Source organism: Apium graveolens, chromosome 7 (assembly GCF_009905375.1).
Source record: "Apium graveolens cultivar Ventura chromosome 7, ASM990537v1, whole genome shotgun sequence".
Classification (NCBI taxonomy): domain Eukaryota; kingdom Viridiplantae; phylum Streptophyta; class Magnoliopsida; order Apiales; family Apiaceae; genus Apium; species Apium graveolens.
Window position 1 is genome coordinate 215,712,443 of NC_133653.1, and position 72,089 is coordinate 215,784,531.

At 36.7% G+C, this 72,089-nt stretch overlaps 2 protein-coding genes and 1 long non-coding RNA gene across 4 annotated transcripts; 2 read left to right on the forward strand and 1 right to left on the reverse strand.

Annotated features, from left to right (window-relative positions):
• The first annotated feature begins 15,700 nt into the window (after positions 1 to 15,700).
• Positions 15,701 to 25,044, forward strand: LOC141670786 (E3 ubiquitin-protein ligase UPL3-like). Of its 2 annotated transcripts, XM_074476786.1 has the most exons (19): positions 15,701 to 16,778; positions 16,893 to 17,003; positions 17,108 to 17,224; positions 17,347 to 17,517; positions 17,589 to 17,750; positions 18,194 to 18,442; positions 18,522 to 18,643; positions 18,734 to 19,492; positions 19,709 to 20,156; positions 20,562 to 20,657; positions 21,111 to 22,670; positions 22,769 to 22,990; positions 23,084 to 23,188; positions 23,618 to 23,698; positions 23,803 to 23,871; positions 23,955 to 24,083; positions 24,154 to 24,273; positions 24,422 to 24,618; positions 24,791 to 25,044. In XM_074476786.1, exons 1-18 carry the CDS (start codon positions 15,993 to 15,995, stop codon positions 24,485 to 24,487), a joined length of 5,373 nt encoding a protein of 1,790 aa, XP_074332887.1. In that variant the 5' UTR covers positions 15,701 to 15,992; the 3' UTR covers positions 24,488 to 24,618; positions 24,791 to 25,044. The 2 variants fall into 2 exon arrangements, with proteins under 2 accessions (XP_074332887.1, XP_074332886.1); XM_074476785.1 differs by having other exon boundaries at positions 18,734 to 20,156.
• Positions 25,045 to 25,426: 382 nt separating this feature from the next.
• On the reverse strand, positions 25,427 to 30,303 carry LOC141670787 (beta-galactosidase 14-like). Its single transcript, XM_074476788.1, has 18 exons — positions 30,010 to 30,303; positions 29,807 to 29,902; positions 29,614 to 29,726; positions 29,425 to 29,491; positions 29,057 to 29,293; positions 28,863 to 28,957; positions 28,673 to 28,778; positions 28,506 to 28,590; positions 28,274 to 28,392; positions 27,875 to 28,045; positions 27,592 to 27,770; positions 27,403 to 27,512; positions 27,207 to 27,316; positions 26,971 to 27,078; positions 26,698 to 26,802; positions 26,345 to 26,490; positions 25,893 to 26,238; positions 25,427 to 25,812 (listed from the first exon to the last, which is right to left on the reverse strand). The coding sequence occupies exons 1-18, from the start codon at positions 30,190 to 30,192 to the stop codon at positions 25,675 to 25,677; spliced, it is 2,514 nt and encodes an 837-aa protein (XP_074332889.1). The 5' UTR covers positions 30,193 to 30,303; the 3' UTR covers positions 25,427 to 25,674.
• On the forward strand, positions 26,076 to 27,211 carry LOC141670788 (uncharacterized). Its single transcript, XR_012554745.1, has 4 exons — positions 26,076 to 26,198; positions 26,293 to 26,588; positions 26,715 to 26,840; positions 26,933 to 27,211. It is a non-coding gene; the product is annotated as an uncharacterized LOC141670788 (long non-coding RNA).
• Positions 30,304 to 72,089: the final 41,786 nt, after the last annotated feature.

Below are 72,089 nucleotides of genomic sequence, written 5' to 3' on the forward strand. Positions count from 1 at the left end.
AATGTGTTAGTTTATTTTAGTGCAACTTATGTAAATTGTGCATGTTGTCCTATAAATCATGTCACGGATTTTTTGTTTTACTTGTAACAAAACTAGATTTTTTTTGTATTCTCTCAAGAAGTAGTTGAGTTCTTCAATATTCAAGAACTCGGATTTGTAGCACAACCTATTTGATTTTTAATAAAAGATCAAGTGAGTTTTGATAATTTCTTCTCTGTGTTTTTACGGTTAATTAATTATCACTGTAGATACTCTAAGATGTTAAGCTCAAGAAAGACAAAACACTTAACTTGACTTATTGAAAATAAATCACAAAGTTTTTAAGTAAAAATCAAGAAACACACATTCACCCTTGCTCTGTGTGCATTTCATACCTAACAATACCGTTGAAGTTGCAAATCAGAAGCATCATTCAGAAGCGAATGAAACTCTTTATTTAGCCACGTACACTTAACACTTTACCCTCCCATCAACTAATCTTTTACAGGGTCTCACCCCTAGTACATGAGCAATATAGTCATACCAACCTTCATCGACTGTGGTAAAACCAATGTCTATAGGATTATCAATTCGTAAACCTAGAAAAATACTTACATCTTCCCAGGATATCATATACTTCCTAAATGGTAAGTGGAAGGTATATGTTTATGATCTCCACCTCTCTACCAGTAATTAGGCTTTATTTTAATGCGTGACAATCTAGAAATCCCATCAAATCTCAAAGCTTGGAGAATGGGAATAATCCTCGGACGTAATGGATATAATTTATCATTATTTGGATCACGATCCGTTGATCTTTTACTAGCGCAACCACCAACTTCCCATACTATATCTCACCCATGCGCTGCCTGTAAATGCAAGAGAGATGAATATTTGGATTGAGGGGGGCATGCTCAGCTCTTGTTCATCCACGACCTATAAGCAAAGAAAGGGATAAATGTAAGAAATATAAGATTTATAAAATAAAATATGTCAATAGATGAAATCCATTAGGAAAGAATGATACATAACAAATACATAAGCTTTCTAATTACAAGCCTACTATAACATCCTTGCAAACACGAAGTGAGCAAACTAATAATCAAACGGAAACCATGCATTTGCATTTAGAAATAGTTTCAAAATTTAACCAGAACCACAATAAAGTATTATCTATGCACAACCTGGATATCTTAAAAATATTAATTGTCATATCGAAATCACCCATTTAGCACATACCATCAATCAAAAGACAAACATATATTAAATTCAAGGAGCTACCAATGTATGCCATTTTGAATAATACAAGATGCAGGCGTCCTTATAAAGTAAATATTACGAAAGGCATGAACTGATATAATATATACAACTATATCTATATCCGGTGGATTGATTACTGGATTTGAATATTTACAAAGTAATCACATACTAGCTCTTTTGTCCTAAAAAATATATTCAAATATAATAACTAATCACTATACTTATCATCTCCAAAATCAATGAATAAATAACAATTTGTACTAAACCCTAGCTCATATATGCATAATATAATGAATTGAGTAATATAAGTTGTTTGAAACTTACAAATCAACAATGTTTTTCAATGAAGAAAATCTACTAAAGAAGAAAACGATAATGATGTCATTGATCTAATAAAGAGCTCTTGGGTTTTGTAAGCGAATTTGGGATGATATTTGTATATATTTAATTGTGTTTGGTGTTTGCATTGTGTTTATTGTATGCAGGTTAACATGCTTTGTAACACCCCCAGATCCGGGGTCGAGGATCCGGGTCGTCACGGTTTTTCTTTCCACAATATCACTTCACTTAATTAATAATAATAACCTTATGCTGTGACCCCACACTAACACACACCACAACCCGTTATAGTCTCAGAGATGAAATTTAAATAAGTACAAGTCTTTGAATCCACAATTTAAAAGTTATTACAACCCAAAATGATTACTTGATAAATTTATAGTTAATTGCCATTATCTGCCACAAGTTATAATTATACATAATTTGATTCTCAAAAATAGAATGCCTGATCTACCAATAGATCTACCTCTGCAGCTATAGCAGCCACAACATCATCGGGAAGACGCGGGACGTTTCCCACGCGCTTGCGCTGGGTCTGCTGGAGTCTGGCCATCTTTCCTAACTGTTGTTGTGTGATGAAGAAATAAAGCAAGAGTGAGCCTTACAGCTCGCAAGATAATATATAGTGATAACAATAATATAAGTATCTAAATGGATACTTACTAGAATCTTTTATCATGAGTAAGATAATTACTTACTAGATATAAGTAAAAACAAGGGATGAAATTACCAAATACTTCACTATACTTATATCATTTATAAAGCTACTTGAACTACCACTGTTCAAAGTATAATGAGCTTTCAACAGTTCATCACATAGATGAGACTACCAGACAAGATTTGAATAGATTAAATCTTTGAAATATTATTAAAGGAAATGAAGTTATGATATACTTCATTTAGTTCTGATATATATATATATATATCCACATATACATCTTCTTTATACATTTCCTGAAAACCTCTGTCATGTAAAGTATGAACAGAATTGCAATATCCAATAAATTTGGAAAGGAAAAGAATTTGGCATAAACCAGATATCTTGCTGATCAGGCAAAGATACCCATAAGTAACCTTTTCTACTAGTAGATGGACGAATTCCCCACTGGTCATCACCCTGGTCGCAATAGGACCTTATGCTGGACTGCCACTCAGCCACTTATGCATTTGATGGACTCCCATTGAGCCACTTACACTATCATGGACGCCCACTGAGCCCATGTTGCTTATGCCGACTCAATAGATGGACTTACTTCCCGAACATTGGGTAAGTAATCAATTCATTTACCAAAACTGCAACCTTGTTGCGAATATAAAATACACCATAGAGCCGGATCCCTCAGGTTTTGAGCGAGTATTTAAATCCCCTTAAAAAGGAAGATCTTAAATATAAAAATGAGTTTTGGGATCCGCTCTAACTTTTAAAAATCATTTTGAAGACTCGAAAATACATTATAGAGTGTTTCGAGTAAAGCTGATTTAATGAAGTAAATCAGTCCCCAGAATATTTAGAAAATGACTGAATATTAATATTTAAATAATATTCCCATAAAGAATAATCTTTATAAAAATAATTGAAGTAGAAGTATTAAAACTATACTTGAAACGAGTATTAAATAACCAAAGATATACTTATATGAAAGTACTATCTTTATTTTAATAATCGAAAATAAGTTTGATTATTGACACCTTATTCTTTAATAAAATAAAGAATATACCTCAGCAAATAATCGGAGTCATAGATCCTCAAATGAATATTCAAATAATATTCATTAAATAATATAAACTGAGTCATAAGCCCTCGAATGAATATTCAAATAATATTCAATAAATAATATAAAAGAGTCATAAGCCCTCGAATGAATATTCAAATAATATTCAGATAAATAAATAAAAGGAGTCATAAGTCCCCGAATAAATATTCAAAATAATATTCATTAATAAAATAAAAGGAGTCATAAGTCCTCGAATGAATATTCAAATAATATTCAATAAATAATATAAAAGAGTCATAAGCCCTCGAATGAATATTCAAATAATATTCAGATAAATAAATAAAAGGAGTCATAAGTCCCCGAATGAATATTCAAAATAATATTCATTAATAAAATAAAAGGAGTCATAAGTCCTCGAATGAATATTCAAAATAATATTCATTTAATATAAAGGAGTCATACGCCTTCGAATAATATTCGAAATAATATTCAATAATAAAATAAAGTTAAAGTTATCGAATAAACCTTATTCGATTAATAGTTTTGAAAACTATGACCATATATATATATATAAGTATATATATATTTATATCCATATATACAAAATCTACTCGGGATCCTCGACTCCCGGTTTTAGAAAATATTTTCACCTTTGGGTCCCTGTACTAAGGGTATATGCAAATTACCGCTATCCTCTAGTATAGGTATTATCAACTGAATCAACAGATATATATATGGAAAGAATGCGAAATAGGCATGCATATATATATATACCATAGCAGCATGCTTCAATATATTGCATCATTTACTAATTAACCAACATGCATCTATCGCAAGATAATGCAAATACATATATTCATCACAACAACAGTTATAACGGGTAGAAAACTTGCCTGAGCGACTTGGGGTGATAAAAGGCTCGGGACGAGTCTGGTAACCTATAAACAATAAGTAAGTTGGAATTAAACCAAAGTCACTTGTAAATCTATACTTTAACTAACTTAGACTCTAACGCTTGTTTTGCGCTTATTGATTCTCTTAAGTCACTCGAGTACCCTCGGCTCCACCATTTTTAATAAATTAACCATTACGAGTTTTAAAGCGATTCCTTCGCGAGTGTCTTACCAACTGCCTAAAACTCTTACCATAATTGTTTCATACATTAATTAACCCTTTTTGGTCTTTAACCTATGTTTCAAAGTAAGGCGAGGGGAAATGATTCGTTCGCGAAACACCGTTACTTGAAACGGTCGTTTCTCCTAAACCGTACATCGGAATCAAACGAACTACATATCAAAACGAAGCTCGTAACATGAACTATCTAAACATGGCAATGGTCATAATCTAGCAGGGAGTTCTCGGGTCCAAATATTATGAACAAAAGCAGTCTAAAGTAAATCGGACATTACGACGGCTATGTTTACGCTATTACCAATGTTTAAACTACTCCAATTAACCACCAACCAACTCATAACCATCAATACAACAAAACTTCACCGAAACCATACCACATCAGTCCATAATCTCCAAGGTTTTCAACTCAAACAACCACAATCAAGACCTATGAACTATAATCAAGCTTCAATTACCAAAACACTTCCAAATCAAACCAAACTACTAATAATCACAATCCATGCTTCTCATTTCATAAAACCAACCATTAAACTTACTAACAAATAAATTAAAGGCTAGGGTTTGAAGTTTATACCTTCCTTGGGAGGTGTTAAGTTTCTAGGAAGCCTTAGGGAGCCTCCTACAAGCTTGATCTTTCCAAAGAAATCAAGAACACAAAGTTAGGCTTTGAAGTTTCTAAAAGTCCGATTTAAAGAACTGTAAAAATGAGGGTCTTACCATGATTATTTGGACGAGACTTGTGAACAAGAGTTGTAGGTCATCTCAATACCTTTCCAATGAGCTATAGAACACAATATTTGAGTGAGAAATGAAGGAGATACAACAGTTTTAGTGTGCTGGTTCTGTTTTGGCCGAGAGCATGAAGAACAATGCCTTGGTTTCTTTTTGATTTTGATGAAAAATGATTTGCTTGGCTTGGTTGGTTTGATTTTTGTGTTTGTTTTAGTAAATTACCTAGTTGTCCTTGATTTTGTGTGGTTAAAAAGCCACCACATCTCCTTCCTTCCCATGTCATGCTTGTGTCATCCTCATGATGTCATCCTCCCCTCCTTGTCCTCTTCTCATTGGTTGGGTGACATCATCCTCTCTAATCCCTTTGATTAACTTCCTAATTGTTTGCCTAATGACCGCTGATCTGTTATACTGTTCGCTTAACTTTCGTTTTCATTTATCGTTTGAGGGATCATACCCGGGATCTTATTACTTAGGTTCCCTTAACCTTTCTCAATACATTATATTCCTTTTTATGATCCTCTATTATAATCCTTTAATTTAAATCCTTTTATCCTGTTACCTTATACTTAATTCTTTCCGTATCTATTGGATTTCTGGGAAAAATCAAAGTGTTCGGATTTGGATTCTGACGATCTTTACATACACTTATATCCCATATAAAGTACTAATAAAATCTCAGAATATCCATATCAGAACCCCTATATAGTGTGGCATGAAAAGTTTTCTCATTCAGCAAAAACACTATTCATAAGGGTTTCAAAATTTCCCAAAAATTGGGGTTATTACAGTCTCCCCTCCTTAAAAGGATTCCGTCCCGGAATCAGATAGAAAATGAATTGGGATACTTTCTTAGCATTACACTTTCTAACTCTCAAATAAATTTTCCCACATTGTGGTTCTTCCATCAAACTCTGAATAGTTTGATAACCCTTCTCCTAAGAACTTGTTCCCTTTTCACTCTACAACCCTTCCTGGTTGCTCCATATATGTTACGTCGGGTTGCATATCTATGCGCTCATATGCCCCTATTTATCTGGCATCTGAATTACACTTCCTTAACACTGATACGTGAGACACGTTACGACCTGCTACATGTTCGGGGTTAGGGCTAGCTCCTATGCTATCCTCCCAATACGTCTTAATATATCCAAGGGTCCAACAATTCGTGGACTTAGCTTTCATTTCTTTCCGAACCTCATCCTTCCTTTCCAAGGAAATACCTATAACAACACTAGGTCCCCTATTTCATACTCTTTTTCCTTTCGTGTCAAATCAACATACTTATCATATCCATCTTGGGCTACTACCAGCCGTCCTCTGATTAGATCTATCATATCCTTGGTCCTTTGGACTACTGCGGGTCCGAGCATCTTGCGCTCTACAACTTCATCCTAACATAAGGGAGATCGACATTGTCTTCCCTCAAGGATCTCATAAGGCGATACCTCAATACTGACATATGATGTATTGTCGTAAGAAAACTCAACCCGTGTTAAGTGATCATTCCAATTTCTTTCAAGTCTATTGCACAGACTCTCATTATAGCTTTTAGCATTAGAGCTTTTGCTTCTCACTACCCATCCTTTTTCCCAGTTCGTAGTCGCTACTATCTTCCGTTCCTAATATTATACTAGTTATACTTTTGCTCGTTAGCGTTCTATAACCTTTTAATAACCACGTCAACCTTAGTATCACGAATGTGTTTCCATTCCGAATACTACCACAACTTTATTACTCCTTTTTCAGCTGTTTCTATTTCCCAAAGTTTGATCAATCATATAGAAGTAAAGGAATTTGTTGAGAGATCACTATGATCATGAACACTTGTTATCTCGCATAGTTAGTACAGAAGGTGGCCAGCCTTTAGTACTTGACAAGCAATTAAATAATAGTTGGTATCCTACTAGGCTTCTATCACACAGATAGACAGTCATTCGGCAATACCTCCCCTTCTGGAAGGGTTGTTCTTCTCAACTTACATGAAATGAAAAGAAGAGAAAAGAACGAACTGAAGAGAATTGTATATATAAAAAAAAATATGCTGCCACAAAATATCCGGCTTGGAACCTACCTCTGAACTATAGAGGTTTGTCATAGGAGAACAAAACATATATATATTTATATCAACATCAAGTATTATAGCATCCTATTTCACATGCCTAAATATTTTTGCTATTCCGTCCATCATTCTATGGACCCATGCTCTTCCTCGAGCTTATACACAATCACCTTTGAAACTCCCTCGACATCGAAAATCGAATCTGGGATCTCATTCTATACATCATCGTTACTAGAATTCTATGCTTGCACCGCAACCTTCCTCGTATAATAATACGACTCTCTATTGATAAGAAAGAATAATAATTCACTAGGTAGATACTCTACTTAATTAGTCTATCAATGATAACTTATACACTACCACGACCCGATTAGTGGTACTCAATCTCAACACCCATTCCAATACAACTCTCACGGTTGTAATCAGCTCATTACTCGCAGAATCATTGCTGCCTTACTATGGTCCACCACTGACCTACTGTAGTCATTCATTTTCCATGAAGTCTTAATAGCTAACCATACGGAGTCCATACATCTCGTATCTAATTCTCCTAAGGAGTTAACATAACCACCAATCACAATTCATGAAGAACACTCCAAACTCTGACGTACTTTCATGACATGAAGTAGATAAAATTGCAGAAGAGTTTCAATCAAAGCAACGATAGCAGGTTAATACCATTCTTAATCATATGCCTTAAATAGAAGACTTAACTCAAAGGTTCATCTAGTCCTTTTTGAAACATGGTCCTGGCTTATCTCAAGATAGGACTTCCTAAGATAGATAGCCCGCTCATGGCGATTACACGAATTAAACCTTTACCAACTACTATTACGGTTGGGTATTGCACAGTCATCAGAAGGAATGTCAATCTTCCAAACCATAATACAACCTTCACAGTTTTAACCATCCTCACTGTATTATTTTGGCACAAGCGCCTATAATTATCCTCTTACCTTTAAAGTGTCGGCCACCTCTTTGGCCTTTCCTGATAGTAAAATTTCCTTACAGTCAATTTCATTTTAACCACTTTCACAAATTTTCTACCCTATTTCCGATCACTGCTTGAGTGAAGATGTTTTCCTTAAAATCTGATAAGTAAAAAAAAATCACCATTTTTCCATAAGTTATTGCCTCAGTCTTTAGAGGTTAATCACTGTCATGACTGACTCTCAATCATAATTAGAACATCTTTTATCTTAAGTCCTAATTGCCCTGAATAATTTCGACCATTACTGGTTCGATCCATACTTTCTCGTCGTTTAACACGTGCCCCACTTGGCAACACTATAATTACGTCATATTTCCTTTATCCACATTTCTATTCTTGAGAATTTTGAATATTACCTTTCTCCTTGTAAAACCTCTAAGGTTATCCTTGAATCGTTCCTCCTGTATTCCCTAGATACAGGGCATATCAAAATACCATATACTAATACTAGAATCATTATCTATATACTTTTAAAAAAAAAATTCTCCACTGATTCTTTAAAGGTTGTTATTACCTTAATCCTTTCCAATTCATACTGTCAAATTTCATACTATCCCTATTAAGGGTGAAATGCCAACCTTTATGCATTCCCCTAGGATTCATTTTAAGTTACCGATGTTCTATCCTTAATTCCACCTTTGAAAAGGTACATGCATCCATCCATGGATAAACCAAGTCATATATCCTTGATAGATTATCTTCTTCATCATTCCCACCTCGATAGTCTATACCTAACTTCATAATAGCATCCTTATTCAAATTGAGGTCAATCCATATGGCCTCCAAAAGATAACAATGGTCATCCGCTTTTCTTTCCTGATTTGGTAATGATAACATGGATGTTCTGGAAGATATTGGTCATGTTCAACGTGAACTTCTTCTTAATAATTCCTTATTTACTTTTGTTGTTTATCTCAACAGTCACCTCAATGTTGGGATACCTCTCATACCTGGCGTCTCCCTTTCTGAGTATCGAGCCACCGGTCTTACATTTCACATTATTGAAGGTCACTTCCTTCATCCAATTTTCCTACTTTCTTACTTTCTTGTCTCCTTAGTCTATCCGCGTCTTATTATTTATCCTTCGAACTATCTAAAGGTTTCCTTGAATCCTCCCAACTTAAAGGGGATAAAATGTACATAACTCGTATGCCTTCAACCATCAACTTTAACTCATGGTGAATCACCCTCATTCTGACGATTACATACTTTTCTATGTCTATTGCTACGAGTCTTTAGGGTTTCCTCATACCCAACTCCCTTATCATACCTCAAACTCTATTGCCTTTATATTCCTTTCCACTTCAGTTTCTTTTTATTTTCCTTTCTCTTATCATTATTTCATGAACTAACACAACATAAGTATTGATTCCAAACATCCCGTCATTCTGGATTCGTGTCCTCAGAACGAATCTTGATAACTTTTACAACTTAGATTCATAATTCATCATACTCATCCACTTTTGTTCTAGCTCCAAAGCTTTTACACTATCTCCTTATCTTTGGGAATTACTTTCCCGAAAACAATTGACTGAACTTAAATCAGTTTATTCTAACCTCTGGCTCCGTGCCTTTCTTGGTCTTTCACCAGCGGGTGGTCTCTCTCTTAGGAGGGTAAGTGACAAAAACAGTCTTTTGTGGTTCGTCAATCATTCAGAATCTCAAATGATTCCTCTATTTCCTTTAGCCAGGCTCTTGCCTCGACTAGGTCAACCTGTTCCTTGGAACTCTGAGAGCTTAGAGACTTAAAGGTCCTGAAAGAATTTCCTATCGCATTGTTTCCTCAAGGTGGTGGTTGGGGATAATAGTCTAAGTTCTGTCTAGACAGGTCCATGAATTGCCGTATAGGAGTACCGTCTCGGGTCTCCTTTCCTTACTCGACTTTCTGTTTCCTTAGTATGAAATGTTTCATCCTACTCCCCATAATTGGGGTCATCTTTTAATTTAAAATCCTCATTTTCCACTCCATTATGTCATGGGTTCCTTCTATCTTGATGGCGACCTCCCTGACTATCACGTTCAGGGTTTGCTCTAAATCTTATTCCTCAAACTATGGCTCTCATCTAAGTTCTCATCCTTACGCTCTTGAACTTTCGGAACCCAAATTCTATAGGAATACCTCATTATTCCCTTATCATCTTTCTCTGGCACCGTATGCTCTTTTCCAATAATTCGGTCTCTATTGCAATCTCAAACAGCTTTTCGGTACCGGCTCCGGTTACCTTCACTACTATTTCCAAAATCTCTTATAAACTCTCCCAAAGACATTATCATCTTGAGTCTCTCCTTTTTACTAAGGGCATCAGCCACCACATTGGCTTTCCCCGAATGATAAAGAATCTCCCAATCATTATTCTTGATTAGCTCTAACTGCCTCCTCTGGCATATGTTGAGCTCTTTCTACGTGAAAATGTACTAGAGCACTTATGGCTTAGGTAATTCTCGCACTTCTCTCCATATAAGTAGTGCCTCCAATCTTTAGGGTAAAACTATTGCCACGAGCCTAAGCTCATGGGCGGGGATATCGAATTTCATATTACCTTAATTGTCTTGACATGTACGCGATTACCTTACCGTGCTGCATAAGCACGCACCCTAAGCCCTTGTGCGAAGCGTCACTACACTTCACAAAATCTCCTTTTCCATCCGGCAATGCCAACATAGGGGCCATCACCAACCTCTGCTTCAGTTCTTGAAAGCTGTTCTCGCATTTCTCTGTCCATTCGAACTTCTCAGTCTTACGAGTAAGCCGCGTTAAAGGGGTTACTATCTTTACAAACTTGAACGAACCTCCGGTAGTGACCGGCCAATCCTACCTCTGGTAGTCGACCTAACCATGGTCATCAATTCATCAGTGGTCCTTTATCCAATCTTGTTAGGATCCTCCATGGGATCCTCCTCAACAACTATCCCTTCTAGGACAACATCCTCAACCGCTACATCCTCAATATCAACATCATCCGGTCCTGCATTAGGACACTCTATCGGATCCACAATCCGATCTCCAATTAGTAATAAAACATCATCGCACTGTTGCTCCTCAACCTCAGGGTTCGGAGTCCCGCTACCATATACGATAACGAACTACGCTCCTATCACGATATTTATAAGGGTTCCCATAAGGGTTTTAACTGTCAGTACTACGTTAGGTAGCCCGACTATGAACTTGGCAAGAGTTCTTATTATCTTTGTGAACTTATTATCTTAACGTCACATCATCTCTGAGGTTTATAACGCTTAGCTCTGATACCACTTCTGTAACACCCCCAGATCCGGGGTCGAGGATCCGGGTCGTCACGGTCTTTCTTTCCACAATATCACTTCACTTAAAAAATAATAATAACCTTATGATGTGACCCCACACTAACACACACCACAACCCGTTATAGTCTCAGAGATGAAATTTAAATAAGTACAAGTCTTTGAATCCACAATTTAAAAGTTATTACAACCCAAAATGATTACTTGATAAATTTACAGTTAATTGCCATTATCTGCCACAAGTTATAATTATACATAATTTGATTCTCAAAAATAGAATGCCTGATCTACCAATAGATCTACCTCTGCAGCTATAGCAGCCACAACATCATCGGGAAGACGCGGGACGTTTCCCACGCGCTTGCGCTGGGTCTGCTGGAGTCTGGCCATCTTTCCTAACTGTTGTTGTGTGATGAAGAAATAAAGCAAGAGTGAGCCTTACAGCTCGCAAGATAATATATAGTGATAACAATAATATAAGTATCTAAATGGATACTTACTAGAATCTTTTATCATGAGTAAGATAATTACTTACTAGATATAAGTAAAAACAAGGGATGAAGTTACCAAATACTTCACTATACTTATATCATTTATAAAGCTACTTGAACTACCACTGTTCAAAGTATAATGAGCTTTCAACAGTTCATCACATAGATGAGACTACCAGACAAGATTTGAATAGATTAAATCTTTGAAATATTATTAAAGGAAATGAAGTTATGATATACTTCATTTAGTTCTGATATATATATATATATATCCACATATACATCTTCTTTATACATTTCCTGAAAACCTCTGTCATGTAAAGTATGAACAGAATTGCAATATCCAATAAATTTGGAAAGGAAAAGAATTTGGCATAAACCAGATATCTTGCTGATCAGGCAAAGATACCCATAAGTAACCTTTTCTACTAGTAGATGGACGAATTCCCCACTGGTCATCACCCTGGTCGCAATAGGACCTTATGCTGGACTGCCACTCAGCCACTTATGCATTTGATGGACTCCCACTGAGCCACTTACACTATCATGGACGCCCACTGAGCCCATGTTGCTTATGCCGACTCAATAGATGGACTTACTTCCCGAACATTGGGTAAGTAATCAATTCATTTACCAAAACTGCAACCTTGTTGCGAATAAATATTCAAATAATATTCAATAAATAATATAAAAGAGTCATAAGCCCTCGAATGAATATTCAAATAATATTCAGATAAATAAATAAAAGGAGTCATAAGTCCCCGAATAAATATTCAAAATAATATTCATTAATAAAATAAAATGAGTCATAAGTCCTCGAATGAATATTCAAATAATATTCAATAAATAATATAAAAGAGTCATAAGCCCTCGAATGAATATTCAAATAATATTCAGATAAATAAATAAAAGGAGTCATAAGTCCCCGAATGAATATTCAAAATAATATTCATTAATAAAATAAAAGGAGTCATAAGTCCTCGAATGAATATTCAAAATAATATTCATTTAATATAAAGGAGTCATACGCCTTCGAATAATATTCGAAATAATATTCAATAATAAAATAAAGTTAAAGTTATCGAATAAACCTTATTCGATTAATAGTTTTGAAAACTATGACCATATATATATATAAGTATATATATATTTATATCCATATATACAAAATCTACTCGGGATCCTCGACTCCCGGTTTTAGAAAATATTTTCACCTTTGGGTCCCTGTACTAAGGGTATATGCAAATTACCGCTATCCTCTAGTATAGGTATTATCAACTGAATCAACAGATATATATATGGAAAGAATGCGAAATAGGCATGCATATATATATACCATAGCAGCATGCTTCAATATATTGCATCATTTACTAATTAACCAACATGCATCTATCGCAAGATAATGCAAATACATATATTCATCACAACAACAGTTATAACGGGTAGAAAACTTGCCTGAGCGACTTGGGGTGATAAAAGGCTCGGGACGAGTCTGGTAACCTATAAACAATAAGTAAGTTGGAATTAAACCAAAGTCACTTGTAAATCTATACTTTAACTAACTTAGACTCTAACGCTTGTTTTGCGCTTATTGATTCTCTTAAGTCACTCGAGTACCCTCGGCTCCACCATTTTTAATAAATTAACCATTACGAGTTTTAAAGCGATTCCTTCGCGAGTGTCTTACCAACTGCCTAAAACTCTTACCATAATTGTTTCATACATTAATTAACCCTTTTTGGTCTTTAACCTATGTTTCAAAGTAAGGCGAGGGGAAATGATTCGTTCGCGAAACACCGTTACTTGAAACGGTCGTTTCTCCTAAACCGTACATCGGAATCAAACGAACTACATATCAAAACGAAGCTCGTAACATGAACTATCTAAACATGGCAATGGTCATAATCTAGCAGGGAGTTCTCGGGTCCAAATATTATGAACAAAAGCAGTCTAAAGTAAATCGGACATTACGACGGCTATGTTTACGCGATTACCAATGTTTAAACTACTCCAATTAACCACCAACCAACTCATAACCATTAATACAACAAAACTTCACCGAAACCATACCACATCAGTCCATAATCTCCAAGGTTTTCAACTCAAACAACCACAATCAAGACCTATGAACTATAATCAAGCTTCAATTACCAAAACACTTCCAAATCAAACCAAACTACTAATAATCACAATCCATGCTTCTCATTTCACAAAACCAACCATTAAACTTACTAACAAATAAAGTAAAGGCTAGGGTTTGAAGTTTATATCTTCCTTGGGAGGTGTTAAGTTTCTAGGAAGCCTTAGGGAGCCTCCTACAAGCTTGATCTTTCCAAAGAAATCAAGAACACAAAGTTAGGCTTTGAAGTTTCTAAAAGTCCGATTTAAAGAACTGTAAAAATGAGGGTCTTACCATGATTATTTGGACGAGACTTGTGAACAAGAGTTGTAGTTCATCTCAATACCTTTCCAATGAGCTATAGAACACAATATTTGAGTGAGAAATGAAGGAGATACAACAGTTTTAGTGTGCTGGTTCTGTTTTGGCCGAGAGCATGAAGAACAATGCCTTGGTTTCTTTTTGATTTTGATGAAAAATGATTTGCTTGGCTTGGTTGGTTTGATTTTTGTGTTTGTTTTAGTAAATTACCTAGCTGCCCTTGATTTTGTGTGGTTAAAAAGCCACCACATCTCCTTCCTTCCCATGTCATGCTTGTGTCATCCTCATGATGTCATCCTCCCCTCCTTGTCCTCTTCTCATTGGTTGGGTGACATCATCCTCTCTAATCTCTTTGATTAACTTCCTAATTGTTTGCCTAATGACCGCTGATCTGTTATACTGTTCGCTTAACTTTCGTTTTCGTTTATCGTTTGAGGGATCATACCCGGGATCTTATTACTTAGGTTCCCTTAACCTTTCTCAATACATTATATTCCTTTTTATGATCCTCTATTATAATCCTTTAATTTAAATTCTTTTATCCTGTTACCTTATACTCAATTCTTTCCGTATCTATTGGATTTCTGGGAAAAATCAAAGTGTTCGGATTTGGATTCTGACGATCTTTATATACACTTATATCCCATATAAAGTACTAATAAAATCTCAGAATATCCATATCAGAACCCCTATATAGTGTGGCATGAAAAGTTTTCTCATTAAGCAAAAACACTATTCATAAGGGTTTCAAAATTTTCCAAAAATTGGGGTTATTACATGCTTTGTTGATTATTTTTTAGATACGTTATTCCATGTGTCGTTTGCGGTGGGTATATTGAGCCTTTAATCTGAGGGTGAGGGTCGGTATATCAGGCCAATGGTCCTTCAAAAATAGTTAATTTGATCATTTTCTCTTTTTCAAGATAATTTGATCATTTTCTCTTTTTCAAGATTGAACCGATTTTGTTCTGATTTTAACCAAATAAAGTAAAATCATTTTATTAAACGATTTAATAAAATATGTGTGATAGCCCTCCGATCACCAATTTATCGGTCAATAAATTGGTTAAATTGGAGATATATGCAACACCGTCAAAACTTATAATTTTCTCTTTTTTTTTTTAAATAATTGGAAAATACAGAGTAAATTTATAAAATGACCTCTTAAATTATCCATCCTTTATTTACGAGCCACGTATATTTTAATAATAATAATAATAATAATAATAATAATAATAAATACATTAGTATTTTCTTAAAATGTTTTTTTTGGGGTTATGTAAGCTAAACATCAGCTTCGTCTTGGGCTGTATATCTTGGGTGTGTACACACATTTTCTCTTTAGCGGCTGGGTAAGTAAGCTTTCACCACACGCAGATTAACATCCTCAACCAAGATTCAATCTTTTTTCAATTGTGTTTCTTCATCCACCTCCTTACATACAGTTTCTTGTTTGTATAATCGCTAAAGATTCAATCTTTATACTTATTTCAAGAACCCCAGGTCAAAAAATGAGCTAATTCACACATCTAATCATGTTTGATCGCTGGTTTAGTCCAGTAAATTAAAGGGGTTTGTGGGTTTTTGTATGGAAACTCGTAGCCGTAAAAGGGCAGAGGCCCCTTCTTCATCTGGTGTGTTAACTCGTGCTTCTAAACGCCGTCGTTTTAATTCTCCAATCTTGAAAAGTTCTGTTGCTGTGAATATGGACGAGTCTTCGGGTTCGGGTCGGGGTCGACGTGGCAAGAATCATGTTTTGGACAAGGTTAAGGAGAGTGAGAAAGGGAAAGAGAAGGAATTTGATGTTAGGGTTAGAGGGAATGAAATTGAGAGGATGTTGGGGTTAAAGATCGATTCGAGTCGAAACGATGAGGAAGAGGAGGACAGTGATGATGAGGATGAGGATAGCGAGGATGGTGTGGGAATGTTGCATTCTAATTTGACTTCTGCTAGTAGTGCATTACAAGGTTTGTTGAGGAAATTGGGAGCTGGATTGGATGATTTGCTTCCCTCTTCTGCTATGGTTGCTGCGTCGAGTTCTCATCAGAGTGGGAGGTTGAAGAAGATTTTGGTTGGGTTGAGAGCTGAGGGAGAGGAAGGGAAGCAAGTTGAGGCTTTGACCCAGCTTTGTGAGATGCTTTCGATTGGGACGGAGGATTCACTTAGTACATTTCCCGTGGATTCGTTTGTTCCCGTGCTTGTTGGGTTGTTGGGGTATGAGAGTAATCCTGATATTATGTTGCTTGCAGCTAGGGCGATCACACATTTGTGTGATGTGCTTCCGTCTTCGTGTTCTGCTGTTGTGCATTATGGTGCGGTTAGTTCTTTTGTTAATAGATTGGTCGCGATTCAGTATATGGATTTGGCTGAACAGGTGAGTGTTTGTTGTTTATTGCTTTTGGGAAATGATTTGTGGTTTAACATTGAATTGCTTGTTTTAATACATTTGTTGTCATATTGAATCAAATTTTGATATTTATTTGGACAGTCTCTACAAGCTTTGAAAAAGATATCTCAGGAACACCCAACCGCTTGCTTACGCGCAGGTGCGTTGATAGCAGTGTTGTCGTATCTCGACTTCTTCTCTACCGGAGTCCAGGTATCTTCAATACTTGAAGTTTTTTGTTTTTTGAATGTTGCCATAAAAGCCTATAACCTTGTCTGGTGCATTTGAGCATTGATTGATATTTTTTTCCTCTTCAGCGCGTGGCATTATCTAGTGCTGCAAATATTTGTAAGAAGCTGCCTTCAGATGCTTCGGACTTTGTAATGGATGCAGTTCCTATACTTACTAACCTACTCCAGTATCATGATGCCAAGGTTTTGAAGTCGTTATTTTGAAGTCTAGCAACTATTTGATTATAATAGGTTGTCATAAATTTACTTTAACAATTTGTTTAATGTTTATTCATTTTTGTCATTTTCCTGTCTCTGTTGTGTAGGTTATAGAGCATGCTTCCATCTGCTTGACTAGGATTACCGAGGCTTTTGCTTCATCTTCTGATAATCTTGACCAACTGTGCAATCACGGGCTGGTTACGCAGGCAGCGACACTGATATCTAACACTAGTTCCGGAGGTGGCCAATCTTCTCTCAGCACATCCACATACACGGTATATACAATCACTTCATGTTATGAGCTTCTGAATATGAAAATGTAGATTATGACTTAGGAGGCATGCAGGGATTGGTACACTTGCTTTCAACGTGTGCAAGCGGCTCACCGCTCGGAGCCAAAACCTTGCTACTCTTGGGGATCAGTGGCATTCTTAAAAATATATTATCGGGTTCAGGTCTTGTCGCAGGCATGTCTGCAGCCCCTGCTTTAAGCAGACCAGCGGAGCAGGTAGACGCTACTTTTTACTTTTATTTTTGTTTCGGGCTACTATTTAAGTGTCCATCTGCAATTAAATCGCTTTCTGTTGGGTAAGAAACTCAATAATATTTAATGTGATTATTGCAATTTCATTTCTGAGTAGCGTCACTTTTGTGGGGGTTAATATTTACATACTATATAGTGATACGCACACATACAATATGGAAAATTGGTAAAAGTCGCACTTAATATACAGGAACTAAAAAATTTATTAGCCTGTTTATGAAAAAAATCAGCAAATATATCGCCTCAAATAATTCAGTCATTAATTTGTAATTGGTTTAGGCTACCACTAGAACACGGTGAACAAATATCAGTGACAATTAATATCTGTAAGTTGACAGTAGTTATATGTTGGAATATATACGTACATGTATGTGGATACTTAAATGCTTATCTATCTCATGGCTCAGATTTTTGAGATTGTGAATCTAGCAAATGAACTTCTTCCGCCATTACCTGAAGGATCTATTTCTCTTCCTGCAAGCTGTAACATATTTGAAAGGGGTTCTCATCTAAAGAATGCTGCTGCTAGCAGTTCTGAAGTGCAAGTAGGTTCTACCAGAAACAATTTTGAATTTTCTTCTCGTGAGAAATTGTTAAATGAACAGCCGGAGCTTCTTCATCAATTTGGAATGGACCTTCTTCCTGTTCTAATTCAGGTAATTTGTTCGGACAATTAGATCTGATTAGGTTCTTTGCTATAGGTTGTAACTAATGTTCCCATCTTTTTTTTTGCAGATCTATGGATCTAGTGTGAACGGTTCTGTTCGTCACAAGTGCCTTTCTGTTATTGGGAAACTTATGTACTTTAGCAGTGCAGATATGATCCAGTCCTTGTTAAGTGGAACAAATATATCGAGGTATACAGGTTTTTCTTAAATTATCTGTTTAATATGGTCGTCTGATTCAATGTGGTGGATAATTAAGCATGCATCTTTCGTTTGGTTTAGCTTTTTAGCTGGGGTATTAGCGTGGAAGGATCCACAAGTTTTGGTGCCTGCCCTTCAAATAGCGGATATTCTAATGGAAAAACTTCCCGGAACTTTCTTCAATATGTTCTTACGCGAAGGTGTATTACATGCTGTAGATGCATTGATATTAACTGGATCTACTAGTACCGTGGTATCTCAGTCGTCACTATGTGAGATGGCAAATGATTCCATAACTGGGTCTTCATCACGTTCAAAACGTTACCAAAGACGAGGTGACAACTCAACTTCAAATGTGAACAGCACAGAAGATTCCAAATACTCAGTTCCAACTATTGGGTCACCTCCAAATGCAACTGAAATTCCTTCTGTTAACTCCAATATTCGGATGGCTGTGAGTGCATGTGCCAAAACTTTCAAAGAAAAATACTTCCGCATGAATTCTGGAGATGCTGGGGTTACAGATGATCTTTTAAATTTAAAGAACCTTTGCTCAAGGTTGAATGCTGGTATTCAAGACAGGACTACTAAATTAAAAGGTGCATCTAGAGCTTCTGGTCCGCGTATTGCTAATATTTCGGATAGCGAAGAAGATAAATTTGTTGGGTTAATTTCCGAGATGTTACTCGAGCTAAGCAATGGGAATGGTGTTTCCACTTTTGAGTTCATTGGTAGCGGTGTGGTGGATGCTTTGCTGAACTACTTCTCCTGTGGATACACTACTAAGGAGAAATTGTCAGAAGCTAATCTGTCTAAGCTCCGACAACAAGCAATGAGAAGGTATAAATCATTTGTTGCACTTGCTCTTCCTTCAGGCATTAATGAAAAAAATGATGTGCCAATGAGTATCTTAGTTCAGAAGCTTCAAGATGCTTTGTCTTCTTCAGAGCGTTTTCCTGTCGTACTTAGCCACAGTGCAAGGTCATCTAGTGGTAGTGTCCGTCTCTCTTCTGGCTTAAGTGCTCTGGCTCAACCATTCAAGTTGCGTCTGTGCAGATCACAAGGAGAAAAATCTCTCCGTGATTATTCTTCAAATGTTGTTCTGATTGATCCTTTGGCGACTCTAGCTGCAATTGAAGACTTCCTTTGGCCTCGAGTACAACGAGCTGATTCTGTACAGAAGTCTACGGCGTCCATTGGAAGTTTTGAGTCTGGAAAAGTTCCTACTGGAGCTGGTGCTTCGTCACTATCTACTGCAACCCCCGCTTATAATACCCGCCGTCAGTCAACAAGATCTAGAGCATCTATTGTTATCAATGAAAATGCCAAGAAGGAATCATCACAAGAGAGGAGCACAAGCTTATCTAAAGGGAAGGGCAAAGCTGTTTTGAAGACGGCTCAAGACGATGCAGGAGGACCTCAGACAAGACATGCTGCTCATAGAAAAGCGGTTCTGGATAAAGATGCAGAAATGAAACCTGTAGAAGCAGATTCTTCTTCTGAGGTATACAATCAGCTAGGGGTATTTTTTTACAGCATCTATAGGTCCTCGCAGTAAGTGCCAAGCACTGTGGCATGTGATCGGTGTTCTACATGAATTTTCCCAGTGATTCATTATGAAGTTCAAAGCTGATCAGCTTTGTAGTTTTAGCTTTTGTCCAAGTTTGATATATTAAATAGCTTACATAACTCTGTCAAAACATTGATTACTGTCCTGTAGGCCAATGTATAGATCTCTTAAGAAGTAGAAGTTAATTCTAGTTAAATATTTGTGAGGAAGGAGATAATACTTTTTTCTCCCCTTGTCATGTATGATATTATCTACCCCGGTATTTATTGAAAATTCCCCTCATGTTGAAGTTATCTTGCTTAGATTTCCTTATAGCACTTTCATGTCTGTACCTTGTAGGATGAAGATATGGACATATCTCCTGTTGAAATTGATGAGGCTCTAGTGATTGAAGATGATGATATCTCCGAAGAGGACGAAGATGACCTTGATGATGTATGTACAATAATCTTTTGTTGATGCCTATGTGGCATTTCTTTCCTTTTTATTACTTAATACGTCTGCGAGAAATTTTAGTAATTACAAACATTTGTAGCTTAACTAATGAAAACTTTCTGCTATGCTGTTATTAAAGCAAGTATTACTTAATACGTCTGCGAGAAATTTTAGTAATTACAAAAATTTGTAGCTTAACTAATGAAAACTTTCTGCTATGCTGTTATTAAAGCAATTATTTTGGAGAAGTTTTACCTGCTCTTTTTTTTTTGTTGCTCAGTTGGTAAATGCATTTTTTGATTGGACTAGGTAAAGAATATTGTCATCTGTATAATAGATTAATAATGTTAAATGTGTGCTCCTGGTGTCTTGTCAACTCGGTATGTAGAGTACAATATATTGTCTATTCATTATAAATTTTCCATAATTAATACATGTCTTTTGTGTTTGTAGCGATTGAGAGGCTATTCTCTTCCTCTTTGCACGCCTGACAGAGTACATGATGTAAAATTAGGCGATTCTACTGACAGTAGTCCCATTGCCCCAACACTTACTAGTAACCAGACAAACGCAGCTCGCGGTTCCAGCAGCAGAGCTACAGCAGATAAGGGCCCTGATTCTGTTAATTTCAAGAGTGGGAATTCTTTTGGTTCAAGGGGTGCAATGTCTTTTGCTGCTGCTGCTATGGCTGGGCTTGCATCTTCAAATGGTAGAGGTATCAGGGGAGCAAGAGACCGACAGGGAAGACTCATCTTTGGTCATAATGAGCAACCCAAATTAATTTTTTCAGCTGCTGGTAAGCAGCTAAATAGACATTTGACCATCTATCAGGCTGTACAGAGACAGCTTGTCAATGATGAGGATGACGATGAGAGATATAATGGTAATGATTTTGTTTCTGGTGATGGAAGCAGACTGTGGGGTGATATATATACCATCACATATCAAAGGGCAGACAGCCAAACTGATCGGGCTTCAGTTGAGGCAGTAAGTTCTGCATCGTCTGGTAAATCAGCAAGGACGGGTGCGGCACTTCATTCCACTGTGAATTCGTCATTGCAGCAGACATCACTTCTAGATAGTATTTTGCATGTGGAGCTTCCTTGTGATCTAGAAAAAAGTAATCCATCATATGGTATATTGGCACTATTACGTGTATTAGAAGGGTTGAATCAACTAGCACAACGGTTACGCATTGAGGCAGCGACAACCAGTTTTGCTGAAGGAAAGATCCCTAGCTTAGATGAGATTATAGTGACAGGTGTCAGGGTTCCCTTTGAGGAATTTATCAATAGTAAGCTCACTCCGAAATTAGCTCGACAGATTCAAGATGCACTCGCCCTTTGTAGTGGGAGCCTTCCCTCTTGGTGTTACCAGTTGACAAGAGCATGCCCATTCTTGTTTCCTTTTGAGACCCGACGTCAGTACTTCTATTCTACTGCTTTTGGATTGTCTCGTGCATTGCATCGACTTCAACAGCAGCAGGGTGCAGATGGTCATGGTTCAATGAATGAAAGAGAGGTGCGGGTTGGAAGATTACAGAGGCAAAAAGTTCGCGTATCTCGAAATCGCATTCTCGAGTCTGCTGCAAAAGTTATGGAGATGTATTCTAGTCAAAAGGCTGTTCTCGAAGTAGAATATTTTGGCGAAGTTGGCACTGGATTAGGACCAACTTTGGAGTTCTACACCCTTTTGAGTCATGACCTACAGAAGGTTGGACTTGGAATGTGGAGATCTGATTCCTACAATAAATCAGCAGCGGAAGGTGATGCAATTCAACAAAAAGATGGGAAGAGGACAAGCAATGTTCAGGCATCTAGAGATCTTATTCAAGCACCTCTTGGTTTGTTCCCGCGGCCTTGGCCACCATCTGATGGTTCTGATGTTGGACAACTGAACAAAGTAATTGAATACTTTAGGCTTCTTGGTCGTGTGATAGCCAAGGCTCTTCAAGATGGACGGCTTCTGGACTTGCCATTATCAACTGCATTTTATAAGCTTGTTCTTGGTCAAGTAAGCCAATTTCATGTTCTTCACCAACAACTTTTATCTTTTATGGCAAGTTGTTGGTTCATTTTAGTTGAGTGTTGATAACTTTTTAAATGATTCAGGAACTAAATTTGCATGACATTCTTTCGTTCGATGCTGAACTGGGGAAGTCGCTGCTGGAACTACAAGCCCTTGTTTGCAGGAAACAGTACTTAGAATCAACAAGAGGCCAAGATTACAAAGTAGTTGATATACGCTTCCATGGGGCTTCAGTAGAAGATCTATGTCTGGATTTTACACTTCCTGGATATTCTAATTATGTTATGAAACCGGGCGGTGAGATGGTACGTTATGTGACAATGTCCGCAAGCATATGTGTTACACACACCATTGCATTGTCATATACTAATGGTTTTTTTTTTATTTGAATTCCTTAGGTTGATATAAATAATTTGGAAGAGTATATTTCCCTTGCTGTTGATGCTACTGTAAGAGGAGGGATCTTTAAACAGCTGGAGGCATTTAGAGCTGGCTTTAATCAGGTCAGCAGGGGCCTCTGGTTGTTCGGTTGTTTACCTTTCTAAAAAGCACAAGTCAGATTTTATTCTATGAGCGTATTACAGTCTGTATGTATTTGGTGTATGGCATACATTTGTCAAGAATGTGCTCTAGGTTCACTCTCCTTTTATGTGCTCTTGTTTACCTAGTTTTCTACTATGAGTTTTATGAGCATGTTACTGTCTGTGTATGTCTTTGGTGGATGTCATACCTTTTTCAACAATATACTCTAGGTTCACTCTCTTTTCCCATACTTCTTTTTCCTAATTTAATACTATTTTATACCTATTTCTTCTGTGTGTGATTACTATATTTAGGTATTGCCAATGCCATATAGGGCGGACTTAATTTCTGATCAGATAAGTTTCAGTTTCGCAACCTGACTTTTATTTTGTATAATAATATGCCTTCAGGTCTTTGACATCTCAGCTCTACAAATATTTTCTCCAGACGAATTGGACTATTTGCTTTGCGGCCGTAGAGAGTTGTGGAAGGTTAAATTCAGTATCATGTTATTTACTTCGGACCTATCAGTAATTATGACATCATATGTATTTATATTAATCTTATGTAACATGTCAAATTTCTTTTTACGCAGATGGAGACACTTGTAGATCACATTAAGTTTGATCATGGCTATAATGCAAAGAGCCCTGCAATTGTCAATGTAAGTCACATTAGGAATCTTGCTCCTCACATGCCAAACAATATTTTAACTTTGATTTTGAAATGGCATTTTGTTGTCTGCAGTTGCTTGAGGTTATGGGGGAATTTACCCCAGAGCAGCAGCGGGCTTTCTGTCAATTTGTGACAGGTGCACCTCGGCTTCCCCCTGGTGGTTTGGCAGCCCTTAATCCAAAGCTAACGATCGTGAGAAAGGTATGGTGCTTACTAATAAAATTTTGATCTTTGTGTTGTATGCAATTGACATTGTGATTTTTGCTTGCAGCATTCATCAACTGTTGGGAACATATCTAATGTGGCCGGCGTGTCAGAATCGGCAGATGATGATTTGCCAAGTGTGATGACATGTGCTAATTACTTGAAGCTTCCTCCTTATTCTACCAAGGTTATTGACTTAGCGGGGACTGTGTTTCTTGTTTGACGTGCTAATAAAAGCTGGAATATTTAAGACCAAAAGAAAGTTTGAGCTCAAGCTTTCATATTGGTTAGGAATTTCGCCTTTTTAATTTGTTTTACCGTTTCTGATGTAACAGGAAGTCATGTGCAAGAAACTGCTATATGCTATAAGTGAAGGACAGGGATCTTTTGATTTGTCATGAGTCTAGACTAACTGAAGATGTATATTATTGGAAACACTTTTGTCTTCATTTTCAAACTGGATTTTGTTAGTGCTGGAAATAGCATCCCTCACGTCTTCCCTGTGGCCTTGGGGCAGCTGCAAACTATAAAGGTCAGCATCCTCATCTCTGACTAACTTTAAGGTTTAATGGATTTAAAGGGCAGTTGGGTTTTGTTGTCATGTTGGTCGTTCTAGTAAAAAATTGCAATTATAAATCTTTAGTCTTTGATTGCTATGGTATGTCACCGTGTTTCTAGTTTTAATTGTTTGCTGACTATGGCAGCTCCCTAAAATACATATGATTTTTCCATGTTCGGAGTGATTAGAGGGAAGATACGTGGAGCTCAATCCCGCCGAGAGAATGGTTGTAGATAAACAGGAAGTTTAAAATCTTCCGTTTTTTGTTGTAATCAATCTAAAAAGAGTACATACATGTATGATCATGTATTCTTCCTTAATTTAATTCACAAAGAGTTGTATAATGTTATTTATTAGACATTGGTGTGCTCAAGTTAATAAAAATTGTTGGAACTTGCAGCCCTATTGTTCTCCATAGTAATGCATGTATTTGTAGTCAAGCTGCTCACCCTTCTTTCAAGAAAAATGCAAACAGCATGCCTCCGTTACATGGTCAATCATTTTCTTTGGACTATCTGTTTAAATGCATATATTATACTAATGGGTTTTTTTCTGAACTGAGGGATTGCTGGTATCGGCATATCTATAACAACTTATTTACACTTGCTACTCTGTATAGACTATAGCTATTGCGAGGTAAGCCTGATAATTGGCGGTGTTGTAGCATATTGTTAATGTTATTTGGTAAATATAGTTGTTTGTTATTGGGGTTCTGGATGAAACTGATACTTCTTTAATGAGCTAATTGTGAAATGAAAAAACGGTCTACTGTGCCAGGGGCTTTCTTTTGTGATTGATATTGGTGTCAAAACTTGCAACTTGAGCACATTAATTGTCTATCTGATCATGTAACATAATTAGAAGGTTCTACTTAGTTTGATGAATAAATTATAACAACACATTACAAAAAACCTGATCATATTATCTTGCACCTGAAGCTTCAAACTCTCAGACCTTTCCTTTGAAGAAAAGGGGGAAAATGGTGTTAAAGGAATTCTGTCTTGAAACATACTCGAGCGAATATTGTATTTAGGGTATGACAGCGCCATAGCTACACTTCACTTGGGCTGCCAACGCCTTGAATGTTTCTGGGCAAGTATCACTGCCCTTGTCACCATAAGCTTCCCTCGTTAGTGGAATCGTGCAGTTATTTTTTCCCAGACAATGCTGCTCATCGGAAACAAAGAAAATGAGAGACTTTAAGATATTCACACACACACACACACACAATTAATGTATGATGTTACCTGTTCGACAACTTGCTGGCTAATGGGAGAGTGGCAGTTTCCAAGACTATACAATCCGCAGGCACCGATAGGGTCGCCAAAGCTTGCAAACTCCACTTTTTCAACGACTTTACCGGCGGGGCAATGTAGTTGAGCTCCTTCTTTTAATCCATCATCCAATAGCCGCAACTGGTTACTTTTCCTCTCATATGAATGAACTGAAGGGGAAGTTGCCTCACTTAAGAAAGTGCAGATTGTATCTCTATTAACCGTTAAGATTGTAATTTCATGAGGGATTCCTCCTGCTTCCTCAAAAACCACCACAAGGTTCTTCTCCGGTTTCAAAAATGCCCTCGGTATATGATACCTACATAATATTTACATCCAAAATTTTAAGTTGGTCAATTTAATAACTTTTCAGATGCTATTCTGCTATGCAAGTCTCAGGACCAGGCTATTCTTCAGATACGTACTCTGATTGAGAGGGCTTCCCAAGAGGTGTAATAAATGATGCCCAGTAACGTCCAATGCTATTGCCGTTGATCCAACAATGCCCTTTCTGCATTGAGTCCATGGTGATAGCAAGAGGATCATCTCCTGGCGGAGTATCAAAGTATGCCTGCATCCATGTACGTTACATGTTAAGTTTGTCGTAGCAAGCCACTAAACGTACATGATTTAATCATTTCGTTTAGACTGATGGTTTCCCCCTTGCTGGTATGTAATATGGTGATTGTACATAGAAACAACTTTCAGATAAAAAATAAGAAATCATTTAACTGCTTTTTTTAAACAAATGAAAGTGCAAGGTGAATACATAATTTACCTTATACCATGTTGCAGGAGTTCCTAGTCCCGTATCTGGTTCCCATTTCACTTTTTGTGCTCCCTCCTCTGTATACAACTGAAGCTTCTCACCACCAACACCAACCTACACGGCATACATACTTTTATGTAACAAGCGTTAAGGTAACATACACATTGTTAAAACATTATTCTAACCTACACGGCATACTTTGTCATTATTCTATAAACTACATTGTTAAAACATGATACTACAGGTACACACATCGAATTGCCCACAGTTAAACGTACGTACCTCGTGCCCCCAGTTATTCTGTGTGAGATCAAGCGTTCCGGTGTTCAAACCTTTGATTACAAGTGTATCAGGTCCTGTCCATCTCTTCTCCATGTGAGCTCCGCTGTTCTATATACAACAGTGAAGTAAATAACAATCTCCTTTCTTTTGTGAAACGTTTTAGGTTGCTTGCAACTTATGAACGCACATACAAACACATCTCTGTGGTTGAAGCTGTGAATTGATAATATACTTACCTGGATGCCTAGTGTCATGCACAATAATGATATGTGATTGATTCCTGGCCTAAGATTTACTGGTTTCTCTTGCGCAAATTGCTTCACATCTAACTTTCCATGAGCAAATCCTAATAACAATTTCATCCGCTGTTAGTCCAATTTGCTAAAAAATTGCACAAAAGCACATTTATAAATTTCTATCTTTATTTCTCACCTACAAGTTCTCCATTGACAAATGAAACCATGGCATGACCGTTATTCTGGATTTGCATAACTGGCAACACATCAGGCCTCATTGGTAGATCACGTCGATCCAAATTGAAACTGCGTTCATCTATTGTTCATCAATGCCTTAAAAATTTGTTAATGTGTACGTATATACCAGATGGAGGCTTTGACGTACCTGGTACTATACCATGCATAGTCGGAAGCATCTTTAGTCAAAGCATAGAGCTCAAGTGGAAACTGGTTCTTAATAGGTAATGCATCCATAGTTGGGATTGGTTCACGGTAGAATTCCCAGTCTAGATTGAAGTCTGTATTTACAGTAACAAAATTTCGCGAATTGTGCTGAGCTACCACCTGTAAATTTTGTTTCATTTCAAGAATCCATACAGTATATCATACTAGCATTTACGAATTACGAAGAACACTCATAAATAAAGGTTAAGGGTGTTAAGATTTACTGTGTCAGTGTTGAATACAACAGTCTTGCAATCAGGTAAGATGCTAATAGATCTAGCGGGCACGTAAATATCCACACCCCTGAAATTTACTGTAGTTGGAATCTTGGTATTGTTGTTTATTAGAAATGCTGCACAAACGTTTGCATCTCCCGGCCTCTCATAAACAACTGCCTGTATTTTGAAGAAAAAACAAATCTTTATTACCATTTTATGCACAACACAAATGAGTGAATCAGAAAAAGATCACTATGATTCACGCTAGTTAAGCGTCTACTTGTTAATCTAGTATGTCACAATACGAATTTGCTGAATGGGGAATCTGTTATGTCATAGTTCATTAGTTCATGCAATTACTTATAAAGAATGAAACAAAGAAAAAGATATTCGAAATTAAGATACCTTAACATGTGCGCTGATTTTTTCCTCATTCTTCTTCGCCTTAAACAGAGCTTTTTTACATAACTTTAGAGCTCTATGTAAATCTCGAAGGTGACCAAATTTTGGATCTCTTGGCAAACCTAATATTAAGAAATATAAACACAAGCAAGCGATTAGTTAACAGTAGCCATCATAATTACTTCTTCACTGTGGAGTTCTATACAAGTTCCAAGTAAAAATTAGCTAGACTAACCAAATTCGTCAAGTGGAGCTTCATCGTAGTATCTGGTTGTCACAAAAGATGAGCTAATTCTACCATAATTCGTCCCACCATAGTACTGCAAATTTGCGATAAGAATATGAACTAATTACAAAATGCGACTTCTAGATGAATGATTAACAAGATATATATTAGTATACCATGTAGTAGTTAATAAAACTTCCACCCCTAGCAACAAAGTTAGCAACTGAGAAAGCAATATCTTCTGCTGATCTCTGAGATGGTGGATCACCGAATGCTCGATACCTTTGGTAATAGCTCGTGTGTTATAAACGTGTGTGAATTATTACAATTGTTAAAATAAAAACACACATGTACTCGTATACTCACTGAGCAGTCCAATTCTCAGTCCACAGCATAGGCTTGTTGGGACCATTAGTCCCTTTAAATGTATCTGCGCAGTGCCTTCCATTGCATGTTTCTATCTGAAAGTCCAAAGTTCCAAGAATTAGCACTAATTTATATAATTAAATGTGGGAAGACGAAAGATGTTAGACAAGTTAGAAATGATATATAAATTATACCACTTCAGCCGGCGCATCTGGTTGCTTGCACATAACCCACGGAACTTCGTTGTACAGACCTATAGCCAATTCAGCTGCCCATTGAATGTATTTAGCACCATCTTGTCTGTATGATGCCTGGACTGCACCGTACTCATTCTCTATCTGCAGCAAGATGATGGGGCCTCCTTGAGGTGCGAACAACTTCTCTTTCTTCATCATGCTTACCATCATATTCGCAAATTTTTTCATGTGGAACTACATGTACAGCAATTACAGATAGAAAATGTATAAATTCTAATGGATACAAGTTTAATTCACGGATATGACAGTAGTTTGATAGTAAAGAGCAATAGAACTGTACGACCACACATTCACAAATTACTCACCATGAAGGGTTCATTATAATTACGGAAGCTGATGTCTGGAACTTCTCTCAGCCAATATGGAAATCCTCTGAGCAGCACATAAAAAGTAAATTGTGAAGATGCATTAGCATAGTAAATCGAACTTCTGTTTTAGCGTTTGACAACTAAATTTCCGCCCCTGCTACAGAGACAGAATATGTAGAATTTTACCCTTGATTCCATTCAGCTGCAACATAAGGACCAATCCGAAGGCTTACCCACAAGCCATGCTGGTGGGCGACTTTTATGAATTGTACTACATCACCATTGCCTTCAAATTGGAACTGCACAAGAAAATAATTAGGTTGGTTTTACTACATATATACAAGGACAATTCATAGTACATAGATCTTGCATTGCATACCTGGTCTTTTACAGGCTCATGGTAGTTCCAGAAAATATAAGTCTGGATACAATTTATGCCTCCAATTTTCGCCTTCTCAAAAAGGTCCGGCCACATCTAATTAAATCAAATAAAAAAATCACATATCATAGCATGCTATCAGTGCACTTATTTTAAGAAACGCCAGAAAAATGAATACACATAGTAGTAATCCAAGAAGAAACCTGAGGTTGAGTACGAGGATAATGAATTGAACCCGAAAAAAGAAGCTCTCTTTTGCCATTGATGATCATAGACGTCTCATCGTAAGTGATCTTGCGTGGTTCTCTTGCATGGACAGGTACTAAAGATGTAGCAAACAATGCAGCTATCAAAGTTAACAGTATGTTTGGACTATGCAACCCCATCACAATATGAAAATCTATTTAAACAGTCAGATTATTAGCAAAATAGGCTTAATAAAATTAATCAGCTGATCGAGTTTGTAAATTTTTTATCAAAAGGTGCAAGAATCAATGAAAAAGAAAGAAGGTGACAAGGGTTATGTTGTTCCATATGCGTGGGGAAAATTTTTCACAAGGAGGAATATTGAATAAACTTAAATGTAACTGAGAAAAGTGCGGTAAATGTGTGGCTTTGGAGAAGTTGTAGCCTACTTTTTATTACATTTTACAGCTATAGTTACTGGCTTCAGTTCCTTGTACTTGTGCTTGGAGTGGCAGTAAATACATGTATTGTCCCTATTCTTGCGAGGGAGAATGAGTAAAAGTTTGCACCTATACACATGCATCAATGCAATTATGTGTAGTTCGGCTGCAAAGCCCATTGGCACTTTTATTGGATCTTATGGTAAAATATTGAACGATTTCATTCGTATCAAATACAAGCAGGAACTTTATGCTCTCTGTTTCTTTCTTCCCAAGCCCATAAGCGACCTAGCTCCATCAAATGGGGGTATTTTGTTTTTTCTGAATAAATGCTGAAAACTAGATAAATACTTATAAGTAATGTGTCCTTTTGTGAAAATTTAAGATAAATAACTTATAATTTAAAATGAAAAAATGATTTGTAAGTGACTAGTTGAGTACTTTTAATTTTTATAAGTATTTGAATACTTTTATTTATTAGTCATTTTTTAATTAAATAAGCTAAAATAAATAAATTAATAATTATCTTAATTCATAAATTTTAAATTAGATTAATATTTAAAAATATAAATTTTATAACTAAAGTTAATTAAAAATCTAAAAAACCGGAGATAAAATATGTATTTACTAACATTTAACTTATCAGCAAGTCCAACAGTATTTTACTTGTTTTTTTTATAAACACTTAAATATTATAAAATAATAAAAATTGATAATTTTGACATCATTTTATATTTCGATTCCAACATTAATCCTTATACTTACTTGTTATACATGGGTATAAAATTCATGAGACATTTTATTCTCTTAAAATTACAAATTTATCCATGTGTTTACTATATTTATTTATTTTTATTGGGAATCGAACCCAAGTTTAGCCACTAGCTTATAAGTTCAATACCACTATGCCAATATATAATATGTGTTTTTTAATTATACAACTAATATGTATTTGTCATATAATAGAATAACATTTTTTAAATCATACTTTTTTATATATGTTGATATAGTTGCCTATATATTTCTAAAAAAAAATAAGTTTCTATTAAAATTATAACACTATTCAATATTTAACATATAAAAATAACTATTTTATAAAAAGATAAATAAAGTAACACATAATATGTAGTATTTAATGATGATGCAATATTTTTAAAGTAATCGTTATAATACATAAATAATGTGATAATGTAGACACTTATACGAATAAATAATAAAATTTATTATACGAGTTAACTTAATATTGATATGATATTTATTACATATAACAGATGATTATTCATATCTAATGATTAGGTATACACTTATTCAGAAGAAAAGATCTATTATATGTGTTTGTTCAATATTGATACTATATTTTTGTTAAGTAATTTTTAGATTAAAATCACCAATATAAAATATATGGACATTATATCGCCTAAATAAATAAATCAATACAAGATTATAAAATTAATTATTTATACTATTCTAACAATTATTTGTTTGAATATGTTAGGTCACACACACACTGTAGAGGGGTGAATACAGTGTATAGTACAATCAAATCGAACTTTAATAACAAGTAACAGAAAACAAACTTTATTGAAATAATAAACTCTGTTACAGTATGAAACTGTTATCTCTCAGTGATGAACAAATATCACGAGAGCTGCTAGGGTTACAATGAATAATCTTCTCGAATATGATAACACTTATAATGTAAACCCTATGTCTGTGTTTATATACTACACAGTTACAAGATAATCGCTAATTGATATGGAATATAATTCTGCTTCCTAAAATATATCAATCAGATATCTTTTCTTCCAAGTATTCTATTCTTCATAGAATTCCTTCTTCATGCATATCTCTACTTATGTTTGTCTAGATCTTCTTTCCTTTAATCAACTGCTGTCCTTATCTGAACGTCCTTCAGTACTTAAGTTCTAATATCCATCTTCTGATGATTATCTCCTGATAATATAAGTACTGATATCCTTAAGTCCTGACTTCCAGTAAGTACTGATTTATCCTGTTTAAGTAAGATCTGAAAATTAAACATAAATCATATTAGCCATGACATTATCAAATATATCTAACAATCTCCCCCAACTTGTAAATTAGCATAATATACAAGTTTAACAGATATTTGATGATGTCAAAAATATTAAGTACAAATACATGAGAATTAGACTAGATAACTACAACTTACAGTCCTTAAAGCTTTACCAATATTTAACTTCTGATAACAACTTCAGTCTGTACAAATATCAGAATTTAAGCAGTTGTAGATCTTTGACTTGGCTTCATCTTCTGATCTCTCTGATGTCACGAGTTGTTCTGAGATAGTTCTTCAACAAACATCTCTCAGCACATCTAAGTTCATCAATCATTCTCCTTTTGGCATCTTTAAGCTCTGCAGTATCTTCACCAATTTGAAAGATTGCAGCCCTAAGATCATTAATCTTTGCTTTTCTTATATCCTGATCCAGTCTGATCAAATAAGCCTTATCAGACTCAAGATTGAATTCCACAGCCCTGTAACCCAGAAAGGTAGTTATAATTTGAGCAGAATTGGGCTTCATTTCAACTATATCACCCTTGTGATCTCTGTACTTTGGAAGATATGTGCTGTCAGACTTAACAGAATAAAGCCTTTTCTGTCTCTGAATCTGATTCTTCAAATAGTTTGCAGCACTTTCTGTTATTTTGTCATTCACTTGAAGTAAGAATAATACATGCTCCAGTTCTTCAAAATACTTCAATGGAATGGCATTTTCCCTTATATGATAAACCCTACCATCTGTCATGAAGTACAACAAGATGTGTTCTTTCAAGTAGGTATGGTAAACCATTTGTACAGATTCCAGTTGATTCAATCTCTCAGGAGTTGCTCCAATACCTGGTTCACTTAAGAAAGTTGGATCATTGGTAGTGTTCTGTATTCTTCTTTCATCAGCACTTCCCAATCCAGTTTTATCTCTTGCTTCCTTTCCAGTAACCACTCTTGCTTCAAAACCACTTGCAGCAGTCTTTAAAGGTTGAGTCTGTTTTGCTTTAGTGAATCCTGGCAGGAGTGTCTTTGATTTATCTTCTGATATCAAGTTAACTTGAGCTATGTCAGAGGTTACTTGCTTCTTTGAAATATCAGAACTTACTATCTCTTGACTCTAAACAACTTGAGCCATGTCAGAGGTTGTCTTAAAAACTTTTCTTGAAGTCAGAGCAAGATCATCATTTTCATCAGTAATTTCTTCATTCACAGGAGGCACATAAACCTTGATAGGTTCACCAACTTTTTCTTTGCCCTTGGACCTTGGATCTATCTGCAGTTGTGATTTAACCATGGTTGCTTCAGGATTTATCCTTTATTTTATCACAATGCCTTTGAGTTTTGGAAGTGTCTTTTTACCAGAAGCTTCAGATTTAGATTTGACTTTTCCCGATTTAAGTCTGGCTTCTTCTTCCATTAAATTCTCCAAGTCCATTCCTGGATTTTCCTGAAGAAATAACTGTCTTGACATTTCTTCATCAAGATCTAAAAGTTCATCAGAACTTATCCTTTTACCAGTAGCAGAAGTAATTCTTTTTCCAGTATCAGAACTTGTCCTGTGACTTGTGATTTCAGCTTTTCTTGATGAGAAACCTCTACCTTGACTATGACCTCTACCCATTCCAGAGTTTCCATGGTCATCTTTTTCATCATCCTTCCCTTTCAGTGTCTTATCAGTTTTGTATTTGGACTTAATTACTTTCTCCCCATTTTTGGCATCAGCAGGTAAGAGAAGAGAGACAAGCAATTCCACTGAGGCTTGGATTTCATTAAGTTGAGATTGCTGAGAAGCTTGATTTTTCAGAATATCATCAATCTGAGCTTGTTGTTTCTCTTGAGTCTTCTCAATATAAGCAACTCTGTCAAAGGTAGGTTGGAAGAATTTTTTCTTGTCAATCTTCTGAACTTGTTCTTGCTTCATTAATTCTTCCTGAATCTTATGTAACTCTGCATGAGTAGTTGAATGGAGACCTTGCAGATGTTTAGTACTCAATGCAGTGACTCTAAGCTGTGTTTTAAATCATCAGTAATTAACTGTTAGATATATTTGATAATGTCATGGCTAATATATTTTATGTTTAGCTTTCAGATCTTACGTGAACAGGATAAATCAGTACTTAACTGATGATCAGTACTTATACTGGAAGTCAGGACTTAAGGATATTAGTGCTTACATTATCAGGAGATAATTATCAGAAGATAGATATCAGAACTTAAGTGCTGAAGGACAATCAGATAAGGACAGTAGCTGATTAAAGGAAAGAAGATCGAGATAAACATAAAAAGAGATATGCATGAAGAAGGAATTCCGTGAAGAATGGAATACTTGGAAGAAAAGATATCTGATTGATATATTTTAGGAAGCAGAATTATATTCCATATCAATTAGCGATTATCTTGTAACTGTGTAGTATATAAACACAGGCATAGGGTTTACACTATAAGTGTTATCATTATCGAAGTTATTATTCTTTGTAACCCTAGCAGCTCTCGTGATATTTGTTCATCACTGAGAGGTAACAGTTCCATACTGTAACAAAGTTTATTGTTTCAATAAAGTTTGTTTTCTGTTACTTAAGTTCTTAAAGTTCGATTTGAGTGTACTATACACTGTATTCACCCCCTCTACAGTGTGTGTGTGACCTAACAATTGGTATCAGAGCTTATCTGTTAACTTACATACAGTTAAAGATCCAAACACAATCATGTCGGACACAGAAACTCCAACTAAGCCTACCACAACTGAGGAGCCACCAAAGACACTAATTCAGAGTCGGTATGAGACCATCAGAGTCCCCATACTGAGACCATCTGAATATCCCATATGGAAGGTAAGGATGACCATGTTCCTGGAAGCAACAGATCCAGAATACCTGGATAGAATCAAGGAAGGTCCTCACAAACCAACCAAACTCGCTGTTGCAGTTGCAGGTGAAGCAGCAATGACCGTACCAAAGGAGAAGAGTGATTATACTGCTGAAGACATAGTATCAATTGCTAAGGATGCTAAGGTACGACACTTACTGCATAGTGCCATTGATAATGTAATGTCAAACAGGGTAATCAACTGCAAGACTGCTAAGGAGATATGGGATGCTCTGGAAACAAGGTGTCAGGGAACTGACACAATTAAGAAGAACAGGAAGACAATACTCACTCAAGAGTATGAACACTTTGACTCAAAGACTAATGAGTCATTGAATGATTTATATGATAGATTTGTCAAACTTTTGAATGATTTGTCATTGGTTGATAAAGAGTATGATCTTGAAGATTCAAACCTTAAGTTCCTGTTAGCTCTTCCTGAATGCTGGGATTTGAAGGCAACGACAATAAGAGACAACTACAATCTTGATGAAACAACTCTTGACGAAATCTATGGAATGCTCAAGACTCATGAGCTGGAGATGGAACAAAGAAGCAAGAGGAAAGGAGGAAAGTCAAGGACAGTCGCTCTTAAGGCTGAAGAAGAATTCCCCAAGACAGCTTCCTCAAAGAAAGACAAGGGTAAAGCTCTTTTCATAAAGTCTGATACTGAGTCATCAAGTTCTGAGAGTGATGATGACTCAGATTCTGAAAGCTTGCCTGAGACCGATGCTGATGAGGAGATGATGAAGCTGTGTGCTCTTATGGTGAAAGGAATCACCAAGATTGCATACAGGAAGTTCAGGAAGGGAAAGAAGTTTTCCAGAAAAAGCATAAGTTCTGATAAGAAGAATTTCAGAAGATCTGAAGGCAGAGGAGGAAAGTCTGACAGAGGAGATTACACCAATGTTAAATGCTATAACTGTGGTGAGAAAGGCCACATATCTCCTGACTGCAAGAAGGTAAAGGGTGACAGAGGCAAGGCTCTTGTCACAAAGCAGAAAAGCTGGACAGACACTTCAGACTCTGAAAGTGAGGAGAACTATGCATTGATGGCAAATGCTGATAAAGAAAGTGCTGAGAGCAGTTCTGAAGCTGCTGAAACAAAGGTACCTCAGACTACTTATGCTTTTCATACTGATGATATTAATGAGTTGAGAAGATATCTTAAAACCATGTGTGTCAGTTATAGAGATCAAACCTTAACATGTGAAAGATTAACTTCTGAAAATCTTGCTTTTAAGAAAAGAAATGATTTCTTAGAAAAAGAGTTAGTTATATTCCATCAAACTCAGAAGGATAGAGATGATGCTTTTTATGTTAGGGATGAAGTGCTAAAAATTAATGAATCTCTAAAAACTGAGTTAGAAAAGGAAAGAGAGATAATCAGGACTTGGACTAACTCTGACAGAACAACTCAAAATTTGCTAAGTAGTGAAAATTGGAAAGAGGGCTTAGGTTATGGAGAGAATAAGAATGACAAAGGAACTGAAGAAATTAAGCCTGTTGTTAAGCAAAAGCCAAAGTTAAAACCTGTTAAGTTTGTAACTGTAAAGTCTGATAATGAGAAATCAGAAGTTAAAGAGGAATTAACTTCTGACAAACTAAAACAGGAAAAGACAGCTGAAGTAAACATAGGCTTAATGACAAAGAAGCAGCTTAAGCATAAGCTGAAAGATGTCAAGAATGCAAACAAGGTAAAATCACCTAGGAAAAATAGGAATGGAAAGGAAGGTGTGAATAAAAGCAATGATTATAAACCTGTTCCTGATGCTCCTAGGAAAATATGTCATAACTGTGGAAGTTCTAACCATCTGGCTTCTTTTTGCAGGAAAAATAAGAATATTAACTCCTTACCTTCAAAATCAGGAGTTAAGAGTCAGTTAGTTAGATACAAACCACAAAATCCTTGTTTTCATTGTGGTAGTTTATGGCATTCCATTTATACTTGTAAGGAATATCATAGTTTGTACTATGATTATTGTCAAATAAAACCTTCTTTGAAGAAAGTTTCCATTGTTCCTTCTAGTGTAAATTCTGATTCAAAGTCCGATAATGTCAATTCTGATAAGAAAAATGTTAACATAAACTCTGATGCTAAATCCGCTGCAAATGTTAACAAACTTAATAAGGCCAAAGGATCCACGCAAGTCTGGGTCCTTAAAACTAATAATTAGTGGTCTTTGTGATTGCAGGGCAACAGGAAAAATATTCTAGTTCTGGACAGTGGATGTTCAGGTCATATGACTGGAAATAAGGCCCTGCTATCAGACTTTGTGGAGAAAGCTGGCCCAAGTGTTTCTTATGGAGATGGCAACATTGGAAAAACATTGGGATATGACAATATCAATCTTGGGAATGTCATCATTAAAGAAGTAGCTCTGGTCTCAGGACTTAAACACAACCTACTGAGTATAAGTCAAATCCGTGACAGAGGTTATCATGTTGATTTCTTTGAAGAACACTGTGAAGTTGTGAGTAAATCTAAAGGCAAAGTTGTTCTGAAAGGATACACATGTGGTAATATTTATGAAGCTAATCTTTCAACAAGTACTGATGGCTCTGCAATCTGTCTGTTAAGTAGAGCATCAATTGAAGAAAGCTGGAATTGGCATAAGAAACTCTCTCATTTAAATTTCAACAATATAAATGAACTTGTCAAGAAAGATCTTGTGAGAGGATTGCCAAACACAGTATTTGCTCCTGATGGTCTTTGTGATTCATGTCAGAAAGCCAAACAAAGAAAATCTTCATTCAAGAGCAAGACTGAATCATCAATTCTTGAGCCTTATCATCTTATACATGTTGATCTATTTGGTCCAGTAAATGTCATGACTATTGCAAAGAACAAGTATGCGTTGGTCATAGTGGATGAGTTCACCAGATACACATGGGTGTATTTCTTGCACACAAAAAGTGAAACTGCATCTATCTTGATTGATCATGTCAAACAGCTGGATAAAATAGTCAAAGATTCTGTGAAAATTTTAAGGAGTGATAATGGCATTGAGTTCAAGAATTTGATAATGGAAGAGTTCTGCAAAAGCCATGGAATAAAGCAGGAATTTTCTGCTCCTGGAACTCCACAGCAAAATGGAGTTGTTGAAAGGAAGAATAGAACTCTCGTTGAAGCTGCACGTACAATGCTTGAAGAAGCAAAGCTTCCAACCTATTTCTGGGCTAAAGCTGTGCAGACTGCTTGTTTTACTCAAAATGCAACACTCATTAACAAGTATGGAAAAACACCATATGAGATGGTGAAGAAAAAGAAGCCAAATCTGAAATATTTTCATGTATTTGGATGCAAGTGTTTTGTTCTAAAGACTCATCCTGAACAGCTATCAAAGTTTGATCTAAAAGCTGATGAAGGAATCTTTGTTGGATATCCACTTTCCACAAAAGCCTTCAGAGTCTATAATTTGAGAACAAAAGTGGTCATGGAATCTATCAATGTCTCTTTTGATGACAAGAAGATCACTGGTCTTAAAGATTTCGTTGACCATGATCAGCTGAGATTTGAAAATAAAGACTCATATTCTGATACTGGAAATCCTGACAGTCTAAGTCCTGATACAGCAAACTCTGATGGATTAAATTCTGATGTTATTGAAACTGTGGTGACTACGTTAAATGAAGATGCCCCTATGCAGGGGGAGCATACTCAAAATCCTACCACATCTCAAGAAACATTCGAACATGCATCTGGCTCTTCAAGTTCTGATTCGTCAAGTTCTGATAAGCCAAGTTCTGATAGTGCTGAAAATCTAAATACTGAAGAATCCAACTCAGAGAGCATAGTTTCAGGGGGAGCATCAGAAAATGAAAATGAAGATAGCATGGATCATGGGGGAGCATCCAGTTCTAGAGAAAACCTTCCATCTGCAAGGAAGTGGACAAAATCACATACACCTGATTTGATAATTGGAAATCCTGATGCAGGTGTCAGAACTAGAACTGGTACTTCAAATGAGTGTCTTTACAATTCTTTTCTCTCTCAGACTGAGCCAAAGAAAGTGGAAGAAGCTCTTCAAGATGCTGATTGGCTGCAAGCAATGCAGGAAGAGTTGAATGAATTTGAAAGAAACAAAGTCTGGACCCTAGTACCAAGACCAAAGAATAAATCTGTTGTTGGTACAAAGTGGGTATTCAGAAACAAAACTGACAGTGATGGCATAATTACAAGGAATAAGGCAAGGCTGGTTGCAAAAGGATATTCTCAACAGGAGGGAATTGATTATGATGAAACATTTGCACCAGTTGCTAGGTTAGAAGCCATAAGGATATTTTTGGCTTATGCTACTCACAAAAAGTTTACTGTCTTTCAAATGGATGTGAAAAGTGCTTTTCTCAATGGAGAATTGGAGGAAGAGGTATATGTTGAACAACCTCCAGGTTTTGTAGATACCAATCATCCAGATTATGTCTACAGACTCGACAAAGCACTTTATGGACTTAAGCAAGCTCCTAGAGCATGGTATGAGACTTTAGCTCAGTTTCTTCTGGAAAGTGGATTCAACAGAGGGACAATAGACAAAACATTGTTCTACCTCAACCATGGAAAGGACTTACTTCTAGTCCAGATTTATGTTGATGATATCATTTTTGGATCTACAAATGACAAACTTTGCAAGAAGTTTGCCAAACTTATGCAGTCAAGATATCAGATGAGTATGATGGGGGAACTTAGCTATTTTCTGGGCCTTCAAGTCAAGCAGAATGAGGAAGGCACTTTTATTTGTCAAACCAAGTACACCAGAAACTTGCTAAAGAAATTTGGAATGCAAGATTGTTCAAGTGCATCCACTCCAATGGCCACTGCAACAAAACTGGATAAGGATACCGGTAAATCAGTAGATATTACTGACTACAGAGGTATGATTGGCTCTCTACTCTATCTAACTGCTAGTAGACCTGATATCATGTATGCTACCTGTCTTTGTGCAAGATTTCAAGCAGATCCAAGAGAACCTCACTTAACAGCTGTAAAAAGAATCTTTAAGTATCTTAAAGGAACAGCTGCTCTGGGATTATGGTATCCTAGAGAATCAGATTTTAAACTAATAGGTTACTCAGATGCAGATTTTACAGGTTGCAAAATTGACAGGAAAAGCACAAGTGGAAGCTGCCAATTTCTTGGAGGCAGATTGGTTTCTTGGTACAACAAGAAACAAAAGTCAATTTCCACATCAACTGCAGAAGCAGAGTATATTGCTGCAGGAAGCTGTTGTGCACAGATTCTTTAGATGAAGAATCAGTTACTGGATTATGGGTTAACATATTTCAAAATCCCTATTTACTGTGATAATCAAAGTGCTATTGCTATGACAGGTAATCCAGTTCAACACTCAATGATAAAGCACATCAGCATCAGGTACCACTTCATCAGGGAACATGTGGATGAAGGTACAGTGGAATTGCATTTTGTTCCCACAGATCAACAGTTGGCAGATATCTTCACAAAACCATTATGTGAAGCTACTTTTACAAGATTGGTAAATGAACTTGGAATGGTTTCAGGTTCCTTCTCTAAATCTGCTTAGACTTGTTCTGTGTTATCAGACTTTATGCTCAGTATTTACAGAATTCATCTCATTGTGTATTCTGTGCTTAATTGATAAATGTCTTTAAGTACTGACTGTGGTCTGATATATGTTTCTAAACTCTGATAAGTGATATGTCTGTTCTAGTACCTATTCAATCCTATGAGGATAACTGTGCTAGATACTGACCTAGTAGTCTTCAATAAACAAATGATTCCATGGAAGAAGTAATTATTTCAGTGGAAATCTTATGACACTAGCAAATTCTGATAACTAAGCTTAGTTAAGTTCACTTTGTATATCTTATTACTAAGTCACAAATTAGAATAATGCTACTCATCTGTTAATTTCTGATACTAGTAAATCTGCTGAATGTACTAAGTGCTGATAGACCTCTCTTATCAACAGCAAAAGCAAAAAGATCAAAGATTAAAAGCATGTACTCCTTTGAGATCTAGAGTAAAAATGTGGAAGGGACGACCCAAGTGCATTGCTGGTATTAAGTAAATATGCATCAGAAAAGCAAAATATTTTCTTGGTGACTTTTCACACTCTATGATTACTGGAGAAATACTCTGAAAATAGCATAAATTCTGATAAACAGTCGTGACTCACTTACACTGAGAAGCCACTGTAAAATAGAATTTCAAAAATGCATAAAATTAGCACAAAATAGTTGAGGTGGACTCAAGCATAAACTCATTCTTCAGTCGGTTTCAGGACAATGACAGATCTTTAGCAAAATTTTAGTTATGCCTTATTTCTAAGATGTACTGCAGTGAATCAAACTTTACTCTTTGTCTGTTTTTAGCTTAATGCACACACTAATCACTCCATCTGAATGATGAAAATTTCTGTGGTGGTCTATGTTATTTTAGATAAAACAGTCAATGTGTCATTATTGCACAAATTCTGAGGACAAGTTCTAAGTTACACGTTCTGATGATTAAGTACTGACGTTCATAACTCAGAACTTGTATGAGTACTTACTAAGATAGGAATTCCTTTTTCGAGTTAAGAAATTATGTTCTGATGACTGTTAAGTTCTGGTATAGGTCTAAGTTCTGATTTCTCAGTCTAATCCTTTACTTGGCTTATCTTTGAATAAAATTTGATAACAGTCTCAGTTTGTACTCGAATAGGTTGAAGTGGAAGATTAATAGTCACTGTGATTAGGATTAATGGTATTTGTACTTGAACAGACCACTGTTTCTTGTGTTTTGTGCGGTCTAGCCATGCTTCCTCTTTCCAATGACTGTTATTCTTTTTCAAAGTCTAGGGAGACGAGGTAGAATTAATTCTACCTGTCAACATTAAATATCTTTGCGTCTCTTGGCATTCTCTTGCCTATATAAACAGCCACTTCACATTAGTCTTCTCATCACACTTTTATCACAAATTCAGTCTTGTTTTTCATTTACTATCACAAATGGTTGAATTTGGCTGGTTCTACAATTACGGTGATGAGACTGTGCATGTCTTTTTGAATGGAATTCCAACTCCCTACCCTATCACCAACATCCCTCACAATCTCTGGATTCAATTTCCAGAGGTTATCAAACGTGATCTGGTGGCCGTTCGAAGAGACCTTCACCTTCGTCGTATACGTCAACAAGAGCAAATCATACGACTCGCCATCCTGTTCATCGAAGATAAGAAGAGGAAGATGACTTAATCTCGTCTTCTTCCTGTTCTTCTTCATCATCAGCTTTGTCAGGCTTCTTAGCTAGGACTAAAGCTGTTGACGTTAGGATTAGAAGCTTAGGAAAAATCTTGTATAAGTATTGATGTCATTTCCATTTCATAAATGTATTGACTTGATATATTAATGAAAATTGTTTTTACTTCAAGATTTTGTCTCTGAGTTATTTTATCTTGTGTTGATAAATCCTGATTGATATTCTGATGACCATTTAAATTGTGCTTTTATTTAAGTTCTGATTCTCTGTCAGCACTTATTCATCGAAATTATCTCGGTCATTTTTAACATGATTTATTTTCAGAATATTAATGTTGCAGTGAAATATAATTCAATCAGTGCTAACGGTTTAAATTCTGAATTAAAATTGTTTCCCTTGATAAATGGAACAGTTTTTCCTTGAAACTCGGCAAATGGGTAAGTAATGATTACTATTTTCTCGAGCCCAGTAACTATCCGTTATTACTGCATGTCTGACAGGTGTCCAACGGTAATATTTTTTTTGTATAAGTATAGCAGAGAGAAGATTTCTTTAATCTTTTTAATTTCTTCATCTTTTATCTCTCTTCTTACTTTTACTCTCCTTCACTTTACTATTTCCGTTGTTTTCATACAGATATTATATCAAACACCTATCAGGCATACTTAATTCTCAATTTTTTTTATATGGCACCAAAGGATTTAATCATTGATGGAGCTAAGTTTGTTCCAAACAACTATGCTGCAATTCTTGATCATGCTGACGCTCCATCTGAATTGCACTTTGTGCAAGATCTTCTTGCACATAGTGAGGTTGGGTACGCCTTAACTCAACCTGAATTATTTTCAAGTCAACAAGTTCTGAGGTTCTGGAGGACTGGCGTTTTTGATGATGGTGGTAACCGTGGAACTCCCAGTATTATCTTCCAAGTGGGTGATTCATCTTTTGTAGTCACTCCTGGTACAGTACGCATGGCTTTACATCTTCCAGAGGATTGTACTTTCTCAGTTCCAGAGGACTCAGCCCTTCGGGAGTTAATGGCTGAATTGGGATATAAAAAGAGTCTGACGAAACTTGGACAGTTAAAACGGGCTAATATCAGAAGGGAATGGAGTTTCTTCTTTGATTGCATCACCAAAGCTTTTGGGAACAAATGTTCAAATTTTGATGCTATCCCAATTCTGAGTCAGCACATAGGGTATGCTATTATCCATCAAACTCATTTTGATTTTGCAACTGGAATAATTGGTTTTATTGGGGATAGGATGACAGAGGATCGAGATGTTGTTTATTTTGCTAGATTCTGTCAACTTATTTACACTTACTGTACTGATGAACCCCAGTTAGTCAGCACTCAAACCCCACCTTTTAAGGTTGCAAAAAGGTACTTTAACGACCTGATAAATGCTGACATAAAGAAATCGATGGTGAGACAATTACAGATTCCTCAGACTGTGAAACAGATTCTGGTAAATGCTGATCCTGCTACTTACAAATCTGTTTACTCAAATGTTCAACCAACTCACCATAACCAAAATCCATCAACCTCAGTACCTACCTCTCATTCTACTCAACCTACCCTCAGAACTTATCTCAAATCCTATCTCTCCACTTCACATACTGCTCAACCTTCTTCTTCAACACCTACTGTGAAGTCTACATCCTCTAAGCCAAAGAGAACAAAGACTGTTCCTCAAACACCTCAAAAGAGGAGGAGATTTACTTTGAGAGATGAATCAGATTCTGAGGAACAGATTCCTTCTTCAGAACCTGTTGTGGTTGAAGCTGAGAACGCAACTTCTCAGAAGGATTCTGACATTGGGGGTTCTAGGCTTCTCAAGAGGCTTAGAACGATGATAGTTCCTGAAACTCCCAAGGAATCCAAATCAACAAGGAAGTACAAGAAACAGAGGGCACAAAGGCCAGTTTCAGATGATGAGGAGGAAGCAGCTAAGGAAGGGGATCAGGAATCTCTGTTCTCACAAGACAAGGAATTTGCTCCAGTCACTTCTTCTCCATCAACTCCATCTCCGGAAGCTGTATCTGACAAGACTAACTCACCATCTGTGTCTCTTGTTGATCCAGGCACAAGTGCTGAAATTGATATTCAGAACCTGGTTGTGCCTGAAATACTTTTCTTAGAAGCTCCAACAGTAAATAATACTTCTACAACACCTGTTATTGATGCTGATCAAACTCCAGAGTTATCAACAACACCTTCTCTGCCTCAAGATGCTGATGATCAGATTTTAGGTGAGCATCAGGATATGGCTGTTGATCAGAACTTGGTATCAAATCAGCAATTAGAGGATGCTGAAGCCTCCATTGCTACTCACACTGTTGTCTTATCAGAAGATACTGATTCTTTAAGTTCTGATGCTGCAAATGTTGGAGATACTGGTGAAGCTGCTACAACTGTAGATGCTGATGAAGCAGGTCCTTCAGGACATACTCCTCCACCGACTCTTCCTAAGTCTGAACTGGTAAAGGAGTTTGTTATCAGGGATGTACCAGTACCTTGGAGTGAAACTCCTGCAGGACAGGAGTGGACTAAGGAATGGAACTCAGTTTCATGTGTTCCAAATGCTTTACATCTTGCTGAACACTTGACTAAAGCTGATGAAATGTTAAATTCTGATGATTTTAAAACCCAGCTTAGAGTCACTGCATTGAGTACTAAACATCTACAAGGTCTTCATTCCAATACTCATGCAGAGCTACACAAGATTCAGGAGAACTTTATCAAACAGGAACAAGTTTGGAAAATTGATAAGAAAAAGTTCTTCCAACCTACCATTGACTGGGTTGCTTATATTGAGAAAACTCAAGAGAAGCAACAAGCTCAGATTGATCAAATTCTGACAAATCAAGCTTCTCAGCAATCGCAACTTACTGAAATCCAGACCTCAGTGGAACTACTTATCTCTCTTTTATTACCTGCTGATGCCAAAAAGGGGGAGAAGGTAATTAAGTCTAAATGCAAAACCAACAAGACACTGCAAGGAAAGGATGATGGAAAAGATGACCAAGGAACCTCTGGATTGGGTAGTGGTCATAGTCAAGGTAGAAGGTTTACATCAAGACAAGCTAGTCACATAACAAGTTCTGATACTGGGAAAAGAATAAGTTCTGCTGCTTATAAAAGGATAAGTTCTGTTGAACTTCTAGATCTTGATGAGGAAATGTCAAGATAGTTATTTCTTCAAGAAAATCCAGGGATGGACTTGGAAAGTTTAAAGGAAGAAGAAGCCAGACTTAAATCAGAGAAAGTCACATCTAAATCTGAAGCTTTTGGTAAAAAGTTACTTCCAAAACCTAAAGGCATTGTGATCAAAGAAAGGATACATAATGAAGCAACTTTGGCTAGATCACAACCACAGATAGATCCAAGATCCAAGGGTAAAGAAAAGGTTGGTGAACCTATCAAGCCTTATGTACCTCCTGAGGAAGAAGAAATTACTGATGGAAAAGATGATCTTGCTCTGACTACAAGAAAAGTTCTTAAAACAACCTCTGACATGGCTCAAGTTGTTCAGAGTCAAGAAATTGTAAGTTCTGATATTTAGAAGAAGCAAGTAACCTCTGACAGTGCTCAAGTTAACTTGATATCAGAAAATAGATCTAAAACACTCCTACCAGGATTCACTAAAGCAAAACAGACTCAATCTTTGAAGACTACTGCAAGTGGTTTTGAAGCAAGAGTAGTTACTGGAAAGGAAGCTAGAGATAAAACTGGATTGGGAAGTGCTGATGAAAGAAAAGTACACAACACTACCAATGATCCAACTTCCTTGAGTGAACCAGGTATTGGAGCAACTCCTGAGAGATTGAATCAACTGGAATCTGTACAGATGGTTTACCATACCTACTTGAAAGAATACATCATGTTGTATTTCATGACAGATGGTAGGGTTTATCATATAAGACAAAATGCCATTCCTTTGAAGTATTTTGAAGAATTGGAGCATGTACTTTTCTTACTTCAAGTGGATGACAGAATAACATAGACTGCTGCAAACTACTTAAAAGAACAGATTCAGAGATAGAAAAGGTTTTATTCTATTAAGTCTGACAGCATATATGTTCCAAAGTATAGAGATCACAATGGTGATATTGTTGATATGAAGCCTAATACTGCACAGATCAGAACGTATCTTGGTATTAAGGGACTTGAATTCAATCTTGAATCTGACAAAGCTTATGTCATAAGACTAGATCAGGAGTTAAGAAAAGTAAAGATTAATGATCTCAGAGCTGCAATCTTTCAAACTGGTGAAGATACTGCAGAGCTTAAAGGTGTTAAAAGGAGAATGATTGATGAACTAAGATATGCTGAGAAATGTTTGTTGAAGAACTATCTCAGAACAACTCCTGACATCAGAGAGATCAGAAAATGAAGAAGCCAAGTCGAAGATCTACAACTGCTTAAATTATGATATTTATACAGATTGAAGTTGTTATCAGAAGTTGAAATTGGTAAAAACTTTAAGGACTGTAAGTTGTAGTTATCTAGTCTATTTCTCATGCATTTGTACTTAATGTTTTTGACATCATCAAATATCTGTTAAACTTGTATATTTTGTTAATTTACAAGTTGGGGGAGATTGTGAGATATATTTGATAATGTCATGGCTAATATGTTTTATGTTTAGCTTTCAGATCTTACGTGAACAGGATAAATCAGTACTTAACTGATGATCAGTACTTATACTGGAAGTCAGGACTTAAGGATATCAGTGCTTATATTATCAGGAGATAATTATCAGAAGATAGATATCATAACTTAAGTGCTGAAGGACAATCAGATAAGGACAGTAGCTGATTAAAGGAAAGAAGATCGAGATAAACATAAGAAGAGATATGCATGAAGAAGGAATTCCGTGAAGAATGGAATACTTGGAAGAAAAGATATCTGATTGATATATTTTAGGAAGCAGAATTATATTCCATATCAATTAGCGATTATCTTGTAACTGTGTAGTATATAAACACATGCATAGGGTTTACACTATAAGTGTTATCATTATCGAAGTTATTATTCTTTGTAACCCTAGCAGCTCTCGTGATATTTGTTCATCACTGAGAGGTAACAGTTCCATACTGTAACAAAGTTTATTGTTTCAATAAAGTTTGTTTTCTGTTACTTAAGTTCTTAAAGTTCGATTTGAGTGTACTATACACTGTATTCACCCCCTCTACAGTGTGTGTGTGACCTAACATTAACATCTCATCAGCTTTTGTCAAGTGCTCAGCAAGATTCTTTGCAGATGGAATACAGGTAACTGAGTTCCATTCCTTAGTCCACTCCTGTCCTGCAGGAGTTTCACTCCAAGGCACTGGTGCTTCTCTGATGATAAACTTCTTAACTAGTTCAAATTTAAGAACAGTTTGTTGAGGGACATGTCCTGAAGGACCTGCTTCATCAAAATCTGCATTTGGAGCAACATCACCAGTATCTCCAGCATTTGCAGCATCAGAACTTTCAGAATTAGCATCTTCTGATAAAACAACAGTATGAGAAGCAATTAAGGCTTCAGCATCATCCTCTAATTGCTGATCTAGTTCCAAGTTCTGATCAACAGCCATATTCTGATGCTCACCTACATTCTGATTATCAGCATCTAGATTCAGAGAAGGTGTAGTAGATAGTTCTGGAGTTTGAGCAGCATCAGTAACATGTGTTGTTGATGGATTAGTTGTTGTTGGAGCTTCTAAGTAAAACACTTCAGGCACAACCAAGTTCTGGATATCAATTTCAGCACTTGTGCCTGGATCAACAGGAGATACAGTCTTATGAATAGGAGACACAGATGGTGTGTTAGCCATTTCAGTAGCTGCTTCATTAGTTGGAGTTAATGGAGAAGCAGGGGTTTGAGCAGATTCCTTTTCTTGTGAGATCAGAGATTCCTGATCTCCTTCCTTAGGTGCTGCTTCCTCATCATCTGAAACTGGCCTTTTTGCTCTCTGTTTCTTGTATCTCTTTGAAGATGGGGATTCCTTGGGAGGTTCGACAGAAGTCATTTTTCTAAGCCTTTTGAGAAGCTTAGATTCCCCAATTCCAGAATCCTTCTGAGAAGAAACTTTCTCAGCTTCTTTGATAACAGGGTCTGATGTAGAAACTTGTTCCTCACTATCAGACTCATCTCTCAAAACAATCCTCCTTCTCTTCTTAGGTGTTTGAGGAACAGTTTTTGTCCTCTTAGGCTTGGAAGATGAAGGCTTCACAGTAGGTGCTGAGGATGAGGGTTGAGCTGTCTGTGAAGTGGAGAGATATGATTTGAGATATGTTCTGAGGGATGGTTGAGTAGTATGAGTGGTATGTTCTGATGGTTGTTGTGGTGTTTGGGAGGTGGTGGTGGGTTGTACATCAGAATAATCAGATCTATAGGTTTCAGGATCAACATTTACCAAGATCTGTTTTACAGACTGAGGAATCTGTAAAGGTCTAACCACCGTTTTCTTAAGATCAACATTTACCAAGTCATTAAAGGCTCGTTTTACAATTTTAAATGGTGGATATAAAGAACTGGCTAGTTGAGGGGCATCAGCACAACAAAATGTATATATAAGCTGACAGAATCTAGCAAAGTAAACTACATTCCTATCCTCTGTCATTCTATCCCCAATAAAACCTATCACATCATTTGCAAAATCAAAATGAGTTTGGTTAATGATAGCATACCCGATGTGTTGACTCATTATAGGGATGACATCAAAGTTGAAACACTTATTCCCAAAAGCTTTAGTGATGCAGTCGAAGAAGAAGCTCCATTCCTTTCTGATACGAGCCCTTTTCAACTGCCCAAGCTTTGCCAAACTCTTTTCATATCCCAAACTGTCCATTAACTCTTGTAGAGCTGATTCCTCCGGGGTTGAAAAAATACAACCTTCTGGTAAATGTAGGGCCTTGCGAATTGTACCAGGAGTTACCACATGTGTAGAATCATCCACTTCGAAAGCAATACTGGGAGTACCATTTGCACAACCATTATCAAAGTGCCCAGTCCGCCAAAACGTCAGAACTTGTTGGCTCGAAAAGACTGAAGGCTGGGTCAATGCATACCCAATTTCACTGTGTGCATGAAGATCTTGCATAAAATGCAACTCAAACGGAGCTTCAGCATTATCAAGAATTGCAGCATAGTTATTTGGAACAAATTTGGCTCCATCAATGATCAAATCCTTAGATGCCATGAGAATAATTGAGATTTAAGAGTGCCTGTTAGGTGTTTGATAAATTGTTTGTATGAAAAACAACGTCAGGAGATGAAAGAGAGTAGAAGCAAAGAAAGAGAGATAAAGTGTAAAAGTAAATAAAAGATTTTATAATCTTCTCTCTCTCTTACTTATACTTAAAAATAAAATAACCGTTGGACACCTGTCAGACATGCAGTAATAATGAATAGTTAATAGGCACGGGAAAACAGTAATCATTACTTACCCACTTGCAGTTTTTCAAGGAAAAACCGTTCCACTTACCCAGTAATTCCATTAATCGAGGTAAATCAGTTTTAATTCAAAATTGAAACTGTTCCCACTTATTCAATTATGTTTCACTGCAACACCAATATTCTGAGAAGAGATTCAAGTATGAGAATGACCAAAATTAAATCAAGTAAATAAGTACAGATATTGCAAGATCAGGACTTAATTTAAATCAAAAGCACTGGAAAAATTCTTATCTAATTACTAGCTGCTACTTGGTTTATATATCACCAAGTGTACAAGTGAAGACAAAGATAAAAATACAATAATAAAATAAGTTCTCCACTTGTTTCTTCTCCATATCACTCAAGTACTTTGTTGACTATTGCCTCTTTGTACTAGAGTAGAACGGCTGCTTTTTCTGATGTTCCTGAAATTAGGCTTCCACATTTCAGTTATCTCAGTCAACCCATGTGCCTCTGTCTGCTGTTACAACTACCACTTATCAACTGCTATTTAACAGAACATCCGTTGAAGCCTTCATCCGTTGATGGCTTTATCCGTTGATGTGTTAGCAGTTGAAGCTCTATCCGTTGAAGCTTTAGAGACATCCGTTGAAGCTTTGTTTCTCATCCGTTGAAGGTCTTTAAGACATCCGTTGATACCACTTCATTTATACAAAATTATAAGGCATGAAATATTTACAATTGGCCTTCCTATTTGCATATCTTTTAGTAGTCAACATGACTTATATTTTCTCTCAACTTCTAAGAATTATATCTTAAATACAGAGACTGAAATGTGCTACAACACTAGACTTATTTCTAAGTAAAGCTGCACCATCAACGGATAGCCAAAGTGGTCTTATCCGTTGAGGCTACAAACACTAAACTTCTACTTAAGTGTTTTGTTAAACATATCATCAAACTAATGCACATATATTCCTAACAATCTCCCCCTATTTATGTCTATAAGAATTGTAGACATAAATTCAGGGTTAACTTGATGATAACAAAACACTTAACAAATATATGAATTGAAACTAAGTAGAAATTTAAAAGTGCTGCAAAAGTGTATGTACTAGGAGGTAATTGAAGATTTACAGAATTTCCAAGGGTGCTCCTTTAGTCTGAGCAAATCATCTTTTTCTTCTTTGTTCCCTTGTTTTCTTTCCTAGCCCTTTGTCATTTTCCTCAATTTGGAGTTGGAGTTGTCTGTAGAATTCAGCTTCATCTTCATTACTGATATCCAACTTAGATTACATTTCCTTGAGAGTTTCATTGCTGGTAATCTTGAGTTGGTCTTCAAGTCTGAAAAATCTTCTGACTCCTTTATCATCTCTAAATTCCATCAACCAATGAGGTGATTTGTGGATTGTAATTCCCCTTTCTTGAATAAGTAAAGTTCTGGGCAAAGCATTGGGCTCCCTCCAAGTTTTCCTTATGTTGGCAATCTTGTTGAGAATTTCAGTCTTGGCAGTCCTGGTAAAGCCAGAATCCTTTTGTATGGCTGAAAAGACTCTGATCAAGGTAGAGTAGCCTTCATTCAGAATCCTGTAGAGAGGCCATGTTCTTTCCCCAGCTCCTTTGTATCTGAACACCAATCTCTCTGGTAGCTGTCTATAGGCAGCTATTCCTCTTACATCCTCCAGCTCATCCAGATAGAGTTCAATGTCTGAAATTTCTTTTATGTCACAGATGTGAACATAATCATCTTTAGAAATGGGTGGCTTAGGCTTAGGTTTTTGTTTTTGAGTGAATTTCTTAGAGGTTAGGGGAGGTGTAGATTTGGATTTTCTTTTCTGTTTCTTTGGTAGTGGAAGAGTGGTTAAAAAGGTAGGCAATTTGATGGTGTCCCAATCAATAGGTTCCTCTTTTGGGATGATTAGTTCACCATGGATGTTTATAGTGGGATCAGCAACACAAGGTTCAGGTATGGAAGGTAGTGGTTTAGATATTGATTTAGTTTCTTCAGTGTTATCTTCACTCCTTCTATGTGCCTTGGCCTTTCTTCTGTTTCCCTTCTGCCATTCCTCTCTTTCCTCCATACTCTCACCAAATATACTCCCAAAAACCTCATCTAGGTTTGCAATCTTGTCTTCACCCCTGACTTCAATTCCTTTCTCTCCTTCAACTTGACTTGATTTTAGCTGTTGTTCAAGCTTTGCTTGTGCTCTTTTGTCAGCCTTGAGTTTTTCAGCTTCTTTCTTCAACCTTTTGGTTTCTTCCCTCTTGGCCTTTTGAAATTTGGGATGTCCTTGCATCACACAGATACTCTTTCCCTCTCTAAAGATAATGGCCATTTTCATTCTTTCAACTATGTCCTTGGTCTCCTTGTACTTTATGATGTTAGCACCCAAAACTTTGTCTTCATCAGGCTTTGGAAGAGGAAAGTCCACTTCTTTCATATGAGCAAAGTCTAGGGGGTTCTTTGTGGAGTCCTTGCTGGATCTAGTGTTGGGCTTGAGAACCATAGGTTTTAGATTCTTGAAAGAAGTCTCTCCAACCTTATTCCTCCTTTCTGGCTTGTGCTCCATAATGATTGGTTCAACCTTTGTGCTATGTTTCACAGATATTGATTTATCTTGTGTTGAGCCAAACACTTGTTGCACCCTTTCATCAATTCTCCTCCTTTGCTCTTTCACTTGAATTTCAGCTGCTGCTAGCTGGATTAGGTCAATTCCATCAGGCTTTCCTTTGATTTGCATAATTGGAGAAGTAGTGATGGTAGGAACTAGCACTTTAGATATCTGGATTTTTGTAGATGGCTCTCCTTCCCCTTCCCTTTTTCTCTCCCCCTTTTTGTTATCATCAAGGAGAGGGGTCAAGCCTTGTGTCTTTGCCAGCTGCATAAGTAGACTTGTTTGAGATTGTTGGTTGTGAAGAATGCTGGCCACAGAATTTTCAATAACTTGGACTCTGTCTTCTAACTTAGCCAGCCTCTTTTCAGTATTTGAATCCTTTTTCAATCTCAACAATAAGTCCTTCATTGTACCATAGGGCATGACTGAATCCAATTTTTCAGAATTGTAGGATTTCAAGTCAGCAATATCCTTCTTGAGTTCATCCACACTCAGATTCTGTCTTACTTGCTACAACTTCATGAGATGCAGTGAGTCCAGGTGAGCTGTAAGGATTGCCTTGGTACCAGCATGTGAAGTTTTTTGAATGGCTTGTTGGATAGTACTGATTTGTTTGACTAAGGAGACATTGAATTGCCCTGATGTAGACTCCTTTGTCAAGGCCCATTCAGGTAAATTTGGAATAGAACTAGGGCCTTCATCTCCCCCTAAGTTCATGCTTCCATCAAAAGAAACAGAGTCATCATCATCAGAATTTACTCCAAATTCCTCAGATGACTCACCAGCTGTAGAAGGCATCTTGTTAATAGCAGCTTTATCCCTTTGAAGAGATTCTGTTGTATGTACTAGATGTAGTGTCTTTTCTGCCTCCTCATTGCCCTGAGCAGCCAACAACTGATAGGCTGACACAGGATGAGTAAAAGTGTCAGCATCCAAGGAAATGTTATCAATTACAGTTTTGTAATGTTACTGAAATTGTCTTTCCTTTTCAGCATCATCCACAATCATTGACTCACTAGCAATGGCTGGATCCACCCTTATATCTGCTGTACCTGCCTTTCTCTCTTTTTCTCTATATTCTTGCATCAGGGGCTCCCCCTGGCTCACACTCCTCACACCCTCACCTTCACCTACTAAGGTGGTACTCCTCTCACTTACTTTTGCCATGCTGGAAGAAATAGCATGCTTATTTGAGCTCTCAATCTCTCCTTTTGCCTGGGAGCAACCCAGCCTCTCACTCAAATTGTCACTCCCTTCCCTCAGTCCTAAAAGTGATTGTACAGTAATCATGTCTTCTACACTTGGAATTGTTTCAGTTGAGTGTGTAGAGACTATCAACGGATATGGAATAGCCGTTGAAGGTGACACTGATGGTATCAACGGATAACTGCTGTTAAGCTTATCCGTTGAAGAACAACCACTTGTCAACGGATGAGTGATATCCGTTGAAGAAGGAAAAGAAGTAGAAATTGAAAGTGATATAACTGTTGAATCTGTGTGGATTGATTTGAGTTTTGGTGACACAGATCCTTCAATTACATCTGAAAGAATTTGCGGGTGATCCAACAAATCATCTAAAAGATGATGATCACCTGTATTTGAGTGGGGCTCCTCCCTGAGTTGTAAAGAGGGAGAATCAGGAACTGATGGGAATAACATATCCACATCCAGATATGGTGACGAAGTGTGTGGTGATTGATGTGTGTTAATTGTGAGAGAATGGGGCTGCGACTCCACATTTGTTGGAGCCACATCAAACTGAGTTTGAGAAGGCATAAATACAGATGGATGTATCTGTGCAGTGTGTGCACCCTGTGTAGAAGATTGGGTTCTAGCACTCTTTCTTCTAATAAAAGCTTTTGTTGGTGAGTGTTTGGCTTCTGTGTCCCTCCCTTGTTTGATTTGTGTTCCTGGTTGGGAACTATTTTCAATAGTTACATCCTTTTGGGAGAATGCAGCTAGGGATGTGCTAGTAACCTTTTCAACCACCACAGCTTTTTGAGAAACTGTGGTTTGGCTAGCTTGGGAAACACTTATCTCTCCTTCCTTATCTTGGGGGTTTCTTTGATGTTCACCCCTCCCCTCACCACTCACACCCTGTTCACTCCCCTCAGGGTTAAGGGTAGGTGTTACAACTATTGTCTTTTGAGAAACAACAGAGGTGGTTTTCTTTGTCTTTGATTTTGAAAGTTTAGTTTTGGTGACCTTGGTAGGAATCTGTTGGGGCATTGTCACAGATTCCATAGGCACACTAGAAGATAAAGAAATAGAGGGGTTGGAAGAAGTAGGAGTTGTAGAAACAATTACCTCACTTACCTGAGGTGCATCCATGATTGGTAAATATACCAATGGTACACTGCTGTTGAGATCCATTCTCAATAAATCTGCAAGAACTCTTTTCTCTTGTGCCCAGCACTTGAGTTTGTTATTCTCATTGGTTATGACCAAACCTTCAGCAACATGGTTAGCCAATAACATAAAGAATCTAGCATAATAGATGTTATTAGGTCTATTAGCTTTGTTACCTAATCTAGTACCCAATTCTAGCATAACATAATTGCTAAAGTTAAAATACCTATCAGAAACAAGCATATAGAGCATATTAACAAGAGATGAAGTTATGGCATCAAAATTACTAATTTTCCCAGAGAAAACCTTGATAAAGGCATCCCCAAGAAAACTCCATTCTTTCCTAAGGCCTTTTCTTTTAATACTCCCTAAACTAGCAGAGTTAAGAGAATAACCTATGGAATCTAACATGCTGGATACATCATTATCAGTGTGTGGTGTCATGGCATTGTTTTCAGGCAATTTAAAACATGCTAGTAAATCATCACAGTTAACACAGTGATTTTTACCTTTGAGAGTGAAAGAGATGGTCATATCTATGGAGTTGAACTCAGCAGATGTCCAAATCTCCTCAACTACTTCACAGTAAATCGTTGGGGCTTCCAGCATTGCATAGTTAAGTTTACAGTTTTTGATGAAGTCCATCATTTTGTGATAATCTGAGTGGGCTTCATTCTTTGCTACCAAAGCTATGAAATTGTTCTTCTCATAGATGAACCCAGATTGAGACATAATTTTTACTACTGGTGCCATTGTTGTAAGTAGAAGTTGCAGAGAATAACTTGAAGGATTTGTAGAGAGAAAATGGTAAAAGCTTTGAAATTTCAAGAAAGCGTAAAGTAAAAATGAAAAATCAGAAGGGCTTATATACTTTCTCAAATTAAAAAGCATAAATAAAAGATTAAACAATAAATATATGTTAGTGAATTTCAGCCGTTTAAGAATAAACTGTAAGTATTCTAAAAACTACCTTTAAAACAAATACATACAGCTGTATGTATGAGTATCAACGGTTAAGAAAATAGAATCAACGGCTGTGAAACACCTGAATCGACTGATGTGACATTTCAATGGATAAAGTAAACTGTCATCCGTTGAAAGGTACTTTAGTTTTATCCGTTGACGGATAAAAATTCCAGAAATGTATATGTCTTTCAACGGATAATGAACATCCGTTGACAGAACAATTTTGACTTTCAACGGATAGGAAATATCCGTTGATGGAATAATCTTTGTTAAAAAGTCAAATTTGTTCTAGCAACTAATACATTTCAGGCTTCAATTCAAATTGCAATAAGGACATAAATTTTATGAGTAATTAAGCATACCTAGCTCACTTACCAATCTTGTGAATGTTGATTCATCAAGTGGCTTGGTAAATATGTCTGCAATTTGTTGTTCACTTGGAACAAAATATAGTTCCACTGTACCATTCATGACATGCTCTCTGATGAAGTGGTACTTGATATCAATGTGCTTGGTCCTTGAGTGCTGCACAGGATTCTCTGTTATGGCTATGGCACTTGTGTTGTCACAAAAGATAGGAATTCTATCAACATGAAGTCCATAATCAAGGAGTAGATTCCTCATCCATAACACTTGAGAGCAGCAACTTCCAGCAGCAATGTATTCAGCCTCAGCTGTAGAAAAAGAGACTGAATTTTGCTTTTTGCTAAACCATGATACAAGCTTGTTTCCCAGGAATTGGCAGGAGCCTATTGTACTTTTCCTGTCTATTTTGCAACCTGCATAGTCTGCATCTGAATAACCAATTAGATCAAAGCCAGATTCTCTAGGATACCAAATACCTAAATTTGGTGTACCCTTGAGATATCTGAAAATCCTCTTGATAGCAATTAAGTGAGACTCCCTAGGATTAGCTTGAAATCTAGCACACAGACATGTAGCAAACATTATATCTGGTCTGCTAGTAGTTAAATATAAAAGTGAACCAACCATGCCTCTATAACTTGTAATGTCCACAGACCTTTCAGTCTTATTTAATTCAAGTTTGGTGACAGTGGCCATGGGAGTTTTTGCAGATGAACATTCCATTAAGTCAAACTTCTTTAAAAGATCATGAATATATTTAGTTTGACTAATGAAAATTCCATCACTAACTTGTTTAACTTGTAAACCAAGAAAATAGGTTAGTTCTCCCATCAGGCTCATTTCATAATTACTTTGCATTAGCTTAGCAAACTTTTTGCAAAGTTTATTATCTTTAGAACCAAATATTATGTCATCTACATAAATTTGAACAAGTATACTAGAGCCATTAACATTCCTAAAGAAGAGAGTTTTATCAACAGTACCTCTAGTGAAGTGATTCTCCAAAAGGAATTTTGATAGGGTTTCATACCAGGCTCTAGGTGCTTGCTTCAGTCCATAGAGTGCTTTCAACAGATAATACACATAGTCTGGAAAATTTGGATCTTCAAACCCTGGAGGTTGACTTACATAGACTTCTTCCTCCAATTTCCCATTTAGAAATGCACTCTTGACATCCATTTGATAGACTTTGAAATTGGCATGGGCTGCATAGGCTAGAAAAATTCTGATGGCTTCAAGTCTTGCAACAGGAGCATATGTTTCATCAAAATCTATTCCCTCTTGTTGAGAATAGCCTTTAGCAACCAATCTGGCTTTATTCTTTATGACAATGCCATTTTCATCCATCTTGTTTCTGAATACCCATTTTGTGTCAATAGGACTCTTGTTCTTTGGTTTGGGTACCAGCTTCCAAACTTTGTTTCTCTCAAATTGGTTCAGCTCTTCCTGCATAGCTAATATCCAATCTGGATCCAATAAAGCTTCTTCCACTTTCTTAGGTTCCTCCTGAGATAGAAAACTACTATACAGGCATTCATCTTGAGTAGCTTTTCTTGTTTGCACTTTAGATGATGTATCACCAATGATCAGTTCAAAGGGATGATTCTTGGTCCATTTCCTTTGAGGTGGAAGATGTGCTCTAGATGAGGTGGCCTCAGTATTGTCATGATGTGAGACAGAGTGTTGATTAGTTGAAACTCCCCCTGAGTTGTTGGTTCTTTGCAGGGAATTTGGAGTTCTATCAACTGATGATGTAAATCGATTATCCGTTGATGAACTATGATCAACGGATGCTTCATTTTGTACTTCAACGGATGATGCACTATGTCTTTCAACGGATACTGCATTGCCTCTATCAACGGATGCAGAATTTTGTGCATTATCCAAGGGCAAATTTTGAATCCCTTTTGAAGTGTCATCTCCATCAATCTCCTCTTCACTATCATCACAATATATCTCAATGTTGTCAAATTTGAGTCTCTCATGGTGTCCCTCATCTGTTAGTCCATCAATCTTTTTATCATCAAACACAACATGCACAGATTCCATAACAATGTTGGTTCTTAGATTGTAGACCCTATAAGATTTTCCAGCTGAGTAACCAACAAATATCCCTTCATCAGCCTTTGCATCAAACTTTCCTTTATGGTCAGATTGATTCCTCAGTATAAAGCATTTACATCCAAAGACATGAAGAAAGTTTAGAGTTGGTTTTCTTCTCTTGAACAACTGATAAGGAGTCATGCCTTTAGCTTGATTGATCAAAGAAATATTCTGAGTGTAGCAGGCACAATTAACAGCTTCAGCCCAGAAATATGTGGGTAACTTTGATTCTTCAAGCATTGTTCTGGCAGCCTCAATCAAAGATCTGTTCTTTCTTTCAACTACCCCATTTTGCTGAGGTGTTCTTGGAGCTGAGAACTCATGCATGATTCCATTTTCTTCACAGAACAGCCTTATTGACAAATTCTTGAACTCAGTTCCATTGTCACTCCTGATATTCCTAACCTTCAAGTCAGGATGATTATTGACTTGCCTGATGTGATTGATAATGATTTCACTTGCTTCATCCTTTGATCCAAGAAAATAGACCCATGAAAACTTTGAGAAATCATCTACAATCACTAAGCAATATCTTTTTCTTGCAATTGACAATACATTGACTGGTCCAAACAAATCCATATGCAGCAACTGTAATGGTTCATCAATTGTTGTTTCAAGCTTCTTTTTGAATGATGCTTTCCTTTGTTTGCCTTTCTGACAAGCATCACACAAACCATCTCTTGAGAATTCAACAAGAGGAATTCCTCTGACTAAGTCCTTTTTGACTAGATCATTCATTGTCTTGAAATTCAAATGGGATAGCTTCTTGTGCCATAGCCAACTTTCAACTGGACTCGCTTTGCTGAAGAGACAAGTAATAGATTCTGCATTTGTAGAGTTGAAGTCAGCTAAGTACACATTCCCTTTTCTAACTCCAGTTAGAACCACTTTGTTGTCTTTCTTGCTGGTGACAACACAGGCTTCTGAATTGAAGGAAATTGTATTCCCTCTATCACATAGTTGACTGATACTCAGTAAGTTATGCTTGAGACCATCAACTAATGCAACTTCATCAATGATGACATTCCTTGTTGAAATCAAGCCATATCCCATAGTAAACCCTTTGCTGTCATCTCCAAAGGTTATGCTAGGGCCAGCTCTCTCCTTAAACTCAGTGAGTAGGGAGAAATCTCCTATCATGTGTCTTGAACAGCCACTGTCCAAGTACCATAGATTTCTTCTTTTTCCCTGCACACCATAAAATCAATCAAGTTGATTTTGGTACCCAAGTTTCCTTGGGTCCATTCTTGTTAGCCTTTCTCCTAGACTTCATTCCTCCTGCATCTTTAGACTTAGGTAACTTTGAGTCAACCTTGATCTTAGATGTAGTTGGTTGAGGTGTAGGGTTAGTCACAGAATCATTTAGCACATTTGGAATTTGATAAGGCATGGATTGTGCAAGCATGTTATTCCATATTGGCATATTGTATGGCATTTGAGGCATACTAAATGCAGCAAGATAAGGATTGTTAAAATATGGCATGTTTGCAAAATGTGCATAAGGATTCTGTTGAGACATAACAGGCATAGCATGCAGAGGTGATGCAGACATATTAGGCATGGAAGAGGGCACAGGTATGGGAGTTTTCTTAATAGATTTGCAATTAGCAGATAGATGATTAACACTACTACAATGCACACAGCTTTTCTAGGAGCATACTTATCAGGTGTGTAATTGTTATGTTTGTTAACCCCTACCTTCCCATTTCTATTAGATTTCCTTTTAGTTTCCTTTTTATCCTCAACCACTTTGAGCCTATTCTTTAACTGTTCTAAGGTCATGTGTCCTATATTCACCTTGCTGAAATCTTTGGATGTGCTTGCTTCTTCTTTGACAAAGTTCTTGGAAGTTGAACCAAACTTTTTGTTGAGTTTCTTTAGATTTTCACTTTTAGAAACATCTGCCTATTTTAATTGAGGAACCTTCAACGGATGCTCCTTTTCTTCCTTCAACGGATTATTTTCATCATCCGTTGATTCCACATCCGTTGACAGCCCATCAATTAATTCCATTTTCTTTTTGTTTTTATCCCAGGCAGTCTCACAGAATGATTCAATTCCTTGGACCTTGGCAATTTGAGCACTAACATCCCTAGATGTCTTCCAGGCTTTAATCACCTCTTGCTCTCTCTCTAATTGATTAGAAAGTATTTCTACTTTCTTAACAGATTCAGCTAGTTCATTTTCAACAGATATACAATATAGCTTAGTTTTCTCTAGGTCAATCAACTTATCTTCTAACACAGCATTTCTATCACTTAAAAACAAATTGTTCTCTTTAATCCTACTATTTTCTTTGGCAAGAGATTTAAGAGACACACGCAAATGATACAGTTCAGTAGACATGTCATTAAAAGCATCATTGCACTCTTCTTTAGTAAGTTATGTTAAATCAGTAGTGATTACCTGGTTGCTTGATGAACTAACTTCATTTTCCTCAGAATCAGCCATGAGAGCCAAGTTGACATATTCCACATCTTCATCCTCTTCTTCTCCATCAGCTGCCCAGTCTTTTTCTTGAGTAATGAAAGCCCTCTCCTTTTGCTTGAGCAGATCAAAATATTTCTTTTTGTAATCTACTTGGTCAAATTTCTTCTTTTCAGAAGTTGGCTTTCTGCACTCACTTGCAAAGTGTCCACTTATACCATAATTGAAACACTTGAACTTGGATTTGTCCACCATGTTCTTATGAGGTTTAGTGGCTCTAGTGTTTTTCCTAAATTTCATCTTTGCAAATCTCCTGGACAGAAATGCAAGATGCTCATCAATACCATCAGAGTCATCTTGGCTGAAGTTGTCTTCATTTTCAGCAACTTGCTCCTTACCCTTGCTTGATTCTGATTTGCTTGTGCCATCTTTGGAGTTTGATGTAGATCTCACAGTTTCTTGTCTGCATTCTTTCTCGTTTTCAGCTACCAAGGCAACTGAACCTCCTTTCTTTCTTCCCTTCTCCAATACCTCATCCTGTTCCAGCTCTAGTTCATAAGTCTTCAAGATTCCATATAATCTTTCAAGAGTGAAGTCCTTATAATCTTGAGAGTTTCTCAAGGAGACAGTTATGGGTTTCCATTCCTTTGGCAAGGATCTTAAAAATTTAAGATTTGAATCCTTCACCTGGTACACTCTACCATACAGCTTCAGTCCATTCAACAGCTTTTGGAATCTATTGAATGTGTCATTTAAAGATTCATTTTCTTCAAAATGAAAATACTCATACTGTTGAATGAGAAGCTGCATTTTGTTTTCTTTTACTTGTTCTGTACCTTCACACAGTAGTTGAACTGTGTCCCAAACCTCTTTGACAGTTGTGCAATTTATCACATTATCAAACATATCCTTGTCAAGACCATTAAACAAAATGTTCATAGCCTTCTTATCCTTGTGGACTTCTTCTGTGTCTTCCATTGTCCATTCTGCTCTAGGTTTTGGAATGGATTGACCAACAGCAATTGTGGCCGTAGCAACTGTGGCTACTTTGTGGGGAATGTGAGGACCATTCTCAATGCAGTTTACATAACCTTCATCTTGGGAGAGTAGATGAAGGTGCATTTTCACCTTCCAATGGTGATAACTGTCTTTGTCAAGAACTGGGATTTTTACTCCAATATCCTTCTTACTCATCTTTGTTAGTTTCCAAGACCTTTAAACTCTTTGTGTGTCAAGAGCTTGCTCTGATACCAATTGTTATTCCTAGTGGACTAACAATGAGATTTATAGAAGGGGGGGTTGAATGTAAATCTCAAAACTTTTACTTATTTTGAGCAGTTTTAAAGGTTTTGTATTCAAGATAAACAAGTGTGTGAATTGCTTTAAGCTAATACAGACAGATATATATTCAAGCACTAATGTAAAGAACACAACAGACCTTAAAAACTTTTCTGGTGGATTTGTTGTTCCACCAGAGATGGTATTTCAGAAAATCTGTGATTCAATATGTTGATCACAGCTGCATCCTAGTACAAACTAGATAATTTTTCTCTCAAGATTTTTCTAAACAACACTGGAAAAATTCTTATCTAATTACTAGCTGCTACTTGGTTTATATATCACCAAGTGTACAAGTGAAGACAAAGATAAAAATACAATAATAAAATAAGTTCTCCACTTGTTTCTTCTCCATATCACTCAAGTACTTTGTTGACTATTGCCTCTTTGTACTAGAGTAGAACGGCTGCTTTTTCTGATGTTCCTGAAATTAGGCTTCCACATTTCAGTTATCTCAGTCAACCCATGTGCCTCTGTCTGCTGTTACAACTACCACTTATCAACTGCTATTTAACAGAACATCCGTTGAAGCCTTCATCCATTGATGGCTTTATCCGTTGATGTGTTAGCAGTTGAAGCTCTATCCGTTGAAGCTTTAGAGACATCCGTTGAAGCTTTGTTTCTCATCCGTTGAAGGTCTTTAAGACATCCGTTGATACCACTTCATTTATACAAAATTACAAGGCATGAAATATTTACAATTGGCCTTCCTATTTGCATATCTTTTAGTAGTCAACATGACTTATATTTTCTCTCAACTTCTAAGAATTATATCTTAAATACAGAGACTGAAATGTGCTACAACACTAGACTTATTTCTAAGTAAAGCTGCACCATCAACGGATAGCCAAAATGGTCTTATCCGTTGAGGCTACAAACACAAAACTTCTACTTAAGTGTTTTGTTAAACATATCATCAAACTAATGCACATATATTCCTAACAGAATTACTGGGTAAGTGGAACGGTTTTTCCTTGAAAAACTGCAAGTGGGTAAGTAATGATTATTGTTTCCCCGTGCCCATTAACTATTCATTATTACTGCATGTCTGACAGGTGTCCAACGATTATATTTTTTTTCCAAGTATAAGTAAGACAGAGAGAAGATTTTCCAATCTTTTATTTACTTTTACACTTTATCTCTCTTTCTTTGCTTTTACTCTCTTTCATCTCCTGACGTTGGTTTTTCATACAGACATTTTCTCAAACACCTAACAGGCAACTCTTAATTTTCGATTTTTCTCATGGCACCTAAGGATTTGATCATTGATGGAGCTAAGTTCGTTCCAAATAACTATGCTGAAATTCTCGATCATGCTGAAGCTCCATCTGAGTTGTATTTTGTGCAAGATCTTCTTACACACAATGAAATTGGGTATGCATTGACCCAGCCTTCAGTCTTTTCAAGCCAACAAGTTCTGACGTTTTGGCGGACTGGGCACTTTGATAATGGTGGTACGAATGGTACTCCCAGTATTGTTTTCGAAGTGGATGATTCTACACATGTGGTAACTCCTGGTACAATTCGCAAGGCCCTACATTTACCAGAAGGATGTACTTTTTCAACCCCGGAGGAATCAGCTCTTCAAGAGTTAATGGCCAGTTTGGGGTATGAGCAGAGTTTGGCTAAGCTTGGGCAGTTGAAACAGGCTCATATCAGAAAGGAATGGAGCTTCTTCTTCGACTACATCACTAAAGCTTTTGGGAATAAGTGTTCCAACTTTGATGCCATTCCTATAATGAGTCAGCACATCGGGTATGCTATCATTAACCAAACTCATTTTGATTTTGCAAGTGCTGTGATAGGTTTCATAGGGGATAGGATGACAGAAGATAGAAATGTAGTTTATTTTGCTAGATTCTGTCAGTTTATATATAACTTTTGCTGTACTGATCCCCCTCAACTAGCCAGTACCTTAACTTCATCATTCAAAATTACAAAACGAGCCTTTAATGACTTGGTAAATGCTGACCTTAAGAAAAAGGTGGTTAGACCTTTACAGATTCCTCAGTCTGTAAAATAGATCTTGGTAAATGCTGATCCTCAAACCTATAGATCTGTTTATCCTGATGTCCAACCCACCACCACAACCCAAACACCATAGCAACCATCAGAACATACCACTCATACATCAATTTCTCAACCTTCCCTTAGAACATATCTCAAATCATATCTCTCAACTTCACAGACAGCTCAACCTTCATCCTCAGCACCTACTGTGAAACCTTCATCTTCCAAGCCCAAGAGGACAAAGACTGTTTCTCAAACACCACAGAAGAGAAGGAGGATTGTTCTGAAAGATGAGTCTGATAGTAAGGAACAGGTTTCTTTCTCAGAACCTGTTGTTAAAGAAGCTGAGAAAGTTCCTTCTCAGAAGGATTCTGAAATTGGGGGATCTAAGCTTCTTAAAAGGCTTAGAAGAATGACTTCTGCTGAACCTCCCAAGGAATCCCCACCTTCAAAGAGATACAAGAAACAGAGAGCTAAAAGGCCAGTTTCAGATGATGAGGAAGCAGCAGCTAAGGAAGGAGATCAGGAATCTTTGATCTCACAAGAACCAGAATCTGCTAAAGCCACTGCTTCTCCATTAACTCCACCTCAGGAAGCTGCTACTGAAATGGAAAACACACCATCTGTGTCTCCTGTTCAAAAGACTGTATCTCATGTTCAGAACCTGGTTGTGCCTGAAGTACTTTACTTAAAAGCTCCAACAACAATTCATCCATCAACAACACCTGTCACTGATGCTACTCAAACTCCAGAATTATCTACTACACCTTCTCTGCATCTAGATGTTGGTGATCAGAATGTAGGTGAGCATCAGGATATGGCTGTTGATCAGAACTTGGAACCAGATCAGCACTCAGAGGATGATGCTGAAGCCTCAATTGCTTCTCATACTGTTGTTTTATCAGAAGATGCTGATTCTGTAAGTTCTGATGCTGCAAATGCTGGAGATACTGGTGATGCTACTCCAAATGCAGATGCTGATGAAGCAGGTCCTTCAGGACATGCACCTCAGCAAATTGTTCACAAAAGTGAACTAGTTAAGAAGTTTGTTACAAGAGAAGCACCAGTGCCTTGGAGTGAAACTCCTGCAGGACAGGAGTGGACTAGGGAATGGAATTCAGTTACCTGTGTTCCATCTGCAAAGAGTCTTGCTGAGCACTTGACAAAAGCTGATGAGATGTTAATTACTGATGATTTCAAAACACAGCTTCGAGTCACTGCATTGAGTACTAAACATCTGCAAGGTCTCCATTCAACTACTCATGCAGAGATACATAAAATTCAGGAAGAATTAATCAAGCAAGACCAAGTTCAGAAAATTGACAAGAAAAAATTCTTCCAACCTACCTTTGACAGAGTTGCTTATATTGAGAAGACTCAAGAGAAATAACAATCTCAGATTGATGATATTTTGAAAAATCAAGCTTCTCAGCAATCTCAACTTGATGAAATCCAAGCCTCAGTGGAATTGCTTGTCTCTCTTATGTTACCTGCTGATGCCAAAAAGGGGGAGAAAGTAATTAAGTCCAAATGCAAAACTGATAAGACACTGAAGGGGAAGAATGATGAAAAAGATGACCAGGGAAACTCTGGAATGGGTGGAGGTCATAGTCAAGGTAGAGGTTTCTCATCAAGAAAAGCTGAAATCACAAGTCACAGGACAAGTTCTGATGCTGGAAAAAGAATTACTTCTGCTACTGGTAAAAGGATAAGTTCTGATGAACTTTTAGATCTTGATGAAGAAATATCAAGACAGTTATTTCTTAAGGAAAATCCAGGAATGGACTTGGAGAGTCTGATGGAAGAAGAAGCTAGACTTAAATCAGAAAAAGTCAAATCTAAAGCTGAAGCTTCTGATAAAAAGAAACTTCCAAAACTCAAAGGCATTGTGATAAAAGAAAGGACAAATCCTGAAGCAACCATGGCTAAATCACAACTGCAGATAGATCCAAGGTCCAAGGGCAAAGAGAAAGTTGGTGAACCTATCAAGGTTTATGTGCCTCCTGTGAATGAAGAAATTACTGATGAAGATGCTGATCTTGCTCTGACTTCAAGAAAAGTTTTTAAGACAACCTCTGACATGGCTCAAGTTGTTCAGAGTCAAGAAATAGTTAGTTCCGATAAATTAAAGACACTCCTACCAGTATTCACTAAAGCCAAACAGACTCAACCTTTGAAGACTGCTGCAAGTGGTTTTGAAGGAAGAGTGGTTACTGGAAAGGAAGCAAGAGATAAAACTGGATTGGGAAGTGCTGATGAAAGAAGAATACAGAACACTACCAATGATCCAACTTCCTTAAGTGAACCCGGTATTGGATCAACTCCTGAAAGATTGAATCAACTGGAATCTGTACAAATGGTTTACCATACCTACTTGAAAGAACACATCTTGTTGTACTTCATGACAGATGGTAGGGTTTATCATATAAGGGAAAATGCCATTCCACTGAAGTATTTTGAAGAGCTGGAACATGTATTATTCTTACTTCAAGTGAATGACAAAATAACAGAAAGTGCTGCAAACTTTTTGAAGAGTCAAATTCAGAAACAGAAAAAGCTTTATTCTATTAAGTCTGACAGCTCATATCTTCCAAAGTACAGAGATCATAAGGGTGATATTGTTGAGATAAAGCCCAATTCTGCTAAGATTATAACTACCTTTCTGGGTTATAGGGCTGTGGAATTCAATCTTGAGTCTGACAAGGCATATTTGATCAGACTGGATCAGGACATAAAGAAAGCTAAAATTAATGATCTTAGGGCTACAATCTTTCAAACTGGTGAAGATTCTGCAGAACTTAAAGATGCTAAAAGGAGGATGATTGATGAACTCAGATATGCTGAGAGATGTTTGTTGAAGAACTATCTCAGAACAACTCCTGATATCAGAGAGATCAGAAGATGAAGCCAAGTCAAGATCTACAACTGCTTAAATTCTGATATGAATACAGACTGAAGTTGTTATCACAAGTTAAAGATTGGTAAAGCTTTAAGGACTGTAAGCTGTAGTTATCTAGTCAAATTCTCATGCATTTGTACTTAATGTTTTTGACATCATCAAATATCTGTTAAACTTGTATATTATTCTAATTTACAAGTTGGGGGAGATTGTTAGATATATTTGATAATGTCATGGCTATTGTGATTTATGTTTAGTTTTCAGATCTTACTTAAACAGGATAAATCAGTACTTACTGGAAGTCAGGACTTAAGGATATAAGTATTTATATTATCAGGAGATAATTATCAGAAGATGGATATCAGAACTTAAGTACCGAAGTGTTGGATTTTTAATCGCAGCGGAGGCATGGTAAAACACTTTTACACATACAAAATCCAAATAAAAGCATATAAATCGTGATTAAAACATATAAATCGATTACTAACCTTTAATAGCGATCCAAAAGCAACGATCGGAGATCCTTAGCAGCTGTTCCTCAAACGTGAAGCACTCCACCGGTATCCACCAAGAAAACGACGTTAAGGAGGAGGTGGAGAGAATTAGGTTTTTCTAAATTTTTTGGGTTCGGGTTAGAATAAAAATAGGGTTTATAATAGTATATTTATAGGCAAAATTTTCAGCTGAAATTTTCCCATAAAATATTATTATTATTAACCCATTTATTATTCTCATTAATAATTAAAACACCTTTTAATTATTAATCCTTTTTTCTAAACACTTTAGAAATAATTCTCTCTCTTGATTTAATTTCCAAAAATTAAATTCTTAATTAATAATATTAAGAACTTTTCTTAATTAATTTATAATCAATTAAATCTCATTTAATCAATTATTAAATTTGCCAATTAATTATTTATTTCATAAATAAATAATTATCAGCCATTATTAATTAATTCCTCCACCATTAAATCATTCTCTTTTTATGGTGTGACCCTGTAGGTTCAATATTAAGCCGGTAGTAGAAATAAATAATAATAAAACTATTTTATCATTATTTATATAAATTTTCTAATTTATTAAATATGATTAATTAATTAATCATATTTATTCTACATCGTGAGGGATACTTCTCAGCATATCGCGACTATCCGGATAATACGAATTCACTGCTTAGAATACCAAGAACCTATTCAGTGAATAGTTACCGTACAATAAACTCCTTCTACCCTATAATGTCCTGATTAAATACAAGGCATGGATCTCGTGTCAAGCCTATCTAATTTAATCACTTGCTTACCATTTACTATGCTTAGTTCTATACAAATTAGAAACTCCTTTCTAATTTCATTCACTATGGCCAGAGATTCCTGAACTAGCATAAGTGGATCAGCCTTGAACATTCGCTTCCTTCACTGGGAAGGGGTAGATCCTTTCTTGATCATACACTATCTTCGTGTACAAATTCCTATACCCAGTAGAGCCCTAATAATTGTCCCTGGAGACTAAGAACTAAACCAAAACATAGTTCAGTGTACACAAGATGACTATGATGACCTCAAGTCTAAGGATACTTGTACAACTATCACTATGTGAACAACTGCTGACACGTGAGTGAACTCTATCAGTTGTTCAGCTGTGCGAGTCATGTTCAGTGAACTTATTCTATAATAAGCACCTACATACTAGCTATAGTGTCACCACACAAATATCTATGAGAACAGACATCCTTCAAAATGAAGCAAGCATAGTATGTACCGATCTTTGCGGATTATTAATTACCAGTTAGTAATCCTATGACCAGGAACTATTTAAGTTTAGAGTTATCATCTTTTAGGTCTCACTATTATGATCTCATCATAATCCATAAAAGCTTTACTCTAAACTATGGTATATCTTATTTAAACACTTAAATAGATAGAGCCCGTAATAAAAACAAAACAAGTCTTTTATTAATATCAATGAAATCAAAACAGATTACATAAAAGTGATTCCTAAATCCTAATACATGATTGGACTTAGGACATATTCCTTTCAATCTCCCACTTGTACTAAAGCCAATCACTCTGGTATCTAATACCCATCTAGTCTTTATGACGATCAAAGTTACTTTCATAAAGTAGCTTTGTGAGTGGGTCTGCTATGTTGTTATGTGTGTCAACTCTATTTCAATACAACACAAGAAATGTTATCGCGCTCCCACTAACCCTTTCGTAGACACATGGTTCATCTACGTTTTTCATAAAACCAAACTCTTTGATTGTCTCATCAAAATGGATGTTCCATCTACGAGAAGCTTGCTTTAAACCACATATGGTTCGCAGCAGCTTACACACTAGGTTTTCATTTCTCTTGGAAAGAAAACCATCTCGCTATTTGCCAGATCTCATAGTCGTAGTAAGCAGCATTCGCAAGCAAAATCCGAACTGATTATAACAGGGCTACAGGTAAAAGGTTTCATCAAAGTCAATCCATTGCCTTTGTTTGAATTCTTTTGCCACAAGCCTGGCCTTAAAGGTCTCCACCTGGCCATCTGCTCTAATCATTCTTTTGTATCCCGTATACATAGAGTTCATTCCGGATTTCATGGCACAATGCCATTTCTCTGAGTCAACACTACTCATAGCCTCATTATAGGTCACAGGGTCATCATTATCAATGATCGACAACTCATTGTCATTCTCAATGACAAGGCCATATTACCTCTCAGGTTGGCGAGACACTCTCCCTGACCTACGAATGGGTTGTTCCACAGAAGGTTGTTCAGTCAGAACAGGTGTTTCCACTTGATCCGTAGTAGTTTGTGTTTCTTGAACTTTATCAAGTTCAATTTTGCTCCCACTGTTTCCTTCAAGGATAAACTCCTTTTCCAAGAAGGTAGCATGTCTGGAGACAAACACCCGATGATCGGTGTAAAAGTAATACCCTAAAGTCTCTTTAGGATATCCCACAAAACTACATTATATGAATCGATATTCCAGCTTATCTGGGTCAACTTACTTGACATAAGCTGGACATCCCCAAATCTTAACGTGTTTAGGACTCGGTTTCCTTTCTTTCCATATCTCATACGGAGTTTGAGGAACAGATTTGGAAGGCACCTTATTTAGTAAATATGCTGAGGTTTCCAATGCATAACCCCATAGAAATACTGGAAGATTTGTATATCTCATCATGGACCGAACTATGTCTAACAAAGTTCGATTTCTCCTTTCAGATACCAATCTAGAGGCGTCCACTGGGAGACTATACCATTTACTTTGAGATAATCCAGAAACTCTCATTCAAGTATTCACCACCTCGATCTAATCGAAGAATTATAATACTATATTTGGTTTATTTCTCCACTTCATACTTATACTCTTTGAACTTTTTAAAGGCTTCAGACTTGTGTTTCATCAAACACATATCCGAATCTAGATCTATTATCCATGAAAGTCATGAAGTATGAAAATCCACCCATGGCATGCGTAGACATTGGTCCACATACATCTGTGTGTACCATTCCTAGCAAATTTGCAGCCCTCTCTCCATGTCTACTAAATGGAGACTGCAGTGCCACAATGAAGTGAGATTTTCATCATCCCTTTTTTTTATTAGTTTGTTCAATCTGAAGTAAATTATGTCACATTCATACAGACCATTATTTAAAGTACCACGTCCATAAAGAATATTATCTCTAAGAATAGAACATTCATTATTCTCAATAATAAATGAAAATCCATCCAAGTCTAACATGGGAATAGAAATAATATTCCTCACAATCGAGGGAACAAAATAACAATTATTTAAAACAATAGTCTTGCCCGTAGGCATATGTAAATGAAATGATTCTACATCTTTAGCAGCAACTCTTGCTCCATTTCCCATCAGTAGAATCACCTCCTCTTTCTCAAGAGTCCTACTTCTCCTTAGTCCCTGCAACAAATTGCAGATATGAGAACCACAGGCGGTATCTAATACCCAAGTAGAAATTTGATTTATTGACATATTCACTTCTATCATGAACATACCTGAATCAGAAGCGGTACTCTCACTACCCTTCTTCTTCTTCAATTCTGCAAGGTAAACCTTGCAGTTCCTCTTCCAGTGCCCCACCTTGTTATAGTGAAAGCAAACAACTTTGCTCTTGGGGTCTTCAGCTTTTGGTGGAACCGGCATTTTCTCACATCCTTTCTTCTTCTTGGAAGGGTTCCTCTTCATTTTCTTAGGATTGGAACATTCACCAATTACAAGAACAGAACTCTTCTTAGGGGGAAAATTCGATTCCGCAGTTTTCAACATGTTGTGGAGTTCAGGCAGGCTGACATCCAACTTATTCTTGTGAAAGTTCACAACAAACTGCGAGAACGAACTCGGAAGCGATTGCACGACCAAGTCTTGGCTCAGCTCCCCATCCATGGCAAAACCAAGTTGTCCAAGACGTTCAATCAAATTGATCATCTTAAGTACATGGTCATTCACAGATGATCCCTCAGACATCCTACAACCGAACAGCTCCTTCGATATCTCATATCGAGCTGTCCTCCCTGCCACATCATACAACTCTTGTAGATGCATGAGGATAGTGTGAGCATCCATATGCTCATGTTGCTTCTGTAGCTCAATGTTCATGGAAGCTAGCATGATGCATTGAGCAACATTTGCATCATCTACCCACTTACGATACACAACATGTTCATCATTATGTGCATCACTAGCAGGTTCAGTAGGCTTAGGTGAGTCAATCATGTATTCCAGCTTCTCAATCCTGAGAACAATTCTCAAGTTTCGAAGCCAGTCAGCATAATTAGGACCAGTCAACTTGTGAGCATCCAGTATGCTCCTGAGTGATAGTATAGAAGACATAATGTATATTGTAACAACACTTAGCAAATATTCAATTTCATTTTAAAAACACTATATGAATCGGGTCTTTATTTATAAGTGGCTCCCACTAGTTTATCTAATTTATTCAACCCCCTACATGAAAAAATTAAGCATTCATAATGCTAGTGGGAATAGGGATCCTACATTCCATTACACAACCCCGGCTGTAGCACGAACCGCCATATAATGTTCAATAGGCAGACAACTC

What these genes read in the sequence shown, in the direction of transcription:
- LOC141670786 (XM_074476785.1), top strand. Translation starts at nt 15,993, where the DNA reads ATGGAAACTCGTAGCCGTAAAAGGGCAGAGGCCCCTTCTTCATCTGGT. An exon ending in TCCAGTATCATGATGCCAAG is followed by an intron (nt 17,225 to 17,346) that starts GTTTTGAAGTCG and finishes TCTGTTGTGTAG; the next exon opens with GTTATAGAGCATGCTTCCAT. An exon ending in TAAGCAGACCAGCGGAGCAG is followed by an intron (nt 17,751 to 18,193) that starts GTAGACGCTACT and finishes CTCATGGCTCAG; the next exon opens with ATTTTTGAGATTGTGAATCT.
- LOC141670787 (XM_074476788.1), bottom strand. Translation starts at nt 30,192, where the DNA reads ATGGGGTTGCATAGTCCAAACATACTGTTAACTTTGATAGCTGCATTG. An exon ending in TGTCAATGGAGAACTTGTAG is followed by an intron (nt 27,317 to 27,402) that starts GTGAGAAATAAA and finishes AATTGTTATTAG; the next exon opens with GATTTGCTCATGGAAAGTTA. An exon ending in AGAATAACTGGGGGCACGAG is followed by an intron (nt 26,803 to 26,970) that starts GTACGTACGTTT and finishes TATGCCGTGTAG; the next exon opens with GTTGGTGTTGGTGGTGAGAA.